General features: G+C 35.0%; 3 pseudogenes; 1 reads left to right on the top strand and 2 right to left on the bottom strand.

Annotated features, from left to right (window-relative positions):
• Positions 1-20,131: 20,131 nt before the first annotated feature.
• Positions 20,132-21,802, bottom strand: LOC149249678 (delta(24)-sterol reductase-like; annotated as a pseudogene).
• A 6,966-nt stretch (positions 21,803-28,768) lies between these two features.
• Positions 28,769-37,265, bottom strand: LOC149249677 (protein MEI2-like 4; annotated as a pseudogene).
• A 7,884-nt stretch (positions 37,266-45,149) lies between these two features.
• On the top strand, positions 45,150-45,826 carry LOC149249676 (alpha N-terminal protein methyltransferase 1 pseudogene; annotated as a pseudogene).
• The last annotated feature ends 26,263 nt before the right edge of the window (positions 45,827-72,089 follow it).

The raw sequence follows: 72,089 nt of genomic DNA, 5'->3' as shown, positions 1-72,089 counted from the left end.
ACAAATGTGTAATTCTCTGCAAAATCAACTATTGACAAAATGGTCCCTGGTGGAAAATTTTCATGGGATTTTTTGAATTGCAAATCCTGTCATCGAGCTCTATGCAAATGCTTGGTGTACTTATAAATTTCTGTCTCAAATTTCTTCAAAAAATCTATCACGGGAATTTCTTCTTCTTGTAAATCAATCCTTTTAGCACTTGTACTATTATTTGAACTAATTGATGTATGGATATATTCATATCTCTTCCATTTCACTTTTAGGTTAGACAATGATTGATCATTTATATCAATAGAATATTTGTTGTGAAATAAAGTCAAATTTCCACAATGATCACATTTTTTACCACCAAACAATTTCTTTTGGTAAAATAATTCATGACTTTCTACTCCATATAGAATTTATGATATGAAACCATGGATAGTGGAAGGAGGAGGCAGATTTTTCTAATTTTTTACGAAAATTAAGAAAGGTGTCATAATATAATTGAAATTCCACATGATAACAACAACAACAACAAGTGTCACTTACAGTAATAGGTTTAACATACCATGGATTTTGTTGCACAAAAGTATTGATTGAGACATTAATTCCACAATTCTCTTTTATTAACTTATTGAACAACTCTATCTAAGTGTTGTCCAGGATATATTTTGCGTGTTCTTCATACTAATTTTGTGTTATTCTTCGCTGCATCATGTGCCTTGCTTTTGGTGAAACACGTGAAATTTTCATCCAATATTCATATATTATTTTCTTAACATCTTCTCCAAGTCTATCTTTGTATGTTTTCTTACAAATAACTGCCCAACAAGCGAGCTCAACATCTATATCTATTTGTAATCGAAATTTCCTATGTTTGTGATTTTTTTTTCATGAGGTCCGTAATATTTTTGCCATAGATTTACCAAATTATTTTCTTCTGTACTTGATGAAACCACTAGAATTTTTGTTTCTCTACATGCATCTACATCATTTTTATTTCTATATCTCCAATTTTTTTTAGAGAATTATTTATATTTTGAATCACATTTTCCTTCACATTTTTACCTTTTGTTGATTTTCGAATACCCAATAGAGTTGTAGTGTCTTTTAATTTCTTTGATGTTAAGAGACCTCTCAAAATTTGGGTTTGATATGTCACACTTTCATATTTGAAGAAATTCTCAATAATGACCTTAACACGATATTGTATAACATGGTAAACTTTTTTATCTCCATATATGTGAGTGTCAATTTTTCTAACATCTGATCATCGATATTGATTTCATCTGTACATATGAAAATTAAATTTAAATGGGTATAAATATTCATTAAATAATAAAATTGAAAAATAGAGTTTGAATGAAATTGAAATTAATAAATATGTATAATTTCAATAATACGCATGATATATATATATATATATATATATATATATATATATATACTTGATGGAGATTCAAATTCTTCACTTGAATCACTTTCAACTTTTTTAGTAGCATCATCAATCATTGGTTCGTTATCTTTTTCACTTTGTATTTCAAAATTTTCAATCTCATCATCAATGTTATGAGGAATAACTCTCTCTATTTACTTCGCAAAATATTTTTCAAATTAGCTCATTAAATAATAATTAAATTTCATAATACACTAGTTAAATTTTAAATATCATTTATAATATTTACATTTACATACCTGCTTCAACTTCTAGTTGAGATTGATTTGTCCTTCAATATTTGTGCACTCTTCTTTCTTTCTTTTGTAATTATTTCTCTCATATTTTGTACGAGCCTCAATGTCTCTTTTTCGATCATATTTTCTCTTTCAATTTCTTTGATTTCCAATGATAATTTAATATATGTAGATTTTTAACATCCAACCCAAAAAAAAGTCAATTTCAAAATCTTGCAAAAAAACTCACTTTCAAAATTTAGACCAAAAATCTCACTTTAAAAGTTCAGCGCAAAAGAGTTACTTTAAAAAACAACTCACTTTAAAAATTCAGCCCAAAAATTTTAATTTTAAAAATCTCACTTTAAAAATTCACCACAAAAAAGTCATTTTAAAAATTCAGCCCAAAAGACTTACTTCAAAAGTTAAGCTAAAAAATCTCAATTTAAAAATTTAGCCTAAAAGACTTACTTAAAAAATTAAGCTAAAAAATCTCACTTAAAAAATTCAACCCAAAAGATTTACTTTAAAAATTAAGCTATAAAATCTCACTTAAAAAATTCAGCCCAAGAGATTTACTTTAAAAATTAAGCTAAAAAATCTCACTTAAAAAATTCAACCCAAAATACTTACTTTAAAAATCAAGTACAAAATTTTTCCTCTAAAAAATTCAGCCAAGAAGATTTAGCTTAAAAGTTCACTCCAAATGAGGAAATAGTGTGAAAATAATGTTTCAACTCCATTTCTTTATATTGTTCGGGCTAATTGTTTTTTTCAGAAGGTCGCATCGTTTCATTTTTGCAGTCAACGGAAAATATTGACACATTTTTGGCTGAACTTTTAAAAATAATTTGGCCAAACTTTTAATGTAATTTGGCCAAATTATTTTTCCGTTTATTTTAACAGGCATTGATGACAAAGACAAGTTTGGCCGAATGTGGTTTTAATTTGATCGAATTGTTTTAACTTGCAACTCCGCAACAGCTCAGCTTTGGTCACCTTTTTCCAGCTACAAAATGCTTAAACTCCAACAAATTTGGTATATTTACTATTGGAACCAATACCAACATTTGTAGAATTGAATCTACTTTCAGTAGATATAAATTTTATGGAATTTCATAGAAATTTACTAATTTTAATTATTTTTCTAAAAATTTGTGTGAATTTTTTTTGAAGGTCATTATGATTCAATGAAATAAAAAATTTGTATATTTCAAAATACACTATTAAAAATATGAAAAATTTATGGTTCATTACATTGGTATGTTTTCTGTAATGGGTAGTTTTTATATTTTTAGTTTATAACTAATACGTTGAGAAATTGGGCGCTCAGCTAAACATCTTCAAAATTTGCATCTTTTTCATATTGGTTCAATTCAAAAAATTCTAGTAATTATGATGTGCATTAGCTGGTTTTGTAAATATAATGATATCGAAGTAGAGTTTGCCTATATTGTTGCAACACATTTTGTTTTTCAAAAACACCAAGTTAACAAAGAATAAACTAGTGCTCAAAAGCATGGCGTGTAATGAATCCTTTGATTTTTAATGAACACACAATCAAACAATTGCTAAGATGACATATCAAATGTGGATAAAAAAATTCCAAAAACCAAGTAATAGAAATCTAATAAAATTTACAACAAGTTTTCTTTTTATTGTAAAATGAAATTCTAAACAGAAAAATTTCTTTGGCTTACCAGAAGTTGAAGAACGTCTAAAAATAATATATGTTTTTCTCAAAAAAAGACCAAAAGTGTAACCCAACTTCACATTTTCACCACGTATTAGTTGAGAGCTTTATCTTAGAGTTTATCATAGGATTTTCTCAATATGAAAATCAACCATGGTCAACTATGGTCAATCATGGTCACCATTGGTCACATATGGTTAATAATGGGTGACCATGGTTAAGAATGGTCCAATATGATGTTGTGGTAAATATTTTCTCGATATGAGAACCAATCACAACCAACTATGGTCAAGGATGGTTAACCATGGTCCAATATTGCTTTGTGACAAATATTGTCTCAATATTAAAATTAACCATGGTTGATCATGGTCAACAATTTTTATTTTATGGTTTATAATATTTATCTTTGGGTTTACAAAATTAAACCCTTGGACTTAATATTATTCCCTTGGGTTTTTAATATTAATCCCTTGGGTTTATTATTGCCTTAGTTTTATAATACTAATTCATTCAGTTTATTAATTTGAGGGTTCATATTCCTAGGGTTTAATATTATTGATAGGGTTTACAATAGTAATCCTAGGGTTTAATATAAATCCCTATGGTCTATAGTCCATTGGGTTTATAATAGAAATTCCTTGATTTTATTAATCCATTGGGTTTATAATATTAATAATCGCTTACATTTATAATAGCTATCCCAAGAGTTTATGATATCAATCTCTTGGGCTCTTAATCTTAATCTTTTGGGTTTTTAATATTAATCTAATGGGTTTATAATAATAATCCATTGGGTTTAAAATATTAATCATTTCTACTTAATATTATTTCCTTGAGATTATAATGCCTTGGTTCAATATCACATTGTCATAACCATTTTCATTGACGGTCAACCATGGTCGACGATGGTCCAATGTTGCATTGTGACAAAAATTGTCTCAATATGAAAATCAACCATGTGTAACCATGGTCCAATGTCATATTGTGACAAAGATTGTCTCGATATGAAAATAAATCATGGGGAACTATCATCCAATGTCTCATTGTAAAAAATGTTGTGTCAATATGAAAAACAACCATGGTCAACCACATTTATTTTAGGGTTTATAATATTTCTTTTAGGTTTTATATACCATGGGTTTATATTATTAATCCCTTGTGTTTATTAATCTAAGCATTGATATTCCTCGGGTATAATAGTATTCATAGGGTTTATAAAATTAATCCTAGGGTTTAATATAAATCCCTTGGGTTTGCAATCTTGCCTAGCCATGGTGAACCATGGTCCAATGTCACATTGTGGCAAAGTTTGTCTCGATATGGACATCAACCACGTTCAACCATCGACAATCATCATCAACCATCCTCAATCATGGTCAACCATGGTCAACCATGTTCCACCGTCACATTGTTACAAATATTGTCTCAAGATGAAAATCAATCTTGGATAACCATGGTCAATCATGGTCAATATCAAAACCAACCATGGTCAAACTTAGTCCAATGTCACATTGTGACAAATATTGTCTCTATATGAAAATCAACCATGCTCAACCATGGTCAAATGTCACATTATAGAAAAGATTTTTTCAATAAAAAATGAAGCATGGTCGACCATGGTCAATAGAAATGAACACATTGTGACAAAGTTTGTCTCATGGTTGAATACCACATTATTACAACCATGGTCATCCACAGTCAACCATGTTCAACCATGGTCCAATATTGCATCACAAGAAATATTGTCTCAATATGAAAAATAAGCATGGCCAATCATGGTAAAACATTGTGCAACATCACTTTGTGACAAACATTCTCTCAATAAGAAAATGAATCAAGGAGAACCACGGTCCAATGTCACGTTGTGACAAATATTGTCTCAATATTAAAGTCAACTATGGTGAGCGATGTTTGTTTTAGGGTTTATAATATTTATTCCTTGATAGGCATATATATTAATATTTATCTTAGGTTTTATATACCTTGGGTTTACAATATTAATCTCTTGGGTTTAATATTATTCCCTTGGGTTTTTTGTAGTAATCCCTTGGGTTTATAATATCAATCCCTTAGGTTTATTAATATAAATTTTCATATTCCTAGGGTATAATATTATTTATAGGGTTTATAGCATTAATCATAAGGTTTAATATAAATCCCTTGTGTTTATAATATAAATTTGTTGGGTTTATTAATCACATTGTGACTTGCCTCAATATGAAAACTAATCATGGTCAACCATGGTCCAATGTCACATGGTGACAAGGATTGTGTCAATATTAAAATTAACAATACTCATACATGGTTAACCATGCTGATTTAAGGGTTTATAATATTTATTTAAGGATTTATATACCTTGGGTTATAATATTAATCCCTTGGGTTTAATAACCATTGTCAATGCCTATGGACACATTGTGACAAATATCGTCGCGTGGTTTAATGTGACATAGTGACAACCATGGTCAACCATGGTCCAACGTCACATTTTGACAAAGATTGTCCCAATACAAAAAGAACCCATGGTCAATCATGGTCAACCATGGTCCAATGTCGAATAGTAAAATAGATTGTCTCAATATGAGAATCAACCATGGTCAACCATGTTTGTTTTATGGTTTATAATATTTATCTTAATATTTATATACCTTGGGTTTACAATATTATTCCCTTTGGTTTAGTATTATTCCCTTGGGTTTTTAGCATTAATGCCTTGGGTTTATAGTAACAATTCCTTAGGTTTATTAACCTAAGATTTCATATTCCTAGGGTATATCATTATTGAAAGGGTTTATAATATTAATATGATTGTTTATTTTCATAATGAAACAATATTTGTCACTAACACAAGGGATTAATATTATAAGCCCAAGAGATTTACAAAACCTAAAGAATTAATATTAAAATCCCTAGGGATTATAAATATGTGTTAATGTATAAATATTTTAAATCCTAACATAGTAAACCATATTATTGTTTATTAGTTACTATTAAAATTATTAATAATAATTAGTAATAAATATTTGGTAGTCATGCTGTGAATAAGTATTGATAAAATAGATTGATAGATTGGGAAGGACGAAGACGGGATGGCTTCGGAGAACAAGGCGTGCGCAGAAGGGACGAGTAACGGGAATTGATCCCCTAATCTCTCCTGGGCGGATCTGGAAGGAAACATCAAAGGCGTCAAATGGGAACATGCAGTCCTATTCACCAAACTAAATCCTCCAGTCGAGGAGCTCATCCCTCACAGCTCGCTCCCTTTCATGATTAATGATAAAAGCAGTTTCGCTTATGATGACAGGAGGGCTAGGGTTACTGTACCTGCTAGCAAAGCCATCGCTATATTGCATACTAGAGGCAGTAGTCACGCAGGAACCCCATTCATAAAAATGATGTTTGGGCACCCTCTACTCACGCACCATGGTATTTATTCAGATCAGCCAATGGTAGAGGTCAAAAGCGAGGCAGGAAGGCCAATCTGGATGGCACGAAGGAGTCTATGGTTTGTGCAGGCTGCGACACCCCAGTACCCGACTGAACAGGCGAGGGTATCCGCCATCGATTGGAAGTTGGGAATAGCGACCCTAACCATAGCGACCACCAGCCCGGAGGCCTGGATCTTCCTGCTGGATACAAATGCCCATGACAGAGCGGGTGGATCTCTGACAAATAACCTCTATAAGCCAGATCTGGAGAAACCAAGGAGTGGACAGGATCCAGAGCTAAATGAGGCATCTGGATTCAAAGAGGAACTACCAGATCCAACAAAGCGAGGTCTCCACAAGACTGATCTACTCCGCATGGACGCAGATCTGATTCAGATTTTCATCAAATCGATTGGGGGCAAACACTTTTGCATGCGGCTCAATAAGGGGATGAGCATCCATGCGTTAAAAAAGGAGATCCAAGGTCACCTTGGAACCCCAGCACAACATCAAAACCTTATATATTCTGGACACAGTATGCAAGACAACCAAACTCTCCAGTACTACAACATAGCCAATGATTCAACCATTATTCTAAATCTCTGACTGCATGGCGGAAGCACTGGTACCAGCTCTAAAAATACAGGTTCCTTTCGGGATGCAGTGAAAGGGAAGGAAAAAATGAAAAATAAAGCAGCACCACCACCAGAGCTACCAGGACCCTACATTGTTGAACAAAAGCCAAAATCACCAACACTACTAGTATCTATGCCAGGGGTAACTAGTCTACACACAAATCTATCCAAAAATGTAGTTATTTGTAGATTTAATGGTTTCTGGCCAAAATCAGATGCCCTGCACCAATGGATCTTTACAACATGGACATCCAACTGTGAAATTTACCTATGCCCTAAAGGGTTCTTCATAGTTTGATTTAACATAGAACAAGAATGAGACAACATTATCAATCAGGGGCCTTGGTTTTAAGGCAGTGCTGGCCTCTTCATCATCCCCTGGTTTTCTAATTTTGACGCCAATACAATGAAAGTCTCAACAATGCCTGTATGGGTAAGGCTACATGGTCTCCCTCTACATTTTTGGCATCACAAAGTACTAATTGCCATTGGGAACTCCCTAGGGAAATTCCTAAAAATGGATGAAGACAGAGCTATTAGGGGAATATTTACATTTGCCAGAATATGTGTAGAAGTGGACCTGAGTCAGGGGCTACCTGATCATATCACTCTGAGCTTCAATAATTCTCAATGGATACAACCGCTCGACTACGAGAACACAACGTTCTAGTGCAGGGGCTGCATGCAAACAGGGCACCTTCAATATGACTGCCCATTTGCTCGAAAGGACCCCAGGAGAACCAAGAAACAACAAAAAAATCCCAGAGGGTGGCAGCATACCGACCCATTGGAAGAAGAAGACATAAATGTGGATCCTACAGAGAACCAGACAGAACTTGATACTCAAATGAGACAGAAATACACTCAGGAAGAGAATGCCCCAATTACTCACTTGGGGCCACACATTTCAGATCTGCAACAAGAGCCACAAATGGAAGTAAGTGGCATCAAACGAACTCATGGATCAGAGGGCTCAGAATCTGACAAAGAAATTCCATTGATCCCAATGGAAAATCAGCTAGCTATTATTACACCCATTCCTGACACTGGAGGTTGGCAACGGGTGGAGAAGAAGAAGGGCAAAAAAGTTTAGGCTTGCTGGAACTTATTTTTTTCTATTTTGTTATTTCTGTTGCTTTCCTGTCATTATAGGAACAACCATCTACTATTTTGTGTTTTTCATTCTGTTTGCTGTCTGTCATTACAGGAACAACCATCTACATATGCTTCATGCATCTACAAAATGTAATTTTATCAATATGAATAAAATTACGACTTTTTTCCATGGGAAAAAAAAAATTAGTAATAAATATTTATGATTAGCAATTAATAATTAAAATTAGTAAATAATAATTAATAATAATAAGATTATTAATTGTTATTACTAATCTTATTAAAATAAGAATAATATAAAATGAGTTTTGAATATTAACGATAATAATAATTAATATTAACTTTTATTAATTTTCTTCTATTTTTACCTATATTAAATTTTATAAATTTTGATATTAATATTAATATTAGATTTTAACTCTAGTATTAATTTTTAATTATTAATTTTAATAAAAGTTAATACTAAAATTAATAATACCTTCCATTTATAATATTAATCTATTAGGTTTAAAATATTAAAAATCTCTTAAATTTATTAATATTGAACTTCCATAATATTAATATTGAAATTTCATAATAGTAAACATTAAAATTTTTTTATTATCAAATTTTGTCGATTTTATTGATTTTAATATTAATATTAAATTTTAGTTTTAAATATTAAATTTTATTGATTTAATATTAATATTAAATTTTAACTTTAATATTAATCTTTGATTTTAACATTAATCTTTGGTGTGGTTGTGTATGTGCACATTTATCAATGTCTTTGTGCTGGTATATAGTCTACAAATTTTTGGTTATTTTAAGGTCATAAAATTTAAATGAACCAGGTTTAAGAAAAATAGAAATTGGAATTTTTTTTAGGAAAACCATAGAAAATTAACTCATCTATGAAAAAAAAATTCCCATTAATAAAAACTTATGGTTTCTTTGATTTTAAATTATACTATGAATGTTGGTGTATATATACACATGCGATAAAGCTTTGATTTGGACAACACACGTTGGTTATTTAGATGAAGCCAATGCCTAAACATATAGCCAATCATGTCTTTCAATCAACCCAGCAAAATGGGCAATGAGAATTACCATTAACCGGTTGCTAATTGTTAGATCTTAGGGATTGATCAAGTAATGTGTCACGCCCCCAAGCCGGTGGTAGTCTTTCAACCGCTCTTAGCGAGGTGTGGCACCACCGAACACTTTCTTTTCACCAATACTTATGTTCGTGGACTACGCCTAACCACTTACTCCTAATTAGTTTGTGTTTCGCAACCAAGTATTATTATGTTATCCTTTATACCAATGAACACCCATACACATTCATTATCAACAACAATTATAAACAAGAACACAATTGCATAGTATAAAGGGAGGGGCAACTCCGTGAACAATGAGTCTGCTCGAAATATATGTATTAATCAATCTTCAATATTAAAAGCTTATACAAGTATACTTGGAAGTCCAAGTTTCATACTTAGCCAATTTTTACAATCAAGGCAAACTCGGTTGCCAACCTTCGTTCACATTTGTGCACACTTTCATGATGGGCGGGTGCTCACCAGAGCCACCAAGACACCCACGCCAAGACTTGGCACAAACGGGTGCTACACGTTCACCGTGCACACCTTAACCAACCAACGGGCACACCTTGCCCAGCGCCTTCACCCAACTCCAAGTGCGTTCCCAAACCGTGCGGCTAAACCAAGACTAATGCATGAGGTATGCGCCCTTCCTTCTCTTGTTTCTGCACACTAGACTGCGCACTACTTCCTGTGCGAAGTGTTGATCGAATTCGTTGATGTTCAAATGCTCCAACGCATTCACATATATGTAGCCATCGTAAGTGGGGGTGGGGCTTGCCCAGCCGACCACCCAACGTTATGTGCACACCCTTTAACCAACGTTCAAGCACCCAACACTTGAGTCGGCCCGCCCTCCATCGCAATTCGGCCTCAAGTGTATCGCCCAATGCTCCAAGGTGTATAAATAATCCATTGTATTTCATTATCGCATGTGTATTGTCACAAGTTTCGTCGCACAACCGTGTCACACTACCGTCACACCTCCATCATGCGCTCCAACTCGTCGCCTACCCGCGCACGCGCCCAACTCGCCCGACGCCCAAACACGTCGCACATCCGGAGGACGTTACATCCTCCTCCACCTGAAATAGTTGTCATCCTCGACGACATATCATCTTGGTAGCCATCCACCAAGACCATCAGTATCCATGATGTCAACTCCTCCAAATACTGCAAACATCCCTGCAACATATGTAGAACTCCATCTCCACCATGTCTCGTCCTCATCCTGTAGTCTGCCTGTCAAGATGCTCTACCTGATACGAACACATCTCTGCACATTGGTACCCCTCATGACTCGAACTAGTCGGGTGATCAGTCCAACCATACGCCCAACTCATAAGAATGCACATTCTTATGTCCTCATCAGTCTTTCCCTGACTTCTGCTACATCTCGGACTCATCAATAATCTGTCCAACTCCCATGTTCAGGTCCATGGAAACTCCATCCCATCTGTAACATGTCCAAGCCATGGTCTTGTTGCACAAGAGTGTACAACCTCTCCACTAGCTCATATATCTCCATGTCATAACAACATCTGCACAGCATCCTTTGCTTCATATCTCCCATAGAATGTCCATGAATGACACCTCTACACATGCCTTGGCATAATGTCCATGCATAAATGTCATGCTCCATATCTCCAACCTGATGTCCATGACTCTAGTTGTCCATGATGTCCAGCCCATGTAGACTCCATCCCAACATCTGGCCATCTGCATCCAAGTCTGCAATCTGTCATAAAGAAGCCTCCTTCAAGGCCCCTTGTTAAGTTGATGTGGTTCCTCCCTACCAAGGCCTCCACACCAACCCTTTCCCAAGGTTGTCTATAGAGAAAGGAGGGCCAGGAAGTTTCCTCCCTGACTCTCATCCACCCATGTGTTAGATTGATATTGTGTCCTCAAGTATCTGTGCACAGCCTCAATCTCCTCACATGTACATCCAAGCTCACCTAGCTTGTCCTTTGTCAACTAAAAGTCATATATGCCCATAGCATACCTGCAAAAGTCCACTATACCAGCAAGATCTCTACCTCCATAATCCTCATCAACCACTGCCTCTGAAGTAGTACTCAGACTTCCTTCACTTGCAACTCCATTGTGAAGATCATCAGTAGAAGATGTCCCTATCAAGTGCCTCCATGTTCGTGAGATTGCCTTCTCACTTCCTTCATCCTTCTTTCCAGCTCTTGCAACGAAGTCAATCAACTTCCTTTCCTTCGTTGTTTGAGTCACACTCCCAAGTCCTCTTTGCTCCACATCCTCATGCTTCACATTTGGATCTTTGGGATACAAAGTCATAGAAGTCATCCTTGGTCTATATCCCAAGCAACTCCTTCTATTCATTGGTACCATCATGGTTCTTCCTTCAGCTGTGATCAAGAGAATGTCCTTGTCCACCATTAGTATGGCTTGTGCAAGCCTCATAAAATCTTGCCCTAGCACCATAGAATGATCATCCATGTCCACAATCCTCAAGTCAAACTTTCCAAACCACGATCCTACTCTCACCTGAGTGTTCTCCATCACACCATCAACAACTTTCATGGTAGAGTTGACTGATTTGAAAGCACTCCATTCCCTCTCCATCTTTGCTTTCTTCCCAAAAGACTTTGCTGCCTTCCTGCTTAAGAAGCTATGAGTAGCCCTTGTATCCACCAAAGCTGCAAATCTCTTTCCCTTCACGGTCACCTACACAAAACTCAGCTTCAAGGATTCACCTCCTTCTGTCGGCTTTATCTTGTGTCTCACATCAGCAACCTTCTTCAAGAATTCGGCCTCAGAAGTGTCAATTGGCTTATGCTCTAACTTGACATTCCTCCTAAGGTACTTCACTTCCTTGCTTAGTTCTTCTAAGCAACTCGATCCTGGTCTAGCTTGACTTCCTTCAAGCTTGTCCTTCATCGCATCCTACTCAAGTGCACCAACCAAGTTTCCACTGACTACCTTCATAGAACTAAACTTCTGAATATCCTCTGGATTGTCTTGTAGTGAGTTCCCAGCCTGTCAATGTAGTCGAGCTCTTCCTGCTCAATCACAACGATCTTCTTACCAAGAAGCTTCTTCTTTATCTCCTCCTCAACTTGCTTGATTTCGGCTTCCACCATGGCACTTTTCTTCCTCAACCGGGCTCTTTCATCCAAGAGCTCTTGAAGACCAAGACCACTTTGTCGGATCTCCTCATCAAGTTCCTTGAGTTCAACATCCGTCGTACTTCCGCATTGGCTCTTGAGTTCTTCAAGTTCCTTCCTTAGTTCCGAACAGCTTTCCTGAATCTTCATGTTCTCAGCCTTCATCGAAACCCAGTTAGAACTCCATCGACCCATCTGTTCCAACACTTTGTACCGGAAGACTTCAACTGCATCATGGCTAGATTCACCTATCATAGGTTCATCCACCATCTTTTCCTTTTCAGCCTTCTCCATATTCACCAGGTTCCTTGTAAACATGAACCAGCTCTTGTTCCACTTGTATGTGAAACAGCTTCCTTCACCTGCAAGTACCTGTCACTAACTTCCAAGTGCATCCACATCTGCACTTCATCTTCAACCCGGTCATCAGCCAGCTCTGATACCAACTGTCATGCCCCCAAGCCGACGGTAGTCTTTCAACTGCTCTTAGCGAGGTGTAGCACCACCGAACACTTTCTTTTCACCAATAATTATGTTCGTGGACTACGCCTAACCACTTACTCCTACTTAGTTTGTGTTTCGCAACCAAGTATTATTATGTTATCCTTTATACCAATGAACACCCATACACATTCATTATCAACAACAATTATAAACGAGAACACAATTGCACAGTATAAAGGGAGGGGCAACTTCGTGAACAATGAGTCTGCCCAAAATATATGTATTAATCAATCTTCAATATTACAACCTTATACAAGTATACTTGGAAGTCCAAGTTTCATACTTAGCCAATTTTTACAATCAAGGCAAACTCGGTTGCCAACCTTCGTTCACCTTCGTGCACACTTGCACGATGGGCGGGCGCTCACCCGAGCCACCAAGACACCCACGCCAAGACTTGGCACAAACGGGCGCTACATATTCACCGTGCACGCCTTAACTAACCAACGGCCACACCTTGCCCAACGCCTTCACCCAACTCCAAGTGCGTTCCCAAAATGTGTGGCTAAACCAAGACTAGCGCATGAGGTATGCGCCCTTCCTTCTCTTGTTTCTGCGCACTAGACTGCGCACTACTTCTTGTGTGAAGTGTTGATCGAATTCGTTGATGTTCAATGCTCCAAAGCATTCACATATATGTAGCCATCATAAGTGGGGGTGGGGCTTGCCCAGCTGACCACCCAACGTTATGTGCACACCCTTTAACCAACGTTCAAGTGCCCAACACTTGAGTCGGCCCGCCCTCCATCGCAAGTCGGCCTCAAGTGTATCACCCAATGCTCCAAGGTGTATAAATACTCCATCGCATTTCATTATCGCATGTGTATTGTCGCACAACCATGTCGCACTACCGTCACACCTCCATCGTGCGCTCCAACTTGTCGCCTACCTGCGCGCGCGCCCAGCTCGCCCGGTGCCCAAATGCGTCGCACATCCACAGGACGTTACATAATGGGCTCTAGTGAAATTATATACATGTTGACGATTTGTTGACCCCTTTATTGGTTGAAACACATGATAGGGAACAAGCATAGCTATGTCCCTCACAATGGAGTGAATAATATTATGGATATCATATTGTCACCAATAGATGGATACCTTAGGTCTAGTTTAACATGTGATCTAGCATGTGTGGAGCTTTATCACATGAATAGAAAAACGTTGACCAACATCTCCAATTAGATTATTTTGGGTTTGCGCTAAAGTATTGATATATAGTTGGCTCCTTTTATGTGATTATGATGGATTTTAGAGTTATGAAGTAAGTATTTCCCTAAAAAAAATGAGGTAATAATTGGTGCTAGCCGTCTAAACCATTATGTGCTTCTCATAAATTATGTTTTTGAATTTTTTTATTCTTTCCATTAACTTTTCATTATTATGGATATAGATCAATCTTATTTCATGAAAATTAGGTATATATAATTGAAATCACTGATATTTTTGTATTTTCATAGAGTTCTTTGTACCTCAACCTTTCTTTGAAGTCATTTCCACTATTTTTAGGCATTAAGAACTTTCTTAAAAAGTTAGGGATTCATCCATATTCCTTTTAGTTTTAAAAAGCAGAGGGTTTTATAGTTGTAATATTAATTTCTATATTAAATAATAATAATAATAATAATAATAATAGATGCGATAATAATTTTATATTCCATTTATAAATTTGTTCTAGCATAAGTTTTAGAATAATTTTAATATTTATATTAATGTAATGGCTAAATGTTTAATATAATAATAATATTCTGCGTAATAATATATTTTTTATTAGTATTATTAATAGTATTATTAATAGTATTTAATAATATTAATATTAATAATTATGATTAATAATAATAATTTTTATAATTATATATTTATTAATATAATAAAATTATTAATATTAAATTTGTACTATATAATTTTTTTTTGTATGTTATTGATATAGGTTATGTATATATATATATTAACCACATTTATTATATAGTTGTGTTAGTTATTTTTTTAATCATGATATAATATGTTTTATCAAATATTTCTTAACAAATATCTTCAAATGAAATGAAAAAAATATTAAATAAAATATATTATGTTATATTAAATAATTTATAAATGCCCATGTTAATAATCAAATGGGGAGATGGTGAACCTACTAATAATTTATTATTTATATTAAATCCTTGTTTCATACATACTATATATTCTTCTCGGAGGGAATGGATATTCTCGAAATGGCATGTATCTATATACTTTTTGAGATCAATATTATATCACTACATATCATCCCCTTCCTAATCAAGTTGATCATATTTCTTTATTCCCATGACCACATCTAACATTTTCTTGGGAGGTCAATATTATCTAACTATGTATCATCACCTTCCTAATTAGGTTAACCATATTTTGTTATTCCCACGACCACATCTAGCATATCTTTGGGAGATTTAGTGTTCACCATTAGTTTTCTACTTTTGGGATTTTCCTAATCTAATGAGTGATTTTTATTGGAAACGGGCATGGAATAATTTTGAGGAAGAAATAAAGGACTTCTTGAGATTGAGATATAAGAGATTTGGAGTTTTTTTTGTAGGTATGGTTGTGCAAAGAATATATTGAACTAATTATTTGGTTAATTTGCAATTATTATAAACTTTTATAAAAAAATCATCATCATTTCTAGTTTTTTATTAGGATGCCTCCATGATTTTCTCAATGGATAATCACAAAATATAATTTTGCAATCAACCGTATGAACATAATTAGAGACTTGATAAGTTATTCATATTTGGAAGTGACATATGAATATCCATGTAGACACTTGTGTTGGCATATTCCATGTATCTTCCTCCCTCAGTGGCTTCAACAATTTTATAATGTATGTAAAGAGTAATTCCTATGCCTTTCACAAATTTAGGGTTTCAATAATCCTATGAGAGAGAGTATAACTAGAACTAGGATGGGGCATAGGTGAAGTTCTTAAACGTTAAACTTTTTTATGTAATACCATTGTTGGATACCATAAAAATTAAAATAATAAGACACATTTTCAAAAACCACCTCAATATCTATAGCAATGAAGAAACCCTTAGAGGCTAATTTAACATATGTTTTCCCTCTCGGTTTCCTATAATAATTGGTTGAACACATTATATCTCTCTCTATATTGTTCAATTACCCAAGAATCATACAATAGTAGCATGATCTTTCATATATCGCACATAGTTTCCTATACACCAAAATTTTCTTTCATTCTTGGGCATGATATTTCCCTTGGGGACAATTAACCACATTTTCAAGAATTCATAGCCATTGGTGGATATGGAAACACTTTATGATTAGATCTACTTTTCCTTCTAATCGTTCATTTTGTATTTCATTTGTTGGAATAGATTCATCTTGTGTGTCAATAAAAGATAATTTCCTACTATGTCTATATGTTGTGTGATTGGAAAAAGAATCGTTAAATAAATATGGTGCAATCCCTAAATGGCTCAAGTGTGGAGCTTCCTTATTTCTTAAATTAAACTTCCCATTGTAAACCCAACTTTAATTAACTATAAATTTATATGATACAAAATTTGTTGTTTTATGATTTTGATTAATAATATATTTATTTTACATATTCCAAACAAAATATAATTTGAATGACTTAAATAATTAAAAATATATATTTCTATTAAAATTATTTTGAATTTAAATTTAATATATAATGATAATTATAATTATTCTACATATAAAACTTGAATAAGTAACATTATCCTTTGTTATAAAACTTATAAAAAAACGTATTATGAAAGTGAAAACGAAAATGTATGACAAGGTGGAGAAATATTGGAAAAATGTTTTAGACAAAATTTCTTGCCCATACATTTATATTATATATAATATGATACAATATATTTTACTTAACATTTTTCCCAGCATTATAAAACATGTTTTATTTAATATTTCCTAACCACCCCTCAACCTAATATAACAACCTAATATAATATGTTCTACTCAATATTTATTTTATCATAATAATATGTTTGATATAATATTTTTTCATCTCAAAACTTATTATAATGTAATATTTTTACCCATTATTCTAATACGCTGTCCATAATTAGAGTTCCAGAGTTTATAATCTTTTAATTAAAGTGGTAGAGTTTATAATAACTGAATATTTATCTTATTATAATAGGTTTGATATAATATTTTTCCATCCCAAAACTTATTATAATATAATATTTTTACCCATTATTCTAATATGTGGTCTACAATTAAAGTTCTAGAGTTTATAATATTTAAGCAAAATAAATTTTAGAAAAAAATAAATTTAATAAATATAGAATATTCTCTATCTTACAGATAATGTAATTAATGGTTTTTCAATCAGTTCTCTGTTTCAAAATTCATAACCCACTCTATCCATACATCCTCTATCTCCTCACCGATAAAGAATCATTAGGATAGGGCTAAGCAGTTTGTTTTTAGCATGCAATTTAATTTAATCACATTCGTGGACCAATGATGTTGATCACCTGCTTAACCAACGATGTTGTAACCATATTTTAAAATATATGAATGCATGGGTAAAACAGTTTCGCATTTTAATTTTTTTTCCTTTCAACGTCTGCGAATTATGTAGCGTCCCTTTTACACGTAAGTAAGCCATTTGATCATTTATTTCTTAAGTACAGGTTTCATTCAATGGCACAGTGATACGTCTTCATCGCATTTACTTGCAACACAGAGTCTGCCATTACAAATTATATGAAATTCTTTCTTTTCTGGAAGCAAATGAGCTGTACTATGAGTTTTGATATTTATTTTCAGGAGAGCTGGATACTAGATAACGACAGTGCTATGATTTTTGCATGGAGTTTTTGCATGGTAATAAGGCATGTTAGGTTTCCTTTGGCTATGGATTTCTCTATGCTTGACCTCTCATATATCTGGAGATAGGGCATCTGAATAAGTGACAGACGCTTATGCTTACTATGCTTAGGCATAGATCACTTCGACCTGAAGGCATTCTTGAAAATGGAAGGAAGCCCCTAAACACAAACGAAGGAAAATAGAGGAATCAATACTTATGTATATATACCTGCCAGGGAACTGAACACGCTCGGGTGTTTTATTTTTATTTAACATTCATTCTCTGCATTCCATTCGAATTTTATTTGACAGTGCACGTTAACGGATTAGGGATTTCAATTGGTTGATTTGATCCTGGTTCAATTAGTTGATTTGAGCGCACTTATTAATAAATCAATTTTTAAGTATTAGATATTTTTGTTAATTTATCATTACTACATAAAGAGGATTTTAAGATAATACTTAAGACAATTTGCGTAAATTGTCTTAATTTGAGACCAAAAAATATTTGTAAATTTCCTTAAATATTATTTTCAAGCTAGTGTCTCAAATTGTTGTCTTAAAAACTTGTCAATATAAAGACAATATAGAACACAAGTATCATTGTCTCTTTAAAAACAATTCATTTTTGTCTCTCAAGCCAATATAACTACCATTAAAGACATATTGTCTCTAGAGAGACAATATGTCTTAATCCCAATTATTGTCTTTTTAGAGAAAACAAAAATTTTCTTTAGAAACAAAATATAGAATTTGAAACTTGTTTTTTCATCAGTGACTAACATGTTAGGGCATGATGAAATTGAAACACCAACCTCTTGCTTGCAAGGCACATACTCTTCCATTGTGTTAGCACCCTTTAAGGAAATGTGTTATCTCGATTAGAAAAGATAAAAATCAACAAGCCAAAATGTACCAACATGAGATGTTTAAAATCATAAAAAATTCCCTCATAAGTGATAAATTGAAGGTTGCAAAAATACAATTCCTTATTAACTCAAATAAATGAGTAATAAAATTCAAAAATCATTCTCACACCAGATCTGATGAGTCATGGGGAAAAATAGTGAATAATCTCACTGCAACATTGTAAAATCATATATTATGCTCGTGTTTGATAAAATTTGACTAGGGACTTGACCAATATTCATAAGATTTTAAAACCAAAAATTCAAACTGAAAAAAGAGAAAAAGTCAATTTGCCCAATCATTCCACTATCTTAGTAATGTAAGAGTCACCTGTAAGTATGAAGAAAACAAGAGAAGTAACTCGCTAACAACACAAAATAAACTTGCTTTAGGATATATTATAAATCTTCTAGATAATTGTCCAAACTATAATCTCATAACTTCATGGTAAGTTATAATCTTTGTTGGTTGTAATTACCTAGATCTGTTATGCTTAGAAAACTCACTCGATAATATTTACCACATGTACTCCCAAATCCACCTTGTTTCTGTCATATCACATAACAAATAAATTGACTATCAGTGACGTGTCATAAGATAAGAAGCCAAAAAAGTACACCCTAAAAGAAAGAAACCCAACTCATTTTATAAAATCTTATCATTGTCAATTTAGCATTTCAAGGATGTGATGTTTCACATAACGAAAACTTTTCTTGCCATACTTTGTGGATTCCTTACCCTAGAATACTATTGTTCATTATTTTCCATGACTCTTTCTACTATGAGAACAATTAAGATCCAAAGGTTATTAAAAACATACATTGTTAAATCACAAACCAACATGCCAAAGCAACAATATGATAAAATGTCTCTCAAAATTAGAAGGCTTCAGACCAGAGAAAATAACTTTCAAAATATGCTTGGAGACTAATGAACTATGTATTACTACATATTCCCAATCATATTTTACCCACACACAGAAAGAAAAGGTTTGAATTTGAAATTAAAATGAATTAAATTTGGAGATAAAATTTGTCAAGTCTCCTTGATGAAGCATCATGGATAACTTTCATATTTACTCCATCATAGGTTGTTGCACCTCGACATATACATTTTCTAGTTTCTTTATCTCTTCCTTTCAAACCTCCTTTTCAGTCACTATTCCCTTCTTGATTTTGTAGTAGATACTCATGAAAGTTCCTACAGCTCTGTATTTTTCTCTACAACTGTTGTAGAGTGAACCATCATACATGTGCCAAAAGTCTCTCTCATTCAATTCTAAAACAATATATCATGGTTGAAACCCATGATTTTTAGTCAACCATTTATCCATTCTCTTCACTAGTTTTTCCCCATCAAATTCCTCCCCAAAGAATACACAAGCTAGATTATAATAGATGCCCACATCCATGTACATATGGGCATATTTTATGTCACCTTGCATGTGTGCCTTCTCCAAACTATACACTTGGTAGACAATTGTCCTCAGAGGATGTCTGAAGAGGTGATGTGGGCACAACCAAATAGGATATATCTCCATCTCGCGATGCTGAAACTAGAGGGCATTTGTGACCTTGTATAAAGGAATGAGCATATCTGAAATAACATGCATTTCATGATAATGATTTCTGATAGTTTCACCATGAGTTCCCTTAAGAAACAAGACCTTTAGAGGCATGAGCCATCCAAGTGTCTGTTAGAACCACCATTGATCAATGAAAGGAAATATGAGCTTTTGCTCCCAATATAGAATACTCCCTAGTGGGAATGTACTCAATGAACTCCCCTCTCTTAAGAGCAATATGAGAGTGTTGGTAGAACTAGGGCTTGAACCACCATCCAACATTATTGATAACATTTCCATTTTTCTTCACCTCTTCCTTGGAGGCATATCATCCTGTCATGTGTACAAATTTTGTGGGGGTATATATTATGCCCTCCACAAAGTCTGGGACCCTGGACTCATATCCATCCCTGGGTGCAAAGGAATCAATGTAGGTCTGGGATAACTCCTTGAGGTCACCCCTAGCAGGCGTATAAGTTACTCTTATGTATTCCTTGATGGGTATGATTTTGATATTTGTTGCTACCAGTAGCCCAAGAGTACCTTGGGACCATGGGATTGCATAGAATAGATCAGAAAACTTGTTATCTTTGGTGTCCCTGAGTAATCGTCCATCGGCTAACACAACCTTGTATACGACAAAAGTATTAGAAAATAACCCATAGATATGCAAACTCCCTTCTATCTCATACCCATTGATCAACCCACCAATAGTAAGATCATCCAGCTTGGCCACCATTGTCAGGGCCAGATTCCCCTCTCACAATAATTTTCTACTTTTCAATTTCAAGTATGTTTTAAAAGTCAGACAGGTCCAACTCAAAGTGTCCGGCCCTCTTGTAGTCCACATTACACATACTCGCGACAATATAAGGTTTTATAGCAATGAAAATGAGGCCATCTTTAGATAAATTTCTCTCCTTGAGATGTTTAATGACCTTCTCCACATTCTCTCCATGCTCAAACTATCTACGCTTGAAGGATTTTATCTCAGACCATACATCCCCTAAATAGGTCATAAAATAGAATGTGAATGATGGGCAGAACCACAAAAATCACTAATAGCCATTTGAAATTCACTACGCGTGAAGTATTTTCTCTCAGACCAAACATCCCCCAAATAGGTCATAAAATAGAATGTGAATGTCGGGCCACAAAAATAACTAATATCCATCCGAAGTTCACTAAGTAATCCACCCAAACCTTCTTCCTCTTGGGCCAAACTAACATTGGCTACTCTAGATCTGACACTTTGTTTTCCTCTTCCACTTCCACCACTAATGGAAACAACGCCACTATCTCTATCATGCGCTCTATCTATTAATAACCAATCAACCCAACAACATCAATGAACTACTAATAGTAAGGACCAAATGAGAATAACCAAAACCCCAGTTGGTCAACACGTTGCATGCCCTGTTAAATAGGACCAACCTACACAACTAAACAAAATGAAATAATAGGAAATTATGAACTCTTAGGATTGCTTCGATTAAACTAACAATATAACATATACCTACAAAGAATAGAGTGGGGGATGTGTGATGACTCTCCCTACTAAAGGATAGCAATATGATTGTTTACCTGGAATTTATCGAGGCTTCTCCTATTGAGGATAATAGGATTTATTGCCACAAGAGTAATATAGAGTCTAGACACTATAGAAGAACCAATTGACAAATGAAACAATTGTAAAGGAAATACTTCTAATAAACAAAATGAATAGATCACTAAAAAGATTGAAATCTCACCCCTAGACAACATGCCTTTTCATCAACTCAATTTTAATGGTAGAGACAAATATTGCATGATTTGAACTGAACACAAAACAAAATTTGGAAACCAAAGTTTGGAGTCCTTAAAAGTATAACATTATACATGGATAAAGATCACATGTAAAACAAAATAGAGATTCCTACTATGATTTCCTTGACAAAAATTAAAAATAAGTCTTTGTAGCAACCATAAGCACGGTTGCTTTAATTTGCAATGAATAAATTTAGCTTCCCATCCCAACACAAAAATACTATAGCAGATGAATTAAACTAGGATCGTGGGACTCAAGTTCCTTTCATCGTTCTTTGAGGACTCTTTGATTCCTTCGTGTAGTTCAACAAGGAGAACCTTGGTCATTTTTCCTCATAAGGTTTGGCAATCATTATTGGAATGCCTATACCACCTATGATAAGAGCAGTATTTGCGCTTCCCTTGGCTAAGGGGGTTGATTATCTCTAAGGGAGAACTAATGGTAGCTGAGATATGTGAAGAAAATACCTTTATCCATGAGGGTTATGGTGGCTATTGGGTGGGTTGATTAGCCTTACTTTTGATTTTGGAAGCTAGTTGAAAGTAATGATCCAATGAAGAGATAAAGAAGAGTTCTAGTTATGTTATGATGTGAGGAAGAAAACTATAAATTAGCTTTGAAAAAGAGGTTATCCTCAAAATCCATTCTCTCATGTTTGAAGGAAAGGATTGAAGTCCTTGATGAACAGTTGGATTTATTATCTAGGAGTCTACTGAATTTGCAACCATTGTGCCAATATTCCATCCTTGTACCCTAATAAGTAGAATTGCATGTCAATGGAACCTCAACTATAAATATCTTCTAATAATTTGTCAAAGTCGAATGGGTTTTAAGGAAGGCTTCCAAATTGTGAATCCAAGCATTGATCTTATCACCATTTAGGGCTCTATTAGAATTAGGAACAAAAAACATTGTGTCCATCATAAAACATAGTTGAGCAATGGGGATACCTATGGAAATATTGGCTTATGGTTGTGTTGTATGGTTTGGTGGAGGCTATGCTCTAGGGCTTATCGTTGAGTAGTCAGGTTTCCATCAAGAAACATCATTGCTCCTATATTTGATCTATCATAAGTTACAGAAAATTGTAAAGTGTAGAACCTCTAATATTCACTGGGGGATTTGTGGGGAGCTTTAGCAAAATAAAGGGCATGATTATCACTTATGAAATTAGCTACAATGATCTATGGAGTGCGGAAATCAGAAAAATACAGGTGATGGGTCATTCCATGAGTTTTTTATAACAAAAATAGGTTAAAAACTAGTAGAATGGTAAACTAAAATATACAAAATCTCTATAGAAGTTGGGGGATTTGTGGGGAGACTTAGAAGAATAAAGGGTGTCAAAATTCGTCACTTTTACAATTAGGAGCAGGGGCATACTGAGTGGGGAATTCAAGAAAAAAATCCAACATGGGAGACCATTCCACAAGTTTATTCCAACAAATCTAAGTTAAAAAATAGTCAAATCATTTGAAAACCAACAATTCCAACTATCATAACCAAGACCCATGACAATAGAAAAAATATGGGAACAGAATATTGAAATCAGATTTGAAAGTACACATTAAGCCTGTAGAATCAGTGTACATTCAACCTAGATGTTCATCACATCAACATGATAATTTGGAAACAACTTGAGCAACATTCCGCTCTGTATAAATTAGAATGGAACATAATTTGTAGTATCACACACAACTCTTTCAATTTCCCATGAAAGATGATCATAGTACAAAAACTCAATTCATCTCAAGCATGAAATGAAAAACCCTAACAACATATTCTAAGAAAGAAATACAAACTCTTCCATCATATCCCAAGAAGATCTTCACAAGAATATCAAACAATAGCTAGGGCTCTACATGTTATTCACTAACAAATTCTAGCTTCACTTCATTCTCCAAAAGTTACATCTACCCAAATGAAGATTCACACAAAAAGAGGTTCCAAGCTCTCTATTCCTTTACCTTTATCTTTCTATTAATAATGATGTGATGTGCTTCTCCTCTCATTATAGAGTAATAGGACTAAGTTCCAAGTAGCATAAAACCTTTTCTCTAGATTTGGTCTACAAATGAAATTCCCTACATGTGCCAAGTAGATAGGAACAAGCTCACCAGTGCCAACTCATGTACTCCATTCATTTTTATGTAACACCACATATATCAATGCACCCACAAGTGTTAACTCACCGCACTAGATAATTTTATGCAAAAAGTGCACCTGCCTAGTCAAAATCCTAATTTATAATAGCAATCATGTATAGCATGTGTTGGGAACCTATACGATCATCTCCAAGACTTATCATAGCCATATATACTTCACTATATGTTCTTTGAATTTGCTTCCTCTTTGCACCCAGAATCCTAGCTTATTCAATATTATATTAGGGTGCCTAATTTGCTAAGTCCTTAAAGGGTATTTAGCCTAGGAATCCTGTGTTACCTAATCTACAAGACTCTTTGGGGAGGCCTTCCTTGTGGGAATAACATCCATCCACGTAACAGCAAAAAAGCATCCACTAAGGTAATAGTGGTGGCTGATATCAAATATATCATGCCATGAAATGAAACCATGTTTTTTTTACTGAAAAGACTCTTTAAATCAGGTTGCATGCTCATCTTCTTATATCTATTTATACACATCCACAAACATATATTATAGGGAATTTCTAGTGTAGGTAGAAATGTTGTAGATATTGCTTGGGAATATATCGCCAAGGGTTTGAAAAGTAACTTCAATCTGAGGGAAAATATCATAAATAAAAATTAATCGTAAACTTGGACTTGAAAAAAGTTGAAACTGATGGCAACTTGCCAAAATCAGAAAACAAAATGGAAGTGTCTAGAGAAATTAGATATATGTGAAACATCGTACTAGATATTCATTTCTCTCCATTCCAAACTCCTTTCTAAAATAAAAGTCACCATTTCCAAAGATGAGGAGATACAAGTAGATGACTGCTACTAGCCTTGATTTCATTAACAGTTTCCTACTTGATGTCAACAACAGAGTGCAAAGATGTGAACTTTTCCAAAGAAGTCAAAAAATTATCTTGTTATGTTTGTGTACACATGAAAGAGGTAACATGAATGGAATTACATAAACCTGCAAGGAGCTGGTAGATAACCAACTCATCGACACTTTGGTCAAGAGGAAAAATGAATGATCCACTGGCATTAGAGCCCAGCAATCCTCCAACATGAATCTTATGATTACCACAATCGTAGTAGCATAATAGACAGAACTACAACTCCCACAACAAGATTTTTGTTACATTTTATTTATAAGGCTCAATCTAGAATATATCATTAGATTGTGACATTGTTAAATTCACTTACTCAGACTTGCTAACTTTTTCCTTAAATTTCTCTTGCATGAGACAGATAAGATCAACACTCTTCTCCAAATCTTTTTCTTCGCCCCTTTTACGAATAAAAATATTTTGTATATTATCTAGGCTTAAATATTTTGTTTGCATTTGTAGAAAGTTTATTTATTGGCATCAAACTATCATTCTTCATCTTGATTTCATTTTTCAAAATACAATCATGCATGGATCCCATATAGTCTTCTGGTACAGCTTATTCATCATCTATACCTCAATTATTTTGTATGAAATCTACCTTTTACTTCTGCAATAACACTGTAAGTTAGGAAGGAGGTATTTGAATAAAGTGACAATTTCTGGCTGAATTTAGTTTGATAAATTGAGGATAATTGTGCCATTTCCTATTGATTTTTGTAGCTTGGGAGGAACTCCACAACCCTGAGTACTGCGTTTGAGTGAGTTTGAAACACAAAAATGGTTTGTGGGAAAATAACTCAAGCGTTGGGGTTTTATACCCATGGTGTGGGTGTGAAATCAAGCAAAAGAATTGTTATGTATTTATTTTTGAAAGTATAGCCTCTTTAAATAACCAAGGAGGACAAGAAACAATATGATGGAAAAGTCAAATTAAAGAAACCCTTGCCTTGATTAGTTGGGGTTTTGACCAAGAAAAGAATGTTGTCTAAGGCCAAAAGTATCCCTTGAGGGCTAACCTTCACCTCATGAAACATTTTAAGAAGGCAAGAGTTGTGACTCATTTGTATACATCAAAAGATGGTGTATATCAAGTGATTCTGCCCTAGAAGGAGATCAGAATACCTTAGGCTGCAACACCTCTAAGAGGATGAATGAAGGAGCATGAAGGTTCGTGATAGGCTGAGTTTTTTCTCTAAGAAGAGGAAAATTTCCTCAGTAAATTCATGCCTCAAGTAAGGTAGGATCTGCGTGTGGAGAAGCGACTCTTTCTGTAAAAGGGTCAAGCCCTAGTTAGGGTTTATTCCATGATGCTACACCCTTAAGGTTATGCTCTGAAGTTTGTACCATATGCACTCAATCCAGTCATGGGAAGAAGGGATGAGACTCTTAGAAACGATACCTAAAACCTTGTGATAATATTTTTGGTTGTGTTCTTATCTTTATGATTGGATATGTTGTTTAGGGTGGCCAAAATCATTCAATAGGAGTGTGGTTCTAGGAAGTAGAGAAGGGTCATGTACTATGAGGAATAGGGCCAACATAAGGCAGATTGGAGGCTAGATAAGAGCCTAAGTGGATGAGGAAAATATTTTTCCTGAAAGGACTAGGCCAGAGGTCGATATGCCCTAGGTGATGGGCTATTCTTCTGTGCAAGGTTGTACTAATGATCTATCCCCCAAGTGCCAGCGATATATGCATTGACCAAGGGCCATGACCTTAGAATATTTGAACATTAGGGCCATAGACCTAGAGGGTTATGTATAGTAAGTAAGAGGGTTGAATTATATCACCTAGTGAACAGAGATGTGTAGGGACAGATGTGTAAAGGTAGTCTTGAAGAGAAGAGAAATTGTTGGTTTGGAGGATTGTTCATAGGTTTGAACAACAAATATAAAGAGCCCTAGCTCTAGGAAATTTGAGAATCAAATTGCAGAAAATAATAATATACATTCTCTATATGCCATCTGGGTTGTGTGTTTCTTCCTTATTGACCTTGGGCCTGTAGAAGAAAAATATCTTGCCTTGTTTCTATGTTGCAATAAAATCTTACATAAAAACTCATTTTGGGATTTTATTTTAAAAAAATCTCAACTTTGGGTTCCTCTCGTGTCCGTGTTTCGTCACCCTCACTCGTTGTAATAACATGAAGTTAATTCTTCTTCACCTAACTAGTTTTTGCAACATTAAAATTGTTTCCTAAACTATCCTTTCCTCCTTTACAACTACATACCTAATACATAGTTCTTCTTCACCTAACTAGTTTTTGCAACATTAAAATTGTTTCCTAAACTATCCTTTCCTCCTTTACAACTACATACCTAATACATACAATTACTAAACTACCACTATATCATAAGCATATATCTACTGCATATAATTACTTAACTATTGCTAGATCATATGCATATGATTACTAAGATGGAAGAAAATCCACATCATATCCATTTTCAATTGTATTATGGAAACAACAAGCATGAGCCCACTACATGATTGTTTAAATGTACAACTTTTCACTTGGAACATAACTAATTGGCTAACCTAATCCCCTATATTTGGACCCTCTAATTGAAAAATATTTGGGTGACAACATTTGTCCTCATTCATTAAGATTGAGTTCTATAAGTGTGCAATGAGACCATCTTTATCCTGAATTCGAGCATATGCAAGAGAAACAAACGTTTCCCATTTCTTACCCTTGAATGCTTGCAAGGAAAGGTTGCATTACCTCAATACACAATTTTTGTTTTTGAATTATGTTTTGACTTATCTATTAAATATCTAGATTACATAGAGAATATTTAAAAAAAGGAGTGTGGGGTAGGTAAGCTACCACCATAAATCCACTAAAGTGTGGTTCCATAGATAAACCTCCCACTAAATCACATTTCCTAGATATTCAAAATAATAAAAAATGAGCCTTTAGCCACCAAAACTGTACATATCTATGAATAGTTTTCTGGAAAGTTAAAGCTTCAAAGTGCAAGCCATATCAAAGCATACAATAATAATACATAAAATTATATGGTATATAATTACGTCATTCTCTAACGAACTCAATCAAGAAAAAATAATCTCCTTAAACACACTAATCTATAAGATAGGCTTCACTTGGCAATATGAGAATATTTTTGGCATGCCATAATCTAGCAAACTGTACTCCAACTATTTCAAATGAAAAGTTTAGAGAATAAGAAACACAAGAAATGTGAACTGCAAGAATGGTATGTTATGCAAAGGATCCAACGTACCGATAAAGGAGTAGCCAACATTACACTTATTTTGCATGACAAAAAGTGGCAAAATTAATCTGGAAAAAACTAAGGACGTGACTGCAGATTACAGATCATCTTCACTCCAACTATTTCAAATGAAAAGTTTAGAGAATAAGAAACACAAGAAATGTGAACTGCAAGAATGGTATGTTATGCAAAGGATCCATCGTATCGATAAAGGAGTAGCCAACATTACACTTATTTTGCATGACAAAAAGTGGCAAAATTAATCTGGAAAAAACTAAGGACGTGACTGCAGATTACAGATCATCTTCATTTGACAATATTCTGGATAATAAAACTCAATAACACAGGATTTTGTAATCTCAAAAAATTAAGGTTTCCTAAAATAACAAAATAGATTGATTGTAAAGCCTTACCCTAAAAAAATATGCAGGTAATTGAAATCAACTCACCTTGAAGTCAATAGGCAAGTAAATGAAATCATAAGTTCCATGGAATTGTTCATCTATAGTAGCCAAAAGAATATTTAATGTGTACCTACAAAGAGGCTCCTTTGACTTCTTGGCTGACCCAAAATAAAATTTCAGCGAGAAAATAAGATCACTAAATAGGTGGTGACTAACAATTTTAGGTATTTATATATTTAACATTTGACTCACTTGTTAGGAATGTTCTTGATCATAAGTGTTGTCTGTGTGTCTTATCCACGTTATATTCGGTCAATCTCAAGTTGATATTGCTTCGTGTTATCAACTTGATTTGCATTGTTGTCAATTCCATGGCTCCTTCCACGTTCATTAGCATTCTCTAAGGATCCATGTATGTACTTTGGTGACCCATTATTATGAAAGCTGAGGCATATATGCCATAGAGACATTGTTCCCAAGCTTGGATAAGAAAGAGTAGTATCTACAACATCATTGACACTCATCTGAGAGATAAGAGTGTGAGTTCCAAATTGCAATGGATGCATACCATGTGTAGCACATAATCCCACCGCTCCAAGTGAGCCAAGAGAGAAAAGCAATGTTTCAAGAGACTCCCTGATATATCTATTCTTTCTATCCAAATGTGAGACATTGGTATTTGGAGTTGAACCAACATGATGATGTTGTGACGGTAATTTTGCGTTAATCAGATGACTGGACTACCTAGAAACAATGTGGTTGTGGCTGTGACTATGGTTGACGCCATATATGCATACCATGTGCATATGGAGATGAATTTGGCTACATAATTGGACTGATTATGGTAGGAATTAAGGTTATCTTGATCAAAGTGGTGGGCATCTAAAGAGCCATTTCCACTTAGACTAGAATGTGGATTCAACAAGGAACCATTCCCCACTACTCCAAAAACTGCCATAAGATTTTCAAACTATAATTAAAAGTTACAAGAAATATACCTGTAACTGAATCACAAATCCTCTGCTTCACCTTATATTTGTTCTAAAAATGAAAAAAATAAACCCAAAAAAAATCTTAAAGAATAAACCCAACACTATAATTATGATGAAAATATAGGTTATTCATGTTATTAGAACTAACTCTATGCAATGTCCTGGATTCAATTAATTCAGCTAGCCTTGAAGCCATGCCTATTGTCATTGATGAAAATGAAAGAAATGGATTATGAGACAGAATTGATAACACCATTGGTATACTCCATAAGTGTCTAAGGATGGAAAAATTGCAATCTTTGTATCCCGAGGCTCATACAACCTAATGAATGACCAGGTTCTCCTTGAGCAGCTTGACCTCCATGGTTCAAAATAGTTGCAACTCTAATAGGAGATGACAAATGGCGGTGAACACTTGATGATGTGCCATGAAAATAACTTTCAATAAATAAACTCAGTGGTCCATGGCTACTAGAATGTAATGTCTATATATCTTCACTATCAATAGAACTGCTTGGCATTCCCCAATGTGTGTTAGGTCATAGAACCGTTTGGAACAACCATGAAAGTTTAGTAATATCCTCACTAATTCATATAAACACCACAATAGTTAGGTTGCACCAAGTCATAAAAGAAACAACAACATTAATGGAAATTCATGGCACTCTAGACATTGCAAAATACTATTGCTTCGATCTTCATGACCTAGTAAGGCACAATCCAGATGGTGAATTATTTGCAGAAACCGCTCCTTATTGCTAGTATATGTGCACTTCTTCTTTCTCTAGCTCTTGATACAATTTTTGCATCAGGCCGTTTGCAATAAATATGGACTTTGGTTAATGTACATGGTTATTGAAAGGAACATCCTAACAATTGACATATTATCTATATGCCTACAGAATAATGAATAATTATGAGTAGAAGGCACTATGTATATTTACAAGTCATAAGAGACATGTTTACTCATAATACCCTCTACTGTAATACTCCATTTTTCTAACCTTATTCTGTATGTGCGACAATGTATAACTGTTTTTCCTCTATAATTACTACTATGTCATAGGGAACTTATAAAATTTTAAAAGGCACCTCATCTGTAGATTCATAATGAAATTGTAGAAATAAGGAAAAAATAAAATCGAAATCAATTTCAACTATGAAATGAAATGGTAATTGTATCTCATAATACCATCGTCTAGCACCACGAGAACAACTTTGTTCTAACTTTGTCTCTTTTACCAACAATATCACTTTTATTTAGCACCTTTAGGGCTTTTCCAACAACTCTCACATCGTAGAACTCAATAAATTTGTGGTGGTGCTTATGTGGAGCTCCTTTGAGTTGTAAAAGTACCTCTATTTATTTAGCAAAATGAATATTATCATTGTCAAATTCACTATCAACCTAACAATAAAGAGTTATGAAATAATTTCTTATCTTTATTTAACAAAAAGTAGTGCATGTTTGACATCTCTCAAAAGTAACAGTCAAAAGACACATACTTTTGGTGCTCTTACCATTCCTGGTAAGATCACCTCTTTGATTTCGCCATGGACACTGAATATTTGTTGGAGATCATGATTTGAAATATATGGATTGAGGTTGGACACCACAAGTGTGCCTTGGTTTACATCTTTATCTGAAGGATTGTCCTATTAGTAAGTGTACCAAAATTTCAGTGAAAATATCAGAATGACTATGGTTAATCATGAAGGATCAACTTCTTTCATATTATTTGATAAATATTCTTACCAAATAACATTGCAATACACAGAAAACATGAAACAAAATGCACAGTCATTCCTTGCAAAGAGAACGTAAATGAAATCTTCTTATTATTCTATGAAAGATTATTATAATCTTATAAGATTATTTTTTCCAAATAAATATAGTCCCCCAGACACATATTAGATGTTCCAAGTGAGGATGTTGGTACCTTGCCAGAACCCCATGTATTTTTTGCCTTTACCCTAGCTCTTTTGATGGAGGGAAATAGTAACTGCACACAAAAATACCAACTGATATCCCAATGAGACTCAACAAGATTTGATCTTGAGTGTCCCATGAGGAATTGGCCCTGGGTTGGCTTCTTGTGACTTGTGGAAAGTTTTCATTGAATAATATATGGAAATTACCATTCATTAACATTGCCTAAGGATCCATTTATGGAAACTGGTGACCCATTGTTAGGAAAGATGAGGCATCCTTGCTATGGAGACATTTCTCCCAAGCTTGGAGAAGAAAGAGTAGGATCTACAACACCATTGGCACTCATATAAGACATAAGAGTGTGAGTGCCAAATTGCAACAGATGAATTCCATGTGTACCACATAATCCCATAGCTCCAAGTGAGCCAGGAGAGAAAGCAATGTTTCAGGAGACTCCTTAATATATCCTTGCCTTCTGTCCAAATTTGAGAGATTGGTATTTGTAGCTGAACCAACATGTGATGTTGTGAAGGTAACACCGCATTAATTAGTTGACTCTGACTACCCGAAAAGAATGTGGTTGTGGTTGTGACTGTGGTTGAGGCCACACATGCAGACCATGTGCATATGGAGATGATGATGTTGACATAATTGGACTGTGTAGATGATGATTGTAGGAATTAATATTACCCCAAATAAAGTAGTGGGAATCTAAAGAGCCATTTCCACTTAGACTAGAATGTGGATTTGACAAGGAACCATTCCCTTCTACTCTAAAAACTACAATAAGATTTTCAAACTATAATTAAAATTTGCAAGCAATATACCAGTAACTGAATCAACAATCCTCTGCTTCACCTTAGATTCTTTTCTAAATATAAAAGAAACCAAAAAAATTTATGAAAGAATAAACTCACCACTATCATTATGATCAAAAGATAGGTTATTCATGTTATTAGAACCAACTTTATGCAAAGAATTGATTCATCTAGACTTGAAGCCATGATTGTTGTCATTGATGAAACTACAACAAATGGATTGTAAGATAGAATTGATGACACCATTGGTACACTTTGAAAGTGACTTGGGATGGAAAGATGATAATCTTTGTGTCCCAAGGCTCATAAAACCTAATGAATGACCAAGTTATCCTTGAACAAATTGACCTTTGTGGCTCGCAATAGCTGCAACTCTAATAGGAGAGGAAAAATGGTGGGGACCACTTGATGATGCTCCATGCAATGAACTCTCCATAAATAAACTCAATGTTCAATGGCTACAAAAATGGAATGCTTGTATAGCTCCACTATCAATAGAACTTCTTGGCATTCCCTAATGTGTGTGAGGTCCATGAAAAACCAAGCAATTTTAGTAATATCCTCACTGATTCATATAAACACCACAATAATTAGGCTACACCAAAGCCTAAAAGAAACAACAACATTAATTAGCAATTATGACAGTCTTGACATTGCAAAATACTATTGTTTCAATCTTCATGACCAACTGAGACGCAAACCATATGGTGAATTATTTTCAAATGAAGATCCTTTTTGCTAGTATGTGTGCACTTTTTGCTGCAGCTCTTGATACAACTGTTGCATCAAGTTGTTTGCAATAAATGTGAACTTTGCTCAATGTACATGTTTATTGAAAGGAACATCTCGATATGACAAATGATCTATACACCTATAGAATAATGAATAATTATGAGCAGAAGGCACCATGTATCTTTACAAGCCATAGGAAACATGTTTACTCACAATACCCTCTATTGTAATACTCCATTTTTCTAACCTTATTTTGTATGTGGGCCGATGTATTACTATTTTTCTTAGGTACTTACTACTATGTCACAGGGAACTTGTAAAAATTTAAAAGAAGCATTGCAGAAAGAAGAAGAAAAAAATAATATCAATATCAATTTCAACTATCAAAAGAAATGGTAACTGTATCTAATAATACAACTATCTAGCACCACCAAGACAAGTTGTTTCTAACTTTGTTTCTCTTTCCAACATCAACACCTCTAGGAAGTTTTCAATAGCGCTTACATCATAGAACTCGATAAATTTGTGGTGGGGCTTATGTGGAGTTTCTATGATTTGTAAAAGTACTTCTGTTTAGTAAGCTAGGAAAATGAAGATTATCATCGCCACATGCACTATCAACCTAACAATAAAGACTCCAGAGCTCTAAAATAATGTCGTAGCTTTATTTATCAAAAATAAGATCATGTTTGACATCTCTCAAAATTAACAGTGAAAAAAGACATACTTCTAGTATTCTTACCACTCGTGGCAAGCTCACCTATTTTATTTCACCATGCAAACCAAATATTTGTCAGAGATCATCATTTGAAACAGATGGATCGAGGTTAAACACCATAAGTGTGCCTCGGTTTACATATTTATCTGAAGGGATTGACTTATTAATAAGTGCAACAAAATTTCATTGAAATGACTATGTTTAATCATGAAGGATCAATTGCTTTCATATTGGTTAGTAAATATTCTTACCAATAACCTTGAAATACATGGAAAACATGAAAAAAGATGCAATAATTCCTTGCAAAAAGAACATAAATGAATTCTTTTGATTATTCTATGTAACATTATTATAATGTAAAAAGATTATTTTTTTCCAAAGAAACATAGCCCCACACACGCATATTCGACGTTCCATGTGAGGACGTTGGTACCTTGCAAGTACCCATTGGATTTCCTATCTTTCCCCCAACATTTTTGAAGGTGGGAAGTAGTAACTTCCCATGAAAATATTACCTGATATCCCCAAGGGACTCAATGAGATTTGATATGGAGAGTCTCACATGCAATTGGCCTTGTTTTAGCTTCCTGTGACTTGTGATTTTTTTTATATAATAACGTTTATCCATAATCACCCTACTCAAGGGATCCTTCCGATGGGGAGTCTCTAAACCTGTATATGTAAATATGAAATTGGGCATGATGTCTAATGATGTTTCATTTGATCGAGATTTGAGATTGGACTTCCATAAGAAGTGTTGACCCAATAATAAGAGACAAAGCTATTGTAGTGATCAAATATCCATATTATCTTATAGACGGATTGATCACTAAACTCAGAACTATAGAGAAACTGGTGGCAGTGCTGAAACCAGACAATTGTTTTTCTTTATCCAGTGTCAGACCATAGATTTCAATTGAAGAAACATTCGTTAATTTTTTGCAAAATAGAAATATAAGATGTCTTAGAACACAACAGAAGAATGATAACCCTGATGATAAAACTTGAGCAGAGGGAAATATAAAGGGTCGTGACCAAATTCCTGTGGAAATTGCTACCATAAGAGGGAAATTAGGAAGTATTGAGGATGTGAACAGTCAAATATGAACAATTTAAGGTTCTGACTCTGTTCCTCATCAGCAAAATGACCTACATGTTGTTTATGTCTCTTCCGACCTTCATCAGACTTCTTCTTTATGCAATATTTGGATATATGGCTGGTTCTACAAAAAAAAAACATTTGATGGCCTTTTAATCCAGTTTCTTTCTATCTTCCTTTGGGACATGATCAAAGGCTTTGGAGCCAAAAACTCTCAAATGCTTAACTGCAGGCTTATAGCCAAATAAAGCTTCAAAAGGAGTTTTGAAATCTAAACTTCTTGTTGGACTCCTATTCTTTAGATATACTATAGTATTAATTGCTTCAGCCCAAAACCCATTAGAAAGATTCTTACCTTTTAACATACTATGAGCACACTCCACAAGGGTTTTGTTCTTCCTCTCTACAACCCCATTCTTTTGAGGAGCGTGGGGTACTATAAACTATTGTTGTATCCCATGATCTTTGCAGTATTTGAGGACATAAGCTTTCTTGTACTCTCCCCTTGATCCGAGTGGAGAATCTTGATGCATTTACCTGTCTGTTTTTCAACCATACTTCTGAACTCCTTGAAGTATTCAAAAGTGTGGCTCTTCTTCTTGAGGAAATACACCCAAGTAAATCTAGTACAATCATCAATAAAGAGTAAAAAATAGTATGCACCACCTAATGACCTTGTTTGCATAGGCCCGCATAAATTTGTGTGTACCAGCTCGAGTATATCTCTCCTCCTTCTATCATCATTCACATGAAATTCATCTCTGTGCATCTTTCCAAGTGCACATGCATGACAATCAATATGGACAAGGTTTAAAATAGGAAGACCAAGGACCATACCTCTTTTCTGTAATAGCAGTAGATTATTGAAGTTAATATGGCCGAACCTCTGATGCCATAAGTCCACTGTAGTCATCGCAGATGATGGCAATGCCTAATGTGGTGCGCTTTTTACATTTAGGTTGTACAATCCTCCCACACGAATACCTGATGCAATAGGATTCATATGATCCAACACGCCTTTAATAACACAATATGATTTATAAAATTCTACCTTGAGATTCTGATCAGTTATCGTAGAGATAGAGATCATATTCCTCTTTATCCCGGGTACATACATTACATTATGAATATGTCTAATATTTCCATCAGGAAAAACAATAGGAATATTACCATAGCCTTTGATTTGGTACCTTCTATCATCGCCAAGAAGATGTTTTCTCCACTGTTGGTCTCTTTGAAGTCTTCAAACCACTGTCTATTACCTGCCATGTGGATGGATGCACCTGAGTCCACAAACTAGGTATTTGTTTCATCATCCTTAGCCGAAAACGTGGAGTCAGATATGAACAGTCTCAAGTTCTGACTCTATTCCTCATCAACAAAATGACCTGCATGTTGTTTTTGTCTCTTCTGGCCTTCATCAGACTTCTTCTTCATGCAATATCTAGCTATATGGTCGGTTCTATCAGAATAAAAACATTTGGTCACAGATTCATTTCTATTGAAAGACATACCATGAGGTAGGGGAATCTTCCTCTGTGGGGTTGCACTGCTCTTCTGTGTTGCATTTGACTTTCCTCTGAAGGGTTTCTTCTTCACCATTATGGCCAGATTTGAACTTTGAGGTTTATGAGTCAACTGCCTTTCCTTCTCTTGCATGAGAATCCCTGTTAATTCTTCAAACATGGGGGCTTTTTCTCTTGCATTTAAGCCAGTGATGAACATCTGATACTCGTCAGTCATGTCATTCATGGTAATTGTGACAAAATCTGTATCTGACACATCTTCACCGATGTCACCCAGCTTGTTCTTGAGCTCCTTGATCTGCGAAATAAATGCTACAATTATCTCATTCTCCTCCATCTTGATGGAGAGAATCTTGCTCTTCAAGAGCAACAATCGATTGGTGTTCTCGACCTCATAGATATCCTTGAACATCTTCCAGATTTCTGGTGCAATGTTGCAATCATGGATATGGAGAAAAATGCAATCTTTGGCTGAAAATTTCAGGAGCATTCTCTCCTTAGTCTCCCGCTTATCCCAGTCTTGGATTGTTGTTGTTGTTCCTACTATAAGCACATTTGGCTTCACCTCATCATTATTCAAACTTGCCCATGCATTGTGTCTGTGAAGCAAGGTCCGTAGCTTAAATTTCCAACCAAAATAATGAATCTATCCAGCTTGTTATTCTCATTCAGGTATGCTTCTACTAACTAATTATTCATCTTGAATAATAAAAAAATTCAACCCCGGCAACTTAAGACACAACCCCATATCTTTAAAAAAAAAAACTGCAAATGCCAAATCCAATGAAAACTTCAATCAAAACTGAGCCCAAATCCCTCTTTTAAGGGATCACTTCAAATTCCTTCTTAAAAAAAAATTGCCCCCTTTATCAAATAATAAGCTCATTTTTTTAATTAAATAATTAAAAAACCTTTAATTAAAATCTTAATTTTAAACTTAAACTCCACTCCAATTCATTAAAATCAACAATTTAACCCAAAAAACCTTTAATTAAAATCTTAATTTTAAACTTAAACTCCACTCCAATTCATTAAAATCAACCATTTAACCCGGAATACGCAACAGCCTCTGCGGCTTACCACAGGCTCCTTACGTCACTTCCTATTGAGCCAATACTGAGGAGGAGGTCGAGTTTGAGAGCAAATATTGCGCGGGATAGTGTCCCCAAAAAAGAACATGCAGATTCAACACGACAAATTTATCACTCGCGTTGATAAAGCGCAGATTTAGTCATAGGAACCGGTCAAAGGTCGAACTTTTTGAAAAGCTCATTACGTCATCAAGACCTCGAGTGATGGTCAACAAACTTCTATGGAGCTGCCAAGAAGATCTAGGGTCAAGATCAACTTCAATGTAGCACAGGTTCCTTCTGCGCACCACAGGCCGCTCACGCTGGCTGCTTAGGCCACAACAGCAAAGAAAAAAAATGTTGCAAGCACGGGTGTACTTACCACACAAACAACATCAACTATTTCACTTTGGAGACACAGATGAGGTTGATGAGTTCTCAGAAGTGGAGTCGCAGCTTGAAGAAACGCTTCTACAGTGCTCTACGGTTGTCGAGGGTAGTGTATGCGCACATCTGATCTACCTCCTCATCCAAATCCGCCTTGTCTCAGTCGGCCTCAGTCGACCTCTCCAGCCAGAAATCAACCTTTCTTTGTTATCTCTGCGGTTCTTCGTCTCTTCAATGCCGGAATTGAGTGTACTTCAACAGGTGGAGAGCTTGTTAAAAACGGTCTGGCCCGGCATCCTCTTCTTACATGACAGCGATCCAAAACTCGTCCACTGGATTCAAAAAACGAGAAACTGCATCGCCTCACACGTAGTCAGATATGGAAACTCCTCACGCAGCAGATTAATCGCAGAGGCTTCCTCCTTTTCACCGCAGACTCCACCTCACAGGCAGCCTTCACCGCAGACTTTACCAACATAAACTTCTCACACAGTCGGCGCTCTTTCAGCATGGCAGAGCCGCATCATTCCAGAAATAAAAACGCGTAAGGCAATCACTATCCCGCGCTGATCAGCGCCCAATTGCTTTTAAAAAATGCACATAGATCTTCCTCCCAGCATTTAGTATAACTCCTCCACCCAGGGTTACAGGCAGTCGTCAGCCTTGTAGCACTCAGTCTTGCCCTGTAGCTCTGATACCATGTTAAACACAGAAGAATCAAATTTATTAATTAAACTTGATCAGCTCACAGCACCAGGTGGAGACGGTAGAACTCACTCTGCATTACAATCATTACATGAGGAATATATAATTCACACACAATTAGAGAAGTTAAAACAATACCTTAGAAATCAGGAACAAACTCATAATATAAGGTTTAGTTGAACCGTCACTCCATTAATACATTTCATCATTAATCTCAACAATAACTTATGTGTTGAGGAGCTTCGTACAGGACTACATAGTGTATTCAAATTCTAAGAAGGAGAACAAGCAGGAAAATTTGAGGATGTTCAACCTATCAATAGGATTAAGCTTTTACAAAGCCTAATCAAGGACTTAATACCTGAATCATGTAAATTGGGTATGGAAGTAAAGGAAACATCCTCCAACGGAGTACAATTATTTAGAAACCGTACAAACCCTAGATTTGAAATGCATTCCTGTGGTTGGTCAGGGTCCCTAATGATAAAGTAACTAGGTTTTTAAAGGATTTGGAGGCCAATGAGAGATATTGGTCCTCCAATTAATCCATGCTCTTAGAGAGATGATATTTAAGTGTTTGACATGTTTGAAGCGAGAAATGAGAGAAGGGGAGGTACACGGGACCTGATTGTAAGCTTTTGGGTTTCCTGCACTTTGTTCCAAACTATGCACACCATGGATGCTGAGAGCAGATCCTGCGTTCCTGAAGAGCCATGGATGTTGAGAGCAGATACTGCGGTCCCAATACCCTTGTCAAGATGGGGAACAATATCTCCATGTTGCTCTCCATTTGAAGCCAAACTCCATGCTGCTCATCGACCGAGCACATACAAAGAGAAAAGAAATAGTTTCTGAGAAAGAACTTTCTAATAAAATGGGTAACTCCGCTAACTAAGCTATCCTCGATTCCGCCAGAGAAAGATTTCGCTACAGACACACCAGAAAATAAATAATCAGTTTCCCATCCGCCAAATGTCATGAGAGAGACAAACAGAAATAATTAACTACCCGCCACTCTGCCATCTGCTCATTCTAGAGAAAAATGTCGCTGGACAGACAAACAAAAATAAGTAAGAAATAGAAAAAGTGCAAGTTAAGATGAATTTGATATTTTGTCGCAAACTTACGTCTTAAAACCCCTTGTTGTGTAGAAGTGTTTGTTTATTTTGTGCCAGGTTGATTTCTGATTCATTATCCAATGGTTGTGCCATTAATCCATTGTCATTGTCAGTGTTTCGATCAGTGTGCTATTGATAGGTTTTCTCATTTCCTATTGCCACCTTTTGTCATTTTATGTTTCCAATAATTTGATAAGTCTCTCTGCACATAAACCAAACTTAAAATGAATCTGTGGTAACATTTATTTCTTACTCAGCAGCACCATTGGATAAGGGTGTTCTCTCTGCACATAAACTAGATTCAAATTGAATTTGTGGTAGCGTTTATTTCTTACTCGACGGTAAGGGTGATGTCATATCATAGAAAAAGTAGATCCCAGTAGGAAGATGTAACCTAATACATTTTAAACCGACCATGTTATCATATATTTTGAAAACAATAAATCCTTTTTCTTTGATCTGGAAATGGTTAGTACATAATTTAATTTTCTTAATGGGCTTCCATGAAAGTATAGACTTATATGCGGCAATGTGTTTTTAATTGTTATGTGTGTGTTATAATGAAAGTGTGTTATATGAAAGTGTCTCTTAATTCAACAGTTACATTTATTCCAAATTTGTTGTGGTTATTTATTAGATAATGGACTTAGGCTACCTAGACTATGGTTTCCGGTTGACTTGCCTATTATTTATATCTAATCAGACAAGAGTTTTCGTTTATATACTCAAGTTCTCTTATCTATAAATTGAAGTAATGACTAATAATCACTAAACTGTTTAACTACCCAATGGAAAAGTGTGATGGTTCCATCACACTGCAAATGCATAAGCTACAAGAGTTGAATTCGATGGATTAATAAATTGCTTCACCCATAAACCAATATTATACCATAATACCACTATTAAAACAGTAGTAAATTAATAATTGTTACTTTGAGAAATTAGAAACTTAACAGGTTAATAGAACAAGGTTGCACAATCCAAAATTTCGTAACAGATATGTGGTACCTTGGTTATTAGTGCCCGAAATTATTGTTCTGCCCAAATTCTATTTAGACGATTTGTCTTCATAGAAGAAAATGTACGAGTAAGTCCATAATCTCGTATTTTCTTTCCTTATTTATGATTATTCTATAGAAGTTCGGATTCATTATTACTCATATTATGATTGACTACATTATTAAGCCATACTTTTGCTTGGAAAGTTGAATTGGTTGTAGATATTTCGGTGATAGTTTTACTACATATTGTCTTATCCAATAGTTTAGATTGATAAGAAATGCAGAAGACAGAAGTTTGGACAAACACACGGGAGCTCACAGGTGCAGCAGATCACCAGGAGCTCCACCGGCAAATGCATTCGCTTCACTTATTCATTAATCATCAGGAATTAAATAGATACATAAGCAAAAACAGATTCCTAATTAATAGGAACTGAATGTCAAATAAAGAGAAAATCATAACTACGTAACCTATTCTCCATTAATTTCTAACATCCCCCCTTAATGGAGAAAAGGATTTTTAAACACACCTAAAATGTCCCTAAACAAATCAAACTTCAGTCTTCCTAGTGGCTTAATGAATTGTGGTTCCTGTATCCTTGGACACCGAAGGAGATTGAGATAGCGAATCGAAGGATTCATGCATAGGCGATTGTTCTCCTCTTATTTCTTCAATCATCTTCACAACATGACTCATCTTCGGGCGTTGCTCAGAGGGCACTTTCTATCTCTGGATCACCAGAATGGTTACGAGCCCAATCCCTGACATGACCAACAAAAATTTGTATGACAGATGAGCCTGCTTGAGCTGCAGCTGCTGCTTGAGGAAAACTGTAGACAAATGTTACATGAGTTTGGATGCCTTCGGCTTCCAGCAGTCTTGATGCTTCAATTCCTTGCCAAGTTGCAGGAATTTTGAATAGTAGATGCTCCTGAGGTACCTCCACCTCCTCGTACAATTTCAAAAGTTCATGGACCTTTTTTATGGTTCCATGAGTGTCATAGGCTAAGCGAGCATCTACTTCTGTAGATACTCGCCCCAGTACAACTTTTGCCAATTCAGCTCCAACATTCACCATAGCCTTGTTAAAGATACACGACAACCGATCACTGCCTTCTTTACTGGCATAGCCTTCACTATCAACCATTGCATTTTCTATCACGCTCCCAAACCTGGTCTTGGGAAGGCTACAGATGCCAAGGAGGAGGGAGGAGCTGACAGTAGCTGCTGTTGGTGGAAACCTTTCAAAGTCATCGAAAATCATAGTGTCCGGCACAATCTCACTCAATTCCTTGATCGCCTCCAGCTCTATGTTCTGATGGGCTGTGTTCAGTGATGATGACGAAGAGAAGGAAGAGGAGGCGCCACATAACAAATTTGCTTTTCGCACCCCTCTTGAATTCTGGAACTGGAAATGATGAAGCCTCGTAGGCATGGAAATGGACATCTGCATTCTAATCGCCATGGATTTGCGCGTACCCACTTGGACCAAACTTTCCACCTCTGTCTGGTTTAGATTGACTTCTATCATAGATGTATTGGAGTCTGCATAACTATCTGTACCTGCAGAAGATTCACAAGCAATGCCTCCTCCTTCAGGATGTTCTGGATTGTGAATAATACTGCCATCCTGATTTATCCACGGTGTAGTTAAAATAACACCACTCCCTACAGATGAATCCATTGTGTGGTAATCTGCTTTCAACTTCACATATTGTTCTCTTCGACGTGTTCTGAGAGAATTTCGCTCCGCAAAGCTACTTCGACGGACTGCACCCAACGCTATTTTCATTCTAGTTGTCCAGTCAAGCGGAGTTCTCCCAGGACCACGATGCCACAGATTTTCAGCAAACTTATTTGACGTCATCAAGGCTTGCTGAGGCGTACTTTTCACATCCAACTTGTAGAGTCCTCCTATGCGAATACCTGTAGAAATGGGCTTCATCTGATCCAACAAATCTTTAATAATGCAATAAGATTTAAAAAATTCTACCTTGAGGTCCTGATCTGTAATCTTGGACACAGAAATCAGGTTCTTCTTAATGCCAGGAACATACCATACATCAGATATATTCCTGATCTTACCATCAGGCAGAGTAACAAGGACATCTCCATGTCCCTTGATCTTGTACCCACTATTATCTCCAAGATAGACTTTTACTCTAGTGTTGGATTCTTTAAAATTTCTGAACCATTGCTTTTTACCTGACATATGCGAGGAGGCTCCAGAATCCACGATCCAAATATCTGATTCATCCTCCTCAGTAGCAGTGTCACCCTCGGCCATAAATAGTCTAACATCTAGATTCTGATCTGGGTCTGTATCTGCATCTGCATCTGCCAAATGACCTGCATGCCTTTTCTGATTGTACCTCTCTTGATTTGCCTTCTTCTTGTGACAAAATTTAGCAATATGGCCTATCGTACCACAATAAAAACATTCAGGAGCAGAGTCATTTCTATACGAGGTCATACCTTGTGGTGTCATTTCTGATGTGTTGCCCCTCCTCTGATCAGCCATCGCTCTCCCTTTTGGCTTGATCGCTCTCCCTTTGAACATAGTTTCTTCTAGTTTAGTATGTGGTTGAGAGAATCTCTCAACCACACTACTGTACGTCTAAGATAGAATTCCTATCTTGAGACTTTTGCTTGTATAAATATGTGTGTAATTTCCTTGATGCAATATAATAGAATATTTTTGAGTGTGTGCTATTTTATCTTGGTATCAGAGCTTCAGAGCCCGTAAGGGCCTCTGGCCCTTCCTGGGCATAGGAAAATAAATCATTTATATTAGTGTTAAGTTTGTTTGTCCATCGAGGTGATCTGTGGCAGTATAGTGGAATAGATACGAGCTGCGGAGGAGATCTGATTGCGTAGAGGAGTGCGCGTGGATTGAAGTGGTGCCTTCACAGTTGAGGCCGAGTAAACGTGGCTACAGTGGTAGCGTTCCTGTTAGCTTGGCATCGTGGTATCTCTGTTGCCGGATCTGTGGAGGAGTTGCAGAGACTGAAATGGATAACCTGAAGAGGAGCTGTGGAACGATGTCGTGGATCTGGTGATCTGCAGCCGTGGTGTGTTTGCTAGTCGAGAGAGAGATCCGATCAAGAGCCAGTAGATCGGTTGAGCCGGCGGTGCAGCATAGTCGAGCCGGCGGCGTTGCGAATCTGGTGTGTTGACTATGGAGGCATTGTCCTTCGTACGCTTGGAGTAGGTCGCAACAAGATGCGATTTGGAGTCGACGATTCATTCTAGTGTAGCGCAGCTGGATCTACAGGGTTCTGGTGGATTCAAGGTCGACACTCTTTTCTGGAGTGCTGCGCCATGAAGGAGGAGGTGCATTTTCATTGCTGCATGGTTCTGCGAAGTTGCAATTTGTTGGTGTACTGCGTGCAGGTTGGATCTCTGTGGAGATCGATGAGCAGAGAGTTGACCTGTGCATTGGATTAAAGGTTGGTAGACTATTGCAGTCAGGGGTCTGAGATCGCACTACAGCAGTGGGTTTAGAGATCGTGGGTGACGAAGTGGTGAGATCGAAGATCGTCATAATGAAGTGAAGGCTTCTTAGGTAGCCAGTGAGATCTGCAGCAGTGGCAAATGGAGGCCACTAATGGTGGTTGGTGAGATCTACAGCAGTGGTGGCCGTTGAGGTTGCAGAAGCAACGTGGTCGAGAAGCAGCGTGGTCAAGTGGTGTGGAGGCTACGTGGAGGGCATTGTTTGTGCCTTGTTTGCTCGGAGGGCATTGATGGTGCCTTATTTGGTATCTGTTGTCGATGGATGGTGAGTTATAATGGTTGTCGATTTGAGAGCCTGTGACTGCTGAGTAGTTAAGCCAACAGTTGCAGCGTGAAAGCAGTTCTAGTGCTGCATAGGACTAAGCCTGGAGTGCTGTTGGTAAAAGCTCTAGAAGGCTGCACAAATCAAATCTAAAGAGGCAGATCTGTTTGTTGTATTGTTCCTAGCTACGTGGAGATGGATGCTTCCCAAATTTGAACGATCTGAGTTGTGCCATTACAATGGGTAGTAAAGGAGTGCCGTGGAAAGAGTGTTGGAGAATGTTGGAGCGCTGGTTTCTCTGGGCAACCAGCAGAGGAATGATCAGTTCCTGTCAGGGCCATGGGCATGTCAATGGCCAAGACGTGAAAGACAGCAATGAGTTCCTTGTTGACATTCTTGGTGAACGCTTAACACAGAATGGGCATTTGGTTGCTTTGGATTGTGGAGTAGGCATTGGGAGGGTCACAAAGAGCTGACTTCTAAAGCATTTTCATGAGGTGGATCTGGTAGAACCTGTTTCACATTTTCTGGAAAAGTGCTCCTGAAAAGATGAAGGTTGGCAGTCAGTCCAAATCAGTGGCAAATCATTCTGTGAATTTTTACTGTATTTCTCTGCGGGAATTCACCCTAGACGAAGGCAGATATGATGTTATATGGATTCAATGGTGTATTGGTCACCTTACAGATGCTGATTTCGTTGCATTTTTTTTTAATCGAGCCAAGGCGGGATTATATATATACAAAACGAAGGCCCAGAAAGGCTTTCCTCAAAGAATTGTATCCAGTCAAAATGTATGCGTTGACAACAGAGCCACCTGCAATCGTGCAAGAGGTTTCCCATGAAAGAAGATCAAAGAGACGAACTAAGAAATCCCCAATCATGTTAGCAGGACTGGTTGCGAAAGGTGCTCAGTGATCATTAAGAGCAATGCAATCAGAGTGATGTGCAGGCATTGATCAACTTCAAGTAAACTGTTAGCAGTTCGAGTCCTCTGCATTGGGAAGTCAACAAGAGTTGCTGCGTGGAGAAGAAAGCAGCATTGGTAAAAAAAAAAATTGTGAGTTGTTGGTGAGTGCGGATCTCTTCAACGTTCTTGATGCCTTGCTACTACGCCAGTCTACTACATGGTTTGTTTGCTGTTTGCAATTCACTAGTATGTTTGGTGCAGATCAAAAGTGTTGCCATGATGTCATGTTGTATATTGTTTTAAGAATGGTCATGTGAGTAATGTAAATCTGGTTGAAAGAATTAATTTATTTATTGTGACATTTAGCTTGGCAAACTATTGTCACGAGTATAAATCTATGTTGGAATTTTCCATTCCAACAATAGACAAATTTATTTGCAGGAATGTTCTACTACCAGATACGATGATGACATGACAATGAAAATGGCATCAAAGAATAGTGGTTGGAGCTACATGATGATCGCATTTGTGTGATTAGGGGAGTAGATTGTGATGGAAAGTAGCGAGCACGAGGCAACATGCTTGAGAGTAGTGACTAGCCTTGATACTGTAGGGGAAGTGGCATTGTTTCTAGGGGAGTAGATATTGAAACGCAACAGAGGAATGGACCGTGGAGTCCTGGATTATTGTTCTTGAAGGGAAAATTGTGTTCTCTTCATATGGATGTGTGCCTATGTATGGATCATCAATGTTTGAATGCACTACATTGAGTCCAGGTGAAAAGTCGTCAATCTGTTTCTTTATCAGCAGACCCCTTATAGGTATCATTGGTGAAAAATGGCTACTGGTATGTGTGGGAAATAATCATCTTTGGGCAGAGATAGAGAAATTAAATTTGAAGAGTTTATGTTGTGTTTTCTTGGAATCATGTTTAAATATTATTGAGCCTTATTGAGCCTAGCTAACTCAATGCAGGCAAAGTTATTTTGTTAGAATTTGCAACTCTGATGAATGACAGGTTAAGCATGGAGTTCCAAGAAGTTATTTGAATAGACAAGGATACCCAAGATGTGAACAATGATCAGATGAGGTAAAGCAGCATCAACAACGTTTATGGTGGACAACAAAATACATGTTTGTTTGAGTTAGTGTGGTTTGTGGAATAGACTCCCTAACATGTTATAAACAAGTCCAGTTGTTGTAATGGTCATTGTATGTACCCAAAAACTCCAAAATGTTGAATGAAATGTAAGCCTTTTAAAGGTATTTGAAAGTTCGTGGTGATCTTAAAACCACTTTGTAATGGATTGCCTTTGTGGCTGGTTAGTGGTTAGCCAGAAACCATCCATAGAGCCTTAGTGGCTACAGGATTTGCTTGGTGGTGGTAGATCGGACTTGCCCGGAGGTGGCACATTTAAGTTCCGGATTTGCCCGGTGGTGGTAGATCGGACTTGCCCGGAGGTGGCACATTTAAGTTCCGGATTTGCCCGGTGGTGGCAGATCGGACTTGCCCAGTGGTGGCATATTGCCTGAGTGGCTAACGTGTACACGGGAGCTTTGTGCTCGTAGGAGCAGGTGGACTGCAGTAACACCTGGCTCACGGTCTCAGATATTGGTGTGTCTGAGCATAAGAGGGTCGACACACTTTTCTATCTGACAGTTGCATCGAAAGGCGCAATCAGCGCAACTGTTTGCGATTGTTATTTGGACATGAATATTTGGCTTAGAAAGGCACTGATCTCTCTTTGTTTTTGGAAGTTCTGCACATGCAATTCGCCCGATGGTGGTGGATTTGTAGGTACATATATGCAGTGATAATGGTCGACAGAATCATGTATGCAAAGGACATCCTACAGGACTAGCGGTTGCAGCGATTGGTACCCATACATTCCGGTGGATGGTTGCTCTTTTATATGGACGTCGACATATTTTTTGTTATGTTTGACCACAACCAGACTTTGTGAATCACTAGCATGACAAGTAGTCATTAAGGGGGGGAGTTAGAAATAATTAATTCCTACTTGTCTATGGTTGTAATTCTCCATTTGAGGAGTTTGTTCCTACATAATAGGAATTAGCTAGAATATAGTTTCTCCTAGTTTAGTGTGTGGTTGAGAGAATCTCTCAACCACACTACTGTACGTCTAAGATAGAATTCCTATCTTGAGACTTTTGCTTGTATAAATATGTGTGTAATTTCCTTGATGCAATATAATAGAATATTTTTGAGTGTGTGCTATTTTATCTATGCATATTTTTTAACTATTTATTTCACACTGCTTTTTGTTATAAGAAATGCATCCAAATTGTTACAAAGCATAGCATCATGCAAAATTATGATCTACACTAAAGCTAAAATTTAATTATATCACACTATTCTAACTAAAAATCCAAAACATTACCTTCCTAAACCAAACCATTATTATGTGCCAACATACATTAATACTTGCTGCATATAAATTATTTTTTATTTTCAAGAGTAAAGGAAATATAAGCATTTTTCCTATACCTCATCAAATTTAAGTTTAAAACTACAATTATATATTTAAATTTAAATAGTTCAAATTGTATATTTTGTCAATAACTAATCAAATTTAACATTAAAACTACAATTTAATTATATCACATTATTCCAACTGAAAATCCTAAACCAAACCATTATTATGCGCCAATGTGCATTAATACTTGCTCCATAAATAAAGTATCAATTTTTTTTGTTTTTGTTAATCATGTCACTCAATCAGTGAAAAGGCTAAACAATATTGAGATAGTAGGGACATGTCTTTTGGAATTTTTTATTTTTTAAATAACAAGAAAATATATGAATGTTTTAGGTTTAAAAATAATTTAAGAATATTTAAGGGAATGGTCAACCATGTTTTATAAAATCAATCATACTTAACCATGATCAATAATGGTCAACCATGGTCCAACATCACATTGTGAAAAATATTGTCTCAATATGAAAAGAAAACAAGGTCAACCATGGTCCAACATCACATTATGACAAAAATTATCTCAATATGAAAATCAACCATGGTCAACCATGGTCCAACATCACAATGTGACAAGGATTGTCTCAATATGAAAATCAACCTTGGTCAACCATGTCTATTTTAGGGTTTAAATATTTATCTTATGTTTTATATACCTTTGGTTTAAAATATATCCCTTAGGTTCAATATTATTCCCTTGCTTCAATCGTCGTCGAGCATGGTCCAACGTCACATTGTGACAAAAATTATCTCAATATGAAAATCAACCATGGTCAACCATGTTTATTTAACAATTTATAATATTTATCTTAGTGTTTATATATCTTGGGTTTATATTATTCCCATGGGTTTAATTTTATTCCGTTGGGATTTTAATCCCTTGGGTTTTTATTATTAATCCCTTAGGTTTATTATTCCTTTAGGATTATAATATCGTTCATGGTCAACCATGGTAAAAATTGGTTGACCATGGCCAACCATGTTTTATAAAATCAATCATAGTCAACCATGGCCCCACATCGCATTGTGACAAAGATTATCTCAATATGAAAATCAACCATGGTCAACCATGGTCCTATGTCGCATTGTGACAAAGCTTGTCTCGATATGAAAATAAATCATGGTCCAACATCACACTGTGACAAAGATTGTCTCAATACTAAAATCATCCATGGTTAACCATGGTCAAATATGTTTATGTTAGTGTATATAATATTATTCCCTTAGGTTTATAATCCCTTGGGTTTTTAGTCTTAATTCCTTGGGTTTATTATTTCTTTGGGTTTATAATATCAACCATGGTCATTCATTGTCAATCATGATCCAATGTCATATTATGACAAAGATTGTCTCAATATGAAAATCATTCATGGTCAACCATGATCCAACATCGCATTGTGACAAAGATTCTCTTGATATGAAAATAAATTATTATCAACCATGGTCAACCATGTTCCAATGTCACTTTGGGACAAGGATTGCCTCAATATGAAAATTAACTATGGTCAACCATGGCCAGCCATGTTTATTTTAGTGTTTACAATATTTATCTTAGGGTTTATATACCATGTTTTTATAATTCTAGTCCCTTTGACTTAATATTATTCCCTTGGATTCATAATCTCTTGGGGTTTTAGCATTAATCCCTCGGGTTTATTAATCTAAGGGCTTAACCATGGTTGAGCATGGTCCAACGTTGCTTTGTGACAAAAATTGTCTCAATATGAAGATCAATAATGGTCAGCCATATTTATTTAAGGGTTTATAATAGTTATCTTAATGTTTATATACCTTGGGTTTATAGTATTCCCTTGGGTTTTTAGTATTAATCCCTTGGGATTATTATTCTGTTGGGTTCATAATATCAATCATGGTTAATCTCGGTCAACCATGATGAACCATCATGAACCCTGTTTTATAAAATCAATCATGGTCAATCATGCTCAACCATAGTCCCACATTGCATTGTATTGTTTCAATATGAAAATCAACCATGGTCAACCATTGTCTAGTTTCGCATTGTGACAAAGATAGGCTCGATAGGAAAATCAATCATGGTCAACTACAGTCCAACATCGCATTGTGACAAGGATTGTCTCAATATGAAAAACCAACCATGGGCTACCATGTTTATTTTAGTGTTTATAATATTTATCCTAGGGTTTATATACATTGCGTTTATAATATTAGTCTCTTAGGTTTACTATTATTCCCTTGCAATAATAATCCATTGGGTTTTAGTATTAATCCTTTAGGTTTATAATATCAATCCCTTGGGTTTAGTTTAGTGTTTATAATATTATTCTTTCTAGTTTAATATTATTATTTTGGGTTTATAATCACTTGGGTTTTTGGTATCAATCCTTGGATTTATTATTCCTTTGGGTTTATAATATCAATCATAGTCAACCATGGTTAATCGTGATCAACCATGGTCCAACATCGCATTGTGACAAATATTCTCTCAATATGAAAATCAACTATGGTCCAATGTTGCATTGTGACAAAGATTCTCTCGATATGAAAATGAACCATGGTCAACCATGGTCCAATGTCACATTGTGACAAGGATTGTCTCAATATAAAAAATCAAACATGCTTATTTTAGTGTTTATAATACTTATCTTAGGGTTTATATTCCTTGGGTTTATAATATTAGTATTTTGGGTTTACTATTATTCCCTTAGGTTCATAATTCCTTGGGGTTTTAGTATTAATCCATTGGGTTTATAGTATGAATCCCTTGGCTATATTAATCTAAGTGTTCACTTGTTATCATGTATGGTCCAACATTGCATTGTGACAAATTTTGTCTCTATATGAAAATCAAACCCTAGGAATATGAACCCTTATATTAATAAGGCCAATGGATTGATATTGTAAACCCAAGAGAATAATATTAAACCCCATGAATATTAATGCTTGGATTTGTAATATTAATAATCTCTTGGCTTTTTAATATTAATCCTAAGGTTTTTTTATTTTAATTCCTTTGGTTTATTATTATTCCATTGGATTTTCAATATTTATTCCTTGGTTTTTTAAATCCTTGGGTTTATTAATTCCTTGGTTTATTGATCCTTTGGGTTTATAATATTAATCACAATGGTTTCTTAGTTCCTTATGCTTATAATATTAATAATCCCTTGAGTTTATAATTCCTTGACTTTATAATCTTAGAGTTTTTTATATTAATCTTAGATTTGATATATTAATATATTAATTTAGCACAGTAAATTTGTAATATAACATATATTAAGTTGACGACTATGGTGTACATGAACCAAATTTTTTAATGTGATTGTGCTAGGGTTTATATACCTTGAGTTTATAATATTGATATCTTGGGTCTAATATTATTTCCTTTGGTTTATAATCCCTTGGGTTTTTAGTATAAATCTCTTGGGTTTATTATATCAATCCCTTGGGGTTATTAATCTAAGGGTTCATATTCGTAAAATATAATGTTATTCATTGGGTTTTTAATATTAGTCCTTGAGTTAAATATAAATATTTGAGTTTAATTAATTAATAATAATTAATATAAATTATAAAAAAAAAATATTTATATTATTATCTATTTATATTAATGATTTTATTAATAATTTTATTATTAATAATGAATGAAATAAAAATGAATTAATCAATGGAATAATATGAATTAATTAATTATTAATATTTATTAATTAATGTCAAGTCCCACTAGCACAACTGATTGCGGATGGGTCACGTTAGTAAGGTGACCTGAGATCAAACCTCACGGTGATTGGTTGTGCTCGGTGCTAGGGGGAGGAGTCATGCTAAAAAATCCATTTAGCTAAGGGTCGATGTGGTCTAGTTCGAGTGTGATGCCTTGGTGACTTTGACAGCTTAAATGCTCCTGGGTCATCATTCCTCAAGCCACAGGTCAAGGCTAAAGGATCACAGACAATTGACAAAAAAAAATTGTAATGCTATTAATAATAATAATAATACGTCACATTTACTAATGTGGTTGTGCTAGTTATATATTATAATAACAATATTTAAGGTTTATAATAAAAATATTTTTTAGATTATTAATTTTAGGTTATATTATTATATTAATTTTATAATAATATTAGGTTTTGTATCTTTATAGGAAAGGAAATTAATTTTATAATAATTTTACTTTCGTCTTAGCTTTGTTTTTTATATTAAAATAATATTTCATAATATTATTATAAAATATTACTAAAAAGATAATAATATTTAATATTAGATACTATTAATATTAATTATAATAATATATATGATAATAATTTTATATGTTATTTTTAATTTTATTTATTTTATTGTAAATTCTATAATAATTTTAATGTTTATATTAATGAAATTGTTAAAAAATATATTTTTAATGTAATAATAATATTTTATTTCAAATTTCACTATTTTATTATTATGAATGTTATTAATAAAGTTATTAGTAATATTTCCCTCGATGGAGTGCACATGCTCATGTACAAATGGCATGTGCAAGCTCGTCTGTGTCTGCTCCTCTATGTGACTATTAACATCCCAACGATGAACCATTCGGGCATTTACTCTTGAGTGACGATCTCCCTCGCGAGCTCTGTGGATAAATGTGAAGCCTAGCAAGAATTTTACTTCAATTTGGTAGTTTGGGCAATGAATTTGGGTTGTAAGGAGATTGGAAGTGTCTGGGTATGTTTCTATGCACCTCACTGGGGCTTTGACCTTGGGTGAGGAGGGCACAAGACATTTTCAGTTGCTTGGTGTGGATTGGGATATGTCTCCTAGTCTGCCCTTAGGATCTAGGCACTCAAATAGTTGTGGTTTGGTAATTTCTCCCTCACCTCCATTGGCTATAAGCCTTTTTCATTCCTACGACAGTTTCTAGCTCCACTCTTGCTCACAAGGACTCTTTCTTGTCTCCATATGTGTGTGGATTTCCATCTAGTTTCTAGTAATTTGTGTTTTGGGTTCTGGTCCCTCTTTTGGCCTGAAGGTAAAGGCAGTCTCTCAGTCAGCATTCGGGGTTGTGTGTTCTATTTACGTGAAGATTCAGGGTTGTTTGTGGGAATTACTCCATAACCCCGTTTGGGTAAACACATGCCCGTATCACCTTTCTATTAGGGGTGTCGGTCTAGTGTTTCATCCTTGTTTGGGTCAGTGGGTACGTGGTTTTGGACCATTTCGTCTCTTGTACAAGTTCTCTCAAGATCTCTCTGTGGGCTCCCCCTATTGTGAGATGTCAACTACCATGACGAACAAGACGCCAGAACAACGAGGCCATCCTCGTCCCATTGGGGGGTAGCATGCCTAGGCTAGGCATCCCGAGGCAGTCCACCACTCATCCTCTGCCAATTCAACCAAGAAACAGACGACACAGAAGCTATTTATCCATCTAATTCGTCAAGTCACCTAGTGGCTCCCGCCTCCATGGAATCTATTGCCAAGCAGTTGCAGCATATGCAAATTGACATTGACATTCTAAGAGATCAGATGTATGAAGACTGATATGAGATTGTAACATATCTTACTCAGACAGTCATAATGCCATTCTAGAGCAATTGGACAACCTCTGGCACAGTCAACGATGCACTAATGACCACCTTCGTAGCTTGGAGGCACGGGTGGAACATATTGAATTCCACATTCCTGATCGTGTTGGTTACTTTGTAGCCACCCATGTAATGCCCCCTCATCCTCCTCCTTGGTATGTTGCTATCAGTTTTGGTCTCTTTTTGTGTCACTCATAGTATGCTAAGGCCGTAGGGCCCTTCGGAAATAATGTATGAAAACTGTCTATCCTGGTATTCTCTAGCCCCCAATCTCAAAAAGTCTTGTCAGAATAACGGAGCTAGGGTTGTTGAGAGCATTTTTTTTACACAATGATATTTTGAAAATCTAATGAAAGCCATTTTAAACGACAAAAAAATAACATTATTAGTAATATTAATAATATTATTGTTAATATATATTAATAATAATAATAATTCCTATAATTATATATTAATTGAAATTAATATTAATATTGATATTAAATCTTTATTATACACTTTTTAATTCATATCAACCATATTTTCGAAGGAGAGAAATTAAGGAAGTTGTTGATGAATCTCTTAAAATTGGCAAGATAAATATATACAAAGCCCTAGACAAGAGAATCTCTTACACCTCTCTAAGGTAGCTCCTAAAAAATTCTGGAGGTAGATTCTAATTAGGAAAACTAAAGATAGTAATAAAATTGCTTTCCACGACTGGAATTCCTATCTTAAAAAGCTTTATGAATCTCCAAATTTCATGGATAACTTTGAAACCCTGCTCACAACAAAAGAAGTTTTCTCATTAGAAGACATTGATTTTAGGGTTAATTGCTTGGCTAATGGGAAAGCTAAGGACATTGAAGGTTACCAGGTAGAAATCTTAAAAATTGGAGGTCTTGTCCTCATCCCCCACATTCACAAGCTTTTCAATCAAGCGATCAAGCAAGGGTTTCATAAACCATGGACTCAGAGCCTCATTATCCCTATTTTTAAAAGTGGGGATACAAATAACCCCTCTAATTAATAGACAATTATCATCATCCCTCTCCTAGCCAAGTTATATGGTATTATTTTGGAAAGGAAGTCAAGCATATGGCTTGAAAGTGAAGGTAAGTGAGCTAAAGACCAAGTGGGTTTTAGAAAGCAGCACACAACAACATACCACCTTGTTATGCTTAGGATCATTGTGGAGGAATGCCACAATGATAAATCCAATCTCTTTTGTTGCTTTGTGGACTTTAGAAAGGCTTTCGATACAGTTCCTAGAAACAACCTTTGGAATAGATTAGAAGAGCTAAAGGTTCCTTTTGAGTTGAGACCTGTAATATCGGGGTTAAACAAGGTTGCCCCCTCTCCCCTACCCTATTTGGAATTTACATCGACAAGCTAGAAGGTTGTTTAGAGGAAGCAGGATGCGCTGGCACAATCTTAGCTGGGATAGTCATCATCCTTCTTCTCTACATTGACGTATTGTTCTTCTTGCAAGGTGCCCATCTGATCTTGATAAGCAACTTATACTTCTTAAGGATTTCTGCTCTACCATGGGTATGATTGTTAACACTAACAAAACAAAATTTATGATTATCAAATCCAAGAATGACACTTACGCTAATTTTATGTGTGACAATAGTAACCTAGAGGAAGTGTCTTCCTACAAGTACCTAGGAATTGATCTTCATCACAAGCTCAACTGTAACTATAGCATTGAGAAAAAGATTAATAGAGGATGGATAGCTTATTTTGGTCTTGAAAATAATTGTAAAATGACAAACCTTGTAATGTGGGATAGAAATAAGTTCCTCTTTGAAACTTTAGTCACTCTGGTTATCTTATATGGATGTGAGGTTTGGGGTTGTAGCATCTCTAGAGAATCCTGGAGAAATATTGAGCAAATCCAGAAGCGTTTTATAACGTATAACCTCAAAATTAAAAGCAACACACCCTATCCTATTCTCCTTATAGAAGTGGGTCTTCCCCTATCGAGAGCCTAGCTATGACTAGGCTTCTGTTGTACAAGCACAAACTCAATAACATAGGAGACCATAGACTTCCTAAGCTAGCTTTAAATTCCAGCCAAAACCACCTAAGGCTCAAATGAGGTTGGTATAAAGACACCAGAGCCTGGTTAAACCATTGGGAGATCGATGAGAATGTTGCATTGCAAAACATTAATAACATTAAAAATATTGTTACTTCTAAGTTCAAAGAAAAAATGTGGTGTGAGAAAGATTTAGCAGCTAAAAGAAAATTAAGATATTATAAGGAGGTCATCAACCCCACCCTAGAAGATCAAAAGTATCTCTCTGTTTTAACTAGCTTAAAGAAGAAAATTAATATAGCCAAGATTAGAACAAACTCTCATGAGCTCCATAGTGAAACAGGTCGTTGGGAAGTTCCTAAAACACCATGGATGGAAAGGTTCTGCCATCTTTGTGAGAATACGAACATCGAGGATGAAAATCACTTCCTCTTAGAGTGCCCCGCGTACAACCACATTAGATTTCAGTTTCAAAACCTTTGTTGCAATACTAACCTTCCTAGCCTTTTACGTTGTCAAAATTACAGTGAGCTCGGGAGGCTTCTCTCCAAACTTTTTGAGCATAGGAATAAAATCTTAAATCAAACTAAATAATTCATTTCTTTAGGTCCGATAGACCAACATTTGGTCTTAGTGAACGTTAACCACCACCACCACCACCACCGTCGTTATCATACATATGAATAATATTTATTATTCAAATATATTAATCAATAAATATACTAATTAATTTTTATTATAAGTAATATTGGCTAACAAACATGCTCAAATTAAATGAGAAAATATTAAATAAAACATATTGTATAATGTTTATAATTATATTTTACTCAACATTTTTTGCCACCGACTTTAATTCACACATTTATATTTTTATTTAGTTTGATTATAATACTAACGCTTGTGATAATAAGCTTTAGGGTTTTTCGTTTTCTTCCCGCCAAAGTAAATCATCATCTTTTATAATAATATTTCGGCATCTTTATTACATCTTTCTGTCTTTTGACTTCAAAGTTATGAATGCATAGAAATTTGGAATCATAATGCTGGATCCGTGTATCTCCACGTCCATCTATATGTCAAGCTTTGTTAAAATATTTATGGAGACATGAAATGAGAGAGAACGTGTTGTATTTCCTTCAACGGATGTTTACGGCATCTGAAAAGTTACCAGATTTGGGATATAGTGACCCCGCCCTCAGATTTGGGATGTAGGTTGTACGCTTGTAGCTGTTCAACTAACAATTTGATAAACTGAAATGTATCGGTACAAAATTGATCTATCCCACCGATCTTTGGGTAGAGTCAGAGTATTGTACGGGTTGTAGAATGGGGAGGAAATTTTCCTCTGTGTCTCAAATGTGGAGGCGAATTGTGTTGCTTATGGCCATCACAATCCTTACAATATGGGCAAACTACGAGTCTGCTGAGAGAGCAGTGCAGTACGTAGTGGTGGGGAAGGCAACAGGAGTGGAGAGAATAGGAGGGGAGAAGGTTTTCTCTCTTCTTCTCATGGAGGCCACCCATTTCGTACACAATCTCCTCTATGCAAATCCACAATATCCAAGAAACGATATTCACACAGTCGTGTTATCCATCGATAGGAATTACACCGAGAATACAGTGGCTGAAGACAACGTAATCCATATAAGGAGTGGAAGAATGATTTGCTAGAAGAGTTGTTGGGGGAGAGTGTCAGAATGGTGTGGTAAGAATTCAAGTACATTGTTAAAAATAAAATAAAGTTGAAGATTCGCACTGGCCTTCCATTTAATGAAACCCCCTTTGTTTCGGGCACAGACCCCGCTCTATTTTTTCCAGTGCGGTAGTTCGGTCATTTTTACCTAATATTGTAATGTGGTTCTCTCAAGTAATTTGAAAAATGCCGTGTGGGTTGGGGTTTACCTAATATTGTAACACGGTTCTCTCAACTAATTTGAAAAATGCTTCCATTGCTTATATTGTGCGTATGTATACATATGTATGTGTGTCGGGGTTCCTCCTTGAAGGAGGATTTCATGAGATTCTTCTACCCAACCAATAAAGATGACATAGCCAGGATGTAGAATACCAATGCCCTTCCAGGTACTAAAACCACCTCTATTTCGGGCCTTGCAAGTTTCAGTGGAGTTGTCTTCCTCTTTATTTTCTGTATCTCAGAATTCGCCTTGAGTTCGTTGATCATTACTTGACGTTGTATGGCGGTTATAGTATCGTCCCACCATTTTTGAAAGGCGCAAAAACATTGCATTGCGTATTGAATGGTGCGATCTACCTGTCGTTATTGGGTATTGGATGGTGCTATCGACCTGTCGTTATAGGCAACTCCTATTTCAGACCCTATAGCATTATTAATGCTCTGTCTTTACACTTACCTGACAGGAGCTTGACGTCACGGGGACCATTGATCATGGGCATGCATCCATGCATCCATCTCTCGTCACCCAGTTCCGGCAATGTGTGTTCCTGCCCGCCTCCAGGGCCGGTGTTCCTGCCCGCCTCCGGTTTGATGTCTTAATGAGGTTCACCAACCCACGCATTAAGGCTCATAAACTCTCCCAGGATGCATCCTCCATAGTTTACCAACCCACGCATTAAGGCTCATAAACTCTGCCGGGATCCATCCTCCATACACCAACCGGAGTCAATACGCTATCGGATTCTGGACTAATCCCGGCAATTCAGACCCTGCAACCATCGGACAGGAGCAGCGACGTTGGTGATCCCCTGCAGCGCTTCGAAACCGGTAACGCTCTACCCTTGCGCAATGCAAAGCCCTCTCATGCTAGTACTGTTACACTTTTGTACTTCAGAATTTGGTTTTGTCGGGTGTGAGATTGTGAAAGTTTTATGAGGGTGTCTGATAAATACTAAATTCGTAATCTCTTCTCGAAGGAGGGTTAGATTCTTTGAACACAAGTGAAAACCATGCATGGAATTGAAAAAGTCGAAGTTCGGAGAAAAAAAAATACTGCAAACTTCGAACTCAAATTCCGGATCATTTTCTGGGGGCAGGGCTAATTCTTTGACCAAATCTTATTCCTTTTTTTATTTTTTAAATCCAGGGTTGCTCTTTCATCTCGGGGGTTTGATCTTACGTCATATTTTATCTTATGTCATATTTTAAATTTTAATGGGATTTTTGCAATTCTTGCTCCCTGTTTGAAAGCTTTCTTGAAGTTTTGGCAAATTTGTCTTCGTAAAACAACATTTATTTGCTTAAAAATAAAAATAAAAATAATGATAAATTTTATTCACCTTTAGCCGCGATCATCTCCTCTTGTTCCAGCAACTGATTTGATTTCTTGAAGACACCTCATTGAAATCCCCTTAGTTTATTTCCATTTATAGATTGCCATAACTATTGGAGTTGACTACAGTCTGCGATTCAAATTAGCGTTTTGAGGGTAATCTTTAGAGGTCTTCATTATGGATGCCAGTAGTCATTTGAGAGAGGCCTAAGTTGCAATTTCCGAGTTAAATTTTTTGTTAAATGAATCTGAAATGAGAACGCGGAGAAAGTAGATGCACGTGAAGAGTAGAGAGCATCGGGGTTTTAGTGGAATGTAAAGGGGCAATCTCCCTTTGGGCTCCAGTTCGAGTCCCGGCGAGTGTGGAAAAATGCAGAAATATAATTAATAAACAATAAGGCACAATTCCCATTGTAAGCCAAATGAGCTTTGCAGTGCAATGCGATTCAATTCAATTCAAAGCAGAGGAGAAGAAGATAGGTATTATCTTGGGAACTACTCCTTTCGGCCGGGGCCCGGGAATCATTTGTCTTTGCTGTCGGCTTGGCCGGTGGTGTTTATCGGCATCGCGAACACGGTAGAGGACTATGGTGGCATGCCACGCCTTTTTTTCTCTGGACTGGAGTGGACTAACCTGTCGTCACTGTTATCAAATCAGTTCAGTTCCCCATTATTTTCAGTTTGCCCATTATTCTTCAAAAATAAAATTTGTTCACATTATGTGTCATGTTTATTTTTTTATTTTGAAGGTAGATTTCATATTTATTTAGGGGTAAAAATGAGAATAATGGTTTACTTCAATTTTATCCGTGAAATCTTGGAAATATTTCAGTTTTATTTAATTATCCCAAAAAAAAAGTTCATGTAATTTTAATTATCGGATTTTTTTTTGTCTTCTTTAGGGTAATTATTCTCATGGAAATTTGGGACTTCTTAGAATCTTAATTTTCAAATTTGATAGTTCTTAACATTTCATGTTTCAGTGATATAATTTGCATAAATTAGGTATCTCAATTGTCTTTTAATAAAACATTGAATCTATTTATACTTTAGAAAAATTATTTAGATAATTTAAATTCACAATTTTATTCTTCCATAAAGAGAAAAATATTAACTTTATATTAGAAAATAAAAACTAGTGCATGTTATCCATATCTCTCCCATATTTGCGAAAATAAAAAGATATACTAAGCTTCCCATCCACATACACAATGTTCAGAACTATTCCTATAACTAGTCTAAAAAGGGCCACCGAATATAAAGAAACAAAACTTACAGAATTTATTACTGTATCAAAAATCTTCTTCATAAGATGAGACTAAAAACATAGAAAATGCAATATGGCATGGCCATTCAATAGAGGGCCCTCCTATCACCTCTAATTTTATCGATTTGAAGATCGATGCACCATGTCCTTCTGCTAGATAGGACATAGTTTGTCTCTCACATCGATATAGGCCATGTTTTGCATTGTTTTCATTAGATTAACTCAGTTCCGATATGAACTGATTATACCCTTCTATTGATTCTTTTCTGGTGTTGGGATTATTTCCAGATCTCTGTGTAGTCATAATGGCATTAACACCGCCATGCTAGGTTGAGGTTGTTCTTAATTAAATTGTTGGCCATAGTTCTCTTAACTGGACATCCCCGATAGAATTCTACTTGGAGAGCCCAAGGATGCGAAAATTTTAAGAGTGTCACTAAATTGGGCGAGGGAGAAGTCATAAGGCTTATAAGCGAGGCTCGACACCCGCAAGAGAATTTATGTGTTAAGTTTTTATCATCTACAGAAAAAGTTGAGTTGCAACAAATAGATATGTTTCTGTCCACCCACTCAATTTCTTCTTAAGAAACATCGAAATAGAAGAATAGAGGATATCACACACACCAATTACTCAACATACCTGGAGTACAGTGTGTGAGTCTCTATATGCTTTTTCAAGATACATATAATTTTTTCAACATGCATAAATATTATATCTAATTTGTAGTAATTTTTTTACGTACAGTTATTGGTGTTCATATGGTCCACAGTCAACAAGGATAATTAGGAGTGCATCATCAGATCCAAAGACAGGATACGAGAGTTTGTTATGCCTTTATTGATTTCGAAGACTCAAGTTATGTTCAAAATGCCACAACAATATGTATAAATTTATGTTTTAATATTATCTGTTTATTATTTATGTCTTTATGGGTATATATTTATGTTTTCAGTTTCTTATTTGTGTCTTTATGAGAATTTTGAGTGTTGTATCTAAGTCGTAAAGCTGTCATGTTAAGTGAAACACAAATTTAGTAAAAAAAAAAAATTATAAACAATATCTTAACCATATATCTCATCATCAACTAATCTAAATTATAAATTAACTATAATATCTAATCCCTCTTTTTTTATTTTCCAAGAGCCGCCCATCCCAGCGAAAGTATAATATTACTTCCAGTTTCTGAAAAGGAATGCTTGCTCGGTAAATCAGTTTAATGTGCAGGGTGTTTGAAAGAAAGTTGCAAATATGGTTGTAAGTGTTAATGTACATGGTTATAGTTGAGACCAAAGGTAAAGCGCCCCAACTTTCATCCCAACCCAACTAAATTATAATATAGGTGCAGTTGCTGAAAATGAGTATTGTCCTAAAAAATGAGTCCTCAAAAATGAGTTTAATGACCATGGTATTGGAGAGAAGGTAGTAGATATGCCTATAAGGGTTAATGTAGTAGATATGCCTATAAGAGTATTGGAGGGAAGGTAGTAGATATGCTATAAATATTTTGGCCTATATTTTATAAAAGTTGATAGTTATGGTAACCACAAAAAAAATAGATATGAATATTGATTTTTATTTTAAAGTGTTTTTATGATGTTTTTAACAACACTATTGTTTACATATTCATTTATAAGGAAGTAAGAAAATAGAGGAAAATAGACATGAATGGGAGGTAACTATCAAAGGCACCAAGCAATTGTTCACTTGTCTTGTTGGTGGTTGTGCGGGGAACTTGAGTCGATCTAAGCTATCTGGCCTTAATCATCATCGGGATACCAACCACAATCTCCCACCAATTCCTCCACGTCAAAGAGGTCGAGTAAGAGATGCAAATGCTACATGGGCGGTCAAATCTACAAGTGCAGTAAAAAGGCAAAATGCAAAAATACAATATGATTTAGATGCAAGGCTATGTCATGCACGACAACAAGCATATAAAAGATTTGTCAATGAAGAAATTCTTTCAGCTGTAAGTATTTATTAGTATTTATTTGTATATGCTTTTTTATTAATATTTTCAATGAAGAAATTCTTTCAGCTGTAAGTATTTATTAGTATTTATCTGTATATGTTTTTTATTAATATTAATTTATTGTTGTGGACTAAATTCATTGAAACTTGTTTTCACAGTCAGTTGTTACATTTGATCAGCTTAATGATACTTCAAAGCAAAGGATTTGTGAAAAAATTCAACGTTGGGATCAAAGTCTACCTCGTAGACGTATGGAGACAATGAAGCGCATAGACATTGCTTTAAAAGAGAAAGTAAGGATTGAGGTTCCTGATGATGTGGGGGAAGAAGGATTAGATGGGCACAACTATATATTAAACTTTGATGAAACTAATCAGAACAATGACAACACAGTTGAGTCCATTTTTTTGCATATATTAATTTTTTAGACATTTTAACATTAAATAATATTTATATTTATTATAATTGTATACTAATTTTTCATTATTATTGATATGCATAGCCTAATCAACAAAATTCCCCAAGTTCAAGCCACCAACTATTACTGCGCTCACCTAGATTTCAAGGTTTTCAAGGGGTTATTGGGCCAGTAATTTTTTAATCCATATAACCTATTCCACTAAAAACATTAATATATAAATTGTTATGTTTTACCATAATGATGGGATGAGAAATGGATGTTTTGTATTATATATCGTTATCCTTGATTTGTTTTGATTATGTGTGTGTGTGTTATTTCTTATTTATGGTGCAGGTGTTCCCTTTGGAACCATCACAATCAATGAAAACCCCTTGTCGAAGTCTTACGAAGAATGGAAATGAAATGGTTCAAATGCTAGAACCATCTTCACGTCCAATGTCACAATGCAAGGTAAGATTATATTTATTTATACTCTTATAAATTTAGCATATTTTTACATTTAATTCTATTTGAGTCATACTTATATCTATGTATAATCTAATGTTCAGAGTAATGAATATACATCTCCTAAAACACCTTTGCACATGTATGATGGTGGACATGATACTCAACAAAAATCACATTCTCCTCAACCATTGCGGCATTCACCTAGACTTCAAGATAAATTAAGAGAGGTAAGTTATATACTACATATCTTAGCTCATAATAACATTGACATATTTTTTTATGACTAGTTAATGCATTTTCTTTTCATATTCGTTACATGTTCCCCATATTCTCATTATATCTATATAGATTTTGATATTTGTTGATAGCTAGTCAATGCATTGTCTTTTCATATTCGTTACATGGTCCGCATATTTTCATTATATCTATGTGGATTTTGATATTTATTGATAATGTTTTAATTTCCACAGAAAACAAAAAAGATAAATGTTGATGCTATGGTTAAAAGGACCAAAATCACGCCAAAGGACTTGAAAGCACGTGGGTTCAAGTCACGCAAACAATACATAGAGCATATATGCTCAACTAGCATTTCTCTCACTAAACCCACTAGGTTTGCTACTTTGAAGGCTAAACATTCCAGCAAGTTGTGATTGGAGGAAGTTACAAGCTCGAATCTTAGAAATAAATGTTAAATTTCTGCAAATATACTCGGGAGAACAACCTTGTTATTGAATTTACATAATATATGTATTTACTTGATATAGCAAGATCACCCTTGCAATTGGTGAAAGAAATATCCTCGTTGTCAAATATTTGAAATCAACGTTGAATATTTGGAAATATACTCTGGCGAACAAGCTTGTCATTGAATTTTCTTAATATGTGGATTTGTTTGACCAACCTTTGTCATTGAATTTGCTTATTAGATAGATTTATTTGATATTTCATTCATTCCATTTGACAGAGTTGTCAACATTGTTGTTAAATTCCCGAAAAAGATTTAGATTTCGGTAAACGAGTGATATGAACCCAGCGCAATTTTAATATTTTTTATTTTGTAAATGATTTTAATAAAGTGATTTTAAAATATTATTGTGAGAGTTAATCATCATCTTTTTAATTCAGGTTCAAGGTTTTTTTTCTCATTCAAGTTATTCTTTTGTAATTGTGGCCAGTATTGTGAAATGTATTATGTATATATACAAACAATTTTAATAGTTGAAAGGGTAATGATATTTTTTATTCATATTTATATAGGTATTATTTTATTTTTATTTTGAATTTTAAAATAAATTTTATAAGTAAATGGGTTATTTTGGAAATATTTTAAGAAAATGTATCTAAAAATAAATTTCTAGTTAAAAAAAAATTACATTATTTATATAAAAATATTTATCATATAAATCGATTATTATCAAAATATTTATGATCCAAGTAATGTTCTTAAATGGTATATTAGCTAGTTTACATTGAGTATCGCATGAAACATTTTTTATTTTTTATAAAAGAATGTAATGTATTATAAGAAATAAGATACATATGGAAATTTGGTATCCCTAAGCTAGTTAAGTGGTTAGTGAATTACTTTAAATGGTTGAGTGTTTTGAATTTTATATGGTTTCTATCTCCAAAACAAATGCATTTCAAGCTAATGAAATGTTACATGGTGCTAATTATTATTCCAAAAATGTTTATCCAAATGAATTTTAATTTTTATTCATATCTTTTTCCTTTTTTTCTTTTTCCTACTTTTTTAACACCCCATATAACAAGTTTTACAATGCACATTTAAATTTATTTTGAATGAGACTTCTTTTTCTTATTATTGGCTTGATTTATTTCTAAACTCTATCATAGGGAAACGTAGGCAAATTCATCTACCCTATAAGTTGGAGAACCACATTGACCTCTATCAAGGAGGTGCTCTTCCAAATGTGTCATTTCATAAGACTACCATGATTCTCATCTCACATGATATTCATCTAGCATTTGAGATTGAGATGGATTCCTATAAACATGCCATATGGGTGGTACTAACTAAATGCTCAAGATCCATCACCAACATATGTATATATTGGTTTAAGTAGTGAACATTCACTACAATATTTACTCAAGAAATAAACTATTGTTCACAATGATAATAAGCACCTTGAAATTCCACAAACATAGAATAGCATTACGATGAATGTTACGTGAAGTCAATCACTTAATTGTTAGTATAAATTAAACATCATGATTAATTACCAAAAAGAAAGCACAAATAATGACACTGATCTTCTATTATGGTGACTAGCAATTGGATTGATGATGGTTTTGCAATTTAACACTTTGGTTTAAATGTTTTCAAATAAGCTTAAGTGCGTCTATACTTTATATGCATATACAAATTCTATGGAATTTTATGATAAAAACAAAACATGAATAACTATAAGACAACCTAGAAAAAAAATAACATTTTGTTAAAGTTGAATTCTGTTTGTGCTACTTCAAGATTTCACATATTACCACTATTGCATGAGGAACACCATTCTCAAAAATATCAAACATGGTCAATGGGGTCTAGCATGGGTGGTTAAAGTAGTGTGTGATTTTCCTTTGTATCTAAGTTTGATTACCTATGAAGTACATGCTTGTTTCTCATGGCTAATTTGCCTCCACAAGGAACCACTTCATATGGATGGAGATCAATGCACTTTTTGGTAAATTTGGAAAAATATATCATCCCTAGCCATGATCAATTAGATTTTTTTTCTCATTTACAAGTTACATGTTAAATTTACATTCTTGGAGAAGAAATTTCAAACAAATAAAATATTAGGAAACTTTGGGGTGGAGAAGAATACCATATTAAAAATATATTTCTTATTTTCATAGATGACACAAATGGTAACCACATTTTTCAAATATTGTTTTCTCTGAATAACATTTAATTCAATAATTTAAAAATTGCGAAAATTTCTTGGAGTTTTATTAATGAGAAAACTATGGGAATTAATTTTAATATATTTATTTGGATGTTTGTTGACCACTAATAGGGATAATGACTATCTTATCTTAGTTGTGGATCACTTCAATGAAATTATCATGATGATACCATATAAAAAAAATACTTTTAGTCCATTATGTATAAAAATATACTTTTAATGCATTACGTCAAATAATTATTCTTTGATAAGGTGTGGATGTATTTTTGTTTACCATTAATAACTGTAACATGATTATGAGAGTAGATGACACAACTAGACTTCACCGACATTGTTGTCATTAAATAACACCAATAAGAAGAAGTGTATCACATGTGAGAAATACCACTACACCAAATACTAATAATAAAAAATATAAGAAAGAAATATATATATATATATATATATATATATATATATATATATGGTTTGAAGAACTTGCTCCACAAGTAGGAATGACTTAAAAGTCTTAAAAAAGTGGACAAATCCATGTTCAAAATGGTATTTAAATGTGTAATTATATTTTATTTTTACTAATAGAAGGATGATACGAGTTAAGGGGAACACCCTATCGATTTAGATGAAAGAGGGATACTAAATCCATAACTTGTACTCCAAATTAATTTAATGGGTAGCGAGGATTTATTACACTAATTAAAATACTAAACATGGCAATGATCTATTTGAGGTCTTATGTAATAAAATTTATTTATAAGAAATATCAAATGATTAAAAATAAATATTATTATTGAAAATATGAATCGATATACAAAATATCTAATCATAAACTTACTTTTATACATCACTCTCCTAATAGATCCTTGCCTCTAAATCTTGAGGGAAAAAGAGTAGCTCATGCTATATGGGTTCCTTTTCCTACTTTTTTCAAATTTTGTTTGTGTATGACCAATTGCACTTAACTTTAATGGATAAGAGGTTTTAAAATGACCATCTGTAACGAGGACAAATAACTTAGTATCATATTATATTGAAGATGCTTAATATGGTGATAAGAGTAAATATTGCTCAATGCACATACTAGGAATCATATGATTAGTAATTCCATCCCACATAAATGCAAAATATAGTTGTAACAAAGAAGATAATTTTTCTTATAGAGAATGTTCAAGTTGAAAAATCTCAATCAATCCGATTCATGGCTTTCCTCGATGATTTCTACTTGCATTTCTGCTCACAAATAGTCATGAAAAGTGTGGATTTAGATTGTGATATGAAATATATATATATATATAATATACACAATTATAATCCCCTTATTCTTGTTGCCAAAGATTTTTATTAACTATATCTATAAGGTCATCAGAATTATTGTTTCATAGTTAGCATCAACACAACAAATGGAGTGTTATCACCAAAAAATTGATCATCTAGCCTAATTTACTAGATGGATCGAAGTACACCATGTAAAGCCAATTTTACCATAGTAAAATTGCTTTCACTGTGAGAAATTACTTAATAAACCTCCTTTGTTAAGTAATTTATAGTTAAACTGATGAAGAATAATTAAATAAATTAGTACTTATTTGATTTTATTCTAGGAATAGTTAATTAAACCATTTTTCAATTATTATTCATTGTCATACTTGACCCAATCATGAAAAATTAATAGATAAATCATAAATTATCTTATTTTTCTCTAAGAATAATTAATTAATCACTAATTAATTATTATTCTTTGTCAAATTTAACTAAAACCCTTAGGAATAATTAAATAAATCCTTATTTGTTTATTATTCCTCAACTAATTCCTCGAGATGATAAATAAATTATTTATTTATTTATTATTTCTAAATAAAAGTTTAAACACTTTTTCCCTCCTAACCAAATATAATAAAGTATTTCAAGTGGTTATTCTAAGAATGGGTTAATAATATTTTATTATTGCTCATTATTCGAGAATAACTCAATATTTTATTATAAATAGAAGGGTTTTCCACTCATTATTCACTTCTGATTATTTTCATTGTTGCACTCATTGTTGTAACTCTGACTATTTTCATTGTTGCACACTATATTTTTGTCGGGTTTACACATTATAGAGAAGAGAGACTCTACACAAGTTGAAGATGTTTGAGGATAGCCACGAACCCATCCCATAGAGGGGGATTGGCAACATTTATTTGTTCCCTTCACAGGTGTTATAACAAAATTATTCTTTGTATATCTGGTTTCCATTGGATGATTGGAGTTATTACTATTTTTTTTTTTTGTTTAACTATGATTGTGGCATAGATCCGAATTTTGGTAGGATTTGCTTCTATGAGTTGCTGTAGATCTATAATGTTTAGCAACCATTTATGTTGTTGAGATTGTTTGCCATCCACAATCTTAAGTGGGTTCTTTTTGTACATGTTTGAGAAGAAAACACTACAACAAAATTGGTGACTCCACTGGAATTATACTTCAGATCCAGAAACCTTGGTGACCTTCAGTTTTCAGCTTAGAGTTTCATCTTTTTTAAGTCTCTTAATGTTTCCTAGCTTTTTAATCTTATATATGTTAAAATTTTTAGTTTCACAAGCTTTCTGCTCTTTTCTGCAGGTCACAGGAACTAGCTGCGACAGAGATGACAATTTTTTCCGAGATTCTCCGAATGAGAATCAAGGAGCAGAAATTGCACTTTTTAGCCCAAAAAGTGGGAACTAAAGTCTAGAGCGCACCTTTTAGCCCAAAAAGTGTGATCTCACTTGAAAACAGGTTAGTACTTGTGATTTTTGGGTTTCTGGTTTTTTCCGAGAGCTGTCTACCAAGTTATTTAACCTTTGTATCATCCTACCTAGGCCTTGATCTACTCTAATTTACTCATCGAAGTGGAATTTAGCCCCATAGGGATTCTAGTATGGTTCTAACTTTACAGGAGGAGTGTAACTAAGTGAGTAGTTTGAGTTTCTGCAGCACTTTAAACCATATTTTTCATATATGTACCCTTCTATTTTAGATATATAAAGATAGGTTGTCACCATACATAGTTTCATATTACAACTTGTTCGGTCAACAGCCTTAGGGTCCCATCAGTTTCCCTAGGTGTTTGACCCATCTCTCTATCTTTTCACTGCGATCTTTCTCTCTCATTTTCTACTGTTGCTGCACCACTTTCAAGCAACTTAGTGTCAGTTGATCCCAATCACACCGACATTAAGATATATTGACCTTTTAGTGTATTTTTCGTTGATTTAGACACCAACTAGCATAGTGTTTGCAAACCCATTTCGGGTGGGGTTTAGTTAATTGTTTTTCTATTCATTTTTTGTTGTTAATTTCACTTTATTTTCAACAAATTCTTTTCTTTTTTACAAACACGATATGGGCTTAATCAATAAATACACTTGCACACACAAGAACACCTTAAGTGAAGGGCACTTGGTTTACACCACCAAGCAAATACTTAACATAATAAATTTATCTTCCCTCATCGAGGCAAAGGCATATTGTTGATCTCCCTTCACCGTTTCTGTGTCATGTGTGTCTTACTACCGTTGTGCCACCTAGGCGTTCATTGCTTTGTATCTGATAAGCAGACACAATGGGTCAAATGGTTGCCTATGGTTGAATGGTGGCATAACACTTTCTTCCATACAACAAAAATGGAGCATATTTTTTGGAGGATTCTGAAGGCCATCTCCTTCCTAATCCTCCTAATGAATTGTACTTTAAGAAATGTCGCTCATAGAACATCCCTTTGATTTGTGTGTCTTTATTTCTACCATCACATTAGGTAGATTGCATCATCTCATAAGTTGTTTTTTTCACCTTTCAGATGGACCATCATCCACACCATATATCGGTCATGTTGATGGTGTGAGTCACTTCTCTAGGAATCTAGACTTGGCAACCTTAGCCATTTTTACCCCCTTGCATATGTTAGTCCTTTCGAATGTCGTGTGCATTGGATCTGCCACCAATAACCAGGCCGAATATGATGTAATGATAGGTTTTTTAGTTGATTCCCCCACTCATCACATACTTCATCTTCATGTTCGTTTATAATCCTTTCTGCTTATCATGAAAATGAATGGTGTGTATCATGTGCATAACCACATTCTATTTAGAAAATATCTACGAGTTAAGATCTTAGTACATGAATTTGAAACAATTACTTTCATTCATGTTCTGAGAGCCCAAAATAACTATGTAGATACCATTGCAAATAACATTCCATATTGGCATTTATCACATGTATACCACAGAAGACAACCATAAAACACAATACATGGCAAATCATCATTGTCATATAAAGATGCATAATCACATTATGTATCACATAAAATATATAAGTGTTTGGAGTCTACCACCATTATGTATCTGTTGCCATGAATCTTCCCAAAATATTTCAGTGTTGCCATTCTTCACTTCCCAAAAGCTGTGCTGCTGAATGAGATTCCTGTGCTGCTTGGCCGAGTTCCATATAAGGGAACCCATGCTAACCTCTGATATTCTTATTAGTTCCTCCGCTGGGTAATTCCTTGCATACTTAGATACATGAACTTTCCTGCATGTGCATATCTTCCATATATGCACATCGTTCACATATCTTCGTTTATGTTACAGAAACTGTGCGTATATATGGAAACTGGGCATATACGGAAGATATGCACATAGACGGAAACTGGGCATATATGGAAGATATGCACATGTCTTCCGTATATCCCTAACTTTCCTGTGTGTGCATATCTTCTATATATGCATGTCGTTCATGTATCTGCATTGCAGATGCGCAAATTCCATATACAGAAATTGCGCATATACGGAAACTGTGCATATACGGAAGACATGCGCATATCTTCCGTATATGCCCAGTTTCCGTATATGCGCACATCTTCCGTATATGCACAGTTTTCCTATATACGCAGTTTCTATAACATAAACGAAGATGTGTACAAATTCCATATACAGAAATTGCGCATATATGGAAACTGTGCATATACGGAAGATGTGCGCATATACGGAAACTGGGCATATACGGAAGACATGCGCATGTCTTCCGTATATCCCTAACTTTCCTGTATGTGCATACCTTCCGTATATGCACGTCGTTCGTGTATCTGCATCGCAGATGCGCAAATTCCATATACAGAAATTGGGCATATACGGAAATTGTGCATATACGGAAGACACGCGCATATCTTCCGTATATGCACAGTTTCCGTATAAGCGCAATTTCTGTATATTGAATTTGCGCGTATACAATGCAGATACATGAATGACGTGCATATACGGAAGGTATGCACATACAGGAAAGTGAGGGATATACAGAAGACATGGGCATGTCTTCCGTATATGCCCAGTTTCGTATATGCGCACATCTTCCGTATATGCCCAGTTTCGTATATGCGCACATCTTTCGTATATGCCCAGTTTCCTTATATGCGCACATCTTCCATATATGCACAGTTTCCGTATATGCGCAATTTATGTATATGGAATTTACGCATATACGATGCAGAATGTCTTTCGTATATGCCCAGTTTCCGTATATGCGCACATCTTCCATATATGCACAGTTTCCGTATATGCCAAATTTCTGTATATGGAATTTGTACACATCTTCGTTTATGCTTCTGCATCGTATATGCGCAAATTCCATATACATAAATTGCGCATATACGGAAACTGTGCATATACGGAAGATTTGTACACATCTTCCGTATATCCCTAACTTTCCTGTATGTGCAAACCTTCCGTATATACACGTCGTTCGTGTATCTACATCGTATACACGCAAATTCAATATACAGAAATTGCGCATATACGGAAACTGTGCATATACGGAAGACACGAACGACGTGCATATACGGAAGATATGTACATACAAGAAAGTTCATGTATCTGCATCGTATACGCGCAAATTCAATATACAAAAATTGCGC

Source organism: Pinus tabuliformis, chromosome 7 (genome assembly GCF_031772625.1).
Source record: "Pinus tabuliformis cultivar Carrire ecotype Pingquan chromosome 7, CPIR1, whole genome shotgun sequence".
Lineage (NCBI taxonomy): Eukaryota > Viridiplantae > Streptophyta > Pinopsida > Pinales > Pinaceae > Pinus > Pinus tabuliformis.
Note: the sequence above shows the minus strand (reverse complement) of the source record. Positions and strands in the feature narration are given on the sequence as shown.